General features: G+C 36.3%; 3 protein-coding genes and 1 pseudogene across 5 annotated transcripts in view; 2 read left to right on the forward strand and 2 right to left on the reverse strand.

Moving 5' to 3' along the window:
* Nucleotides 1-6,265: 6,265 nt before the first annotated feature.
* Nucleotides 6,266-11,525, reverse strand: LOC107792347 (TPR repeat-containing thioredoxin TDX-like; the record flags this gene model as incomplete). The annotated part of the gene is given in 11 exon segments (NM_001325541.1): nt 6,266-6,833; nt 7,967-7,997; nt 8,760-8,813; nt 8,891-9,007; nt 9,103-9,243; nt 9,364-9,428; nt 9,511-9,591; nt 9,688-9,775; nt 9,866-9,976; nt 11,241-11,274; nt 11,383-11,525. Coding segments are annotated over 11 exon segments (1,161 nt in total). The 3' UTR covers nt 6,266-6,504.
* A 2,320-nt stretch (nt 11,526-13,845) lies between these two features.
* On the reverse strand, nt 13,846-17,249 carry LOC107792348 (protein TIFY 6B-like; annotated as a pseudogene).
* Nucleotides 17,250-51,650: 34,401 nt separating this feature from the next.
* LOC107792346 (F-box protein At5g51380) lies at nt 51,651-53,752 on the forward strand. Its single transcript, XM_075256532.1, is given in 2 exon segments — nt 51,651-52,097; nt 52,099-53,752. Coding segments are annotated over 2 exon segments (1,593 nt in total). The 5' UTR covers nt 51,651-51,753; the 3' UTR covers nt 53,348-53,752.
* A 3,643-nt stretch (nt 53,753-57,395) lies between these two features.
* Nucleotides 57,396-72,089, forward strand: part of LOC107808618 (putative serine/threonine protein kinase IREH1) — an 18,001-nt gene continuing 3,307 nt past the window's right edge. For all 3 annotated transcript variants that reach the window (XM_016633143.2, XM_016633142.2, XM_016633141.2), the window contains exons 1-16: nt 57,396-58,276; nt 59,277-59,347; nt 59,436-59,618; nt 59,698-61,086; nt 61,535-61,707; nt 61,838-62,081; nt 63,066-63,158; nt 63,232-63,372; nt 63,449-63,541; nt 65,356-65,560; nt 65,850-65,935; nt 68,428-68,516; nt 69,417-69,468; nt 69,574-69,630; nt 69,740-69,913; nt 70,004-70,081. In XM_016633143.2, the coding sequence (XP_016488629.1) occupies nt 57,616-58,276; nt 59,277-59,347; nt 59,436-59,618; nt 59,698-61,086; nt 61,535-61,707; nt 61,838-62,081; nt 63,066-63,158; nt 63,232-63,372; nt 63,449-63,541; nt 65,356-65,560; nt 65,850-65,935; nt 68,428-68,516; nt 69,417-69,468; nt 69,574-69,630; nt 69,740-69,913; nt 70,004-70,081 (3,789 nt within the window). In that variant the 5' untranslated portion in view covers nt 57,396-57,615. The remainder of the gene's footprint in view (nt 58,277-59,276; nt 59,348-59,435; nt 59,619-59,697; nt 61,087-61,534; nt 61,708-61,837; nt 62,082-63,065; nt 63,159-63,231; nt 63,373-63,448; nt 63,542-65,355; nt 65,561-65,849; nt 65,936-68,427; nt 68,517-69,416; nt 69,469-69,573; nt 69,631-69,739; nt 69,914-70,003; nt 70,082-72,089) is intronic.

Raw genomic sequence — 72,089 nt, forward strand, 5'->3', positions numbered from 1 at the left:
TTTCAAGAAACCTGCTGACAACACCAACTGCGTGAGCAATATCATGTCTAGTACATACCATTGCATACATCAAGCTTCCGACTGCTGAAGAATAAGGAACTTTAGCCATGTTCCCTTTCTCTTCCACTGTTGTAGGACACATCTTTTTACTCAACTTTAGATGACCAGCAAGAGGTGTGCTGACTGGCTTAGCATTCTTCATGTTGAAGCGTTCTAGTACACGTTCAATGTACTTCTCCTGAGATAGCCACAACTTTCTACTTGTTCTCTCTCGAACTATCTTCATCCCTAGAATTTGTTGTGCTGGGCCCAAGTCCTTCATATCAAATGACTTGGACAGATCTCCTTTCAACTTTGCTATCAACCCCTTGTCTTTTCCTACAATTAGCATGTCATCCACATACAACAACAATATAATAAAGTTATTCTCAGAAAATCTTTTGAAGTATACACATGGATCAGAATAGGTCTTTAGGTATGTTTGACTTTTCATGAATGAATCAAACTTCATGTACCACTGCCTTGGTGCCTGCTTCAATCCATAAAGACTCTTATTCAATTTGCACACCATGTGTTTCTTTCCAGCTACTTCAAATCCTTCTGGTTGCTCCATATAAATCTCCTCTTCCAAATCTCCATGAAGAAATGCAGTTTTCACATCCAACTGCTCCACTTCAAGATCTAGGCTAGCTGCTAAGCTCAAAATTGTTCGAATAGAAGTCATTTTAACAACGGGGGAGAAAATTTCGTCAAAATCAATACCTTTCTTCTGTTCGAAGCCTTTAACCACCAATCGAGCTTTGTATCTGACCAGCTTGCCATCTCCATCTTTCTTGAGTTTAAAGACCCATTTGCATTTGAGTGGTCTTTTACCCTTTGGAAGTTCAACCAGCTTGTATGTGCCATTTTTCTGGAGAGATTCCATCTCTTCTTGCATAGCTTTCATCCACTGGTTCTTTTCTGGATGGGACAACACCTCCTTAAGACTTTCTGGCTCCCCCTCATCACTGATGAGGACATACTCTGTGGAAGGGTACCTGCGTGACTCTACCCTTGGCCTCTCTGATCTCCTCAGAGGTTGATGTTGTTCTTCTCCCTGAGTGGGGTGCTCCACTTCCTCGACACCTTCATCAAGTTGCTCCCCCTGCTCAATAACCTCACCAGGTTGCTCCCCCTGCTCGGCAACCTCGTCGGTCGTACTTTCTGCACTTGTGGGATTGTTAGAAGTAGAAGGAATAGTAACAAAGTTAGGAATTATACCATTCTTCGCCTTTTCTGACATATCAGCAGCAGTTCTAACTTCACTTTCTCGGAAGACTACATCTCTACTTCTGATGACCTTCTTCTTTACAGGATCCCACAGTCTGTACCCGAACTCTTCATCTCCATATCCGATAAATATGCAGGGAATAGATTTATCATCCAGCTTTGTTCTCTGCTCTTTTGGTACATGTGCAAAAGCTCTGCAACCGAACACCTTCAGATGCGAGTAGGACACCTCCTTGTTGGTCCAGACTCTCTCTGGGATTTCAAACGCCAACGGAACTGATGGACTCCTATTGATCAGGTAACAGGCTGTCTGAACTGCTTCACCCCAGAATGACTTAGGCAGTTTAGCCATTCTGAGCATGCTTCTCACCTTCTCCACAATGGTGCGGTTCATCCTCTCGGCTACGCCATTGTGCTGTGGGGTTCCAGGAACTGTCTTTTCATGTCTGATCCCATGACTTGAACAATACTCTTCAAATTCCCTTGAAGTGTACTCACCTCCATTGTCACTTCGGAGACGCTTTAGCTTTCGACCCGTCTCCCTTTCTACTAGAGCATGAAACTTCTGGAAAACTTGAAACACCTGATCTTTGGTTTTCAAAATATAAACCCATAATTTTCGTGAAGCATCATCAATAAAAGTAACAAAATATTTGTTACCGCCCATTGATTCAATTTCCATTGGGCCGCAAACATCAGAATATACTAAATCAAGTATATTCAATTTTCTTTCAGACGATGTCTGAAATGAGAATCTATGCTGCTTACCAAATAAACAGTAGTCACAAGGTTTTACCGTTGTACCTTTGGCATAAGAAATGAGTGATTTCTTGGCAAGAATCTGCAATCCCTTCTCGCTCATATGACCCATTCTTTTGTGCCACAAATCTACAGAAATCTCATCTTGTGCCGCGTTCAATTCACCTTGGCATATTTCTGCATTTGTCCTGTACAACGTGCCACGAGCAACTCCCTTTGCAATCACCAATGATCCCTTAGTGAGTCTCCACTTTTGATTTGCAAAATAGCTCTCGTATCCATCTCGGTCTAAAGCAATTCCCGAGATCAAGTTCATCCGTAAATCAGGTACATGCCGCACATCCTTTAGAACCAATGTGCATCCGACATTTGTCTTGATACAAATGTCACCAATCCCCGCAATCTTTGAGTAACTTGTGTTACCCATTTTCACTGTGCCGAAATCACCTGCTACATATCTGCAAAAAAGATCTCTTACCGGTGTGGCATGGTGAGATGCCGCTGTGTCAACCACCCATTCCGACTCTGAACCTGACAGGTGCATGCATTCCTCTTCCTCATTTATAAAGAGGACAACATTATCATTATTTTGCACCATGGCGGCTGTGTTGTCGTCATTCTTCTGGCCACTGGTTTCACCTTTGCCCTTCCTTGGATTTGGGCAATCTCTTTTGAAGTGACCTGGTTGATTACAGTTGTAGCAATTTCTGACTCTTGATTTGGATCGGTTCTTTGACTTCCCACGAGCTCCGGATCTACCATAGTTGTTCGAACTCCTTTGATAACTCCTGCCTCTACCTTCTGTGATGAGAGCCTGTCCTTGATTTTCAGGCTTCTTTCTCATCTTCTCATTGAGTAGAAGAGCCGATGTGACATCTTTCAACTCAATAGTAGTCTTACCGTGCAGGATGGTTGTTGCCAAGTTATCGTACGAAGATGGCAACGAGTTCAATAGCAAGATGGCTTTATCTTCTTCCTCGATTTTCACTCCGAGGTTGGCAAGCTGTGTGATTAGTCCGTTAAACACATTTAAATGTGACAAAAAATTCGTACCTTCACTCATGTGTAGGGCGTATAACTGCTTCTTCAGGTACAATTTATTTGTCAGCGTTTTGGACATGTATAGGTTTTCCAACCTTGTCCAAATTCCTCGTGCAGTGTCTTCATCAATGATGTTATTTACCACATCATCTGATAAGTGCAACCTAATTGCACTAGCAGCTCTTTCATCCAAGTCAGCCCAATCCTCAGCTTTCATGGTATCAGGCTTTTTGGAATCAACATCTAGAACCTTGTGTAATCCTTGTTGGATGAGCAGATCTCTCATCCTTCTTTGCCATGTTGAGAAACCGTTATCTCCGTTGAATTTTGCTACCTCGTACTTTACTCCGGACATTTTTATTTTTCACCAAGTATAGTACTACCGACAGTGAATAGTATTTCAGTGAACGAGCAGAACCTGTGCTCTGATACCAGTTGTTGGGAATAAACCCCTTACCAAAATAATATTCACGGTAATAAAGCGGAATAATAATGTAGCACCGAGATACGGTAATTAACAAGAATAAAAGAGTAACAATGACACCAAGATTTTTACGTGGAAAACCCTTCTGAATAAGGGAAAAAAAACCACGACCCCGAGAGGAGCAACTGATATCACTATAGTAAGGAATTTTACACTTTGTAGGTCGGAGGTAAATACTCCAAAGACCACTACAACACTCAAAAGAAATAACCCTCTTTTGATATTCCCACCTCACTACAATATCGCTCACTCTCTATTTTCCTCACAGACTATTTTCTTATACCTTGTCTGTGAAACCTCACTCTTTCTTTCTCTCTTTGTTGGTGTGAAGAAATGAGAGTTGAAGCTCTCCTTTTATAGCCAAAGCTTCACCCTCTAAAGCCTACAATATTTGACAATTTACACACATTTTTCACAATTCAACAAAGTTGGCTACCAAACCAAAGAAATTCAACAAGGTTGGCTACCAACCAAACCAAGTCAACAAGGTTGGCTACCAAACCAAAGAAAACTCTTATTAGGCACATGCCTAATACTTCTTCAATGAGATGGACATCATCAATGAGCCTCTATAAATACTCCAGCGCAGGTCCATCATAATACATTTTTGCTCTATTCTTTCTGTGTGTTGCCATCGTCGCTCCTTTTGAGAAAAAAATTAGGTTGTCACGTATGCCATGCTAACTTCTGAAGTTTCTGACAGAGAATTGTTGCCGCTGTCACTATGTGCGCCATTTTCGAGATATCAAACAATGCAAAACTAGAGGAGCTTTGATGGAAATTGCTTTTACAAGTATATCTTCTGTTACCCTTTACTAGACTCATCTCATTGTAAGAAAAGGAAAAACTGAGAAAAAAATAATTAAAAAAAAAAGAAGAAAAAATAGTATTCTGCTATCGTATTTGCTGTGCGGGTACATCTCTCAATATCTAGACTTCTATCTCTATTTACCTGCAACTTTGGAGTTCACCTCTTAAGTTTGATCTCATGCTAAATTTAGTACCAATCAATTATCTGTAAACTCGGGTGATAGATTTTGCCATTTATTCTGTTTCTTTCAAGTCATAACTTGATAAAAAGTTTGAAAGTTATATGTTCACGATGAGTTATCCAAAAGTGAAATATTTGTAACTTGTAATAATTAAAACTCAATGTAGTTCTCATAAAATAACTTTTTACTATAACTTAGATCCTGAGACCGATAAGTACAAACTCCAAGATTTATATGCATTTTTTTGTACTAATGAAGATGCTCCTCTGCCTATGTAATATACAACTATATAATATTTTTTAACAAATGCACCCATCGTAATCACTGACATTCATTCATAAGGTTTTCTTAACGATTGATTTTTCATTTCACTAGCTATACTTCTATTTAGTCTTTCCCTCTTTAGAACAAAGCCTTTTGGCATCAACGTACACGTTAATAACTTATTCTTTAATCAAAGTTAACAAAACAGATAATTTTTTCCAATTTTTCCTGGGATTGGATACTTCCTAATTACTGATTGTATAGACTCTGCTCACTGATAACAAAGAAAAGCTTGATAGTTCTTCAAATGACTAAATATAGCCTTCTTGAGGCTGGTGTCATCTTTTTGGTTGAAATTCATATCATGGCAATGTTGATAATTTATGTATTCCTACATGGAGAGTATTGTCATTTAGGGATGAAGGTGCTTTGTAACAGAAAAAGATCATGTCTGCTTCTACGAGTCAACAATACACTAATATCTTATTCTACTTATTTTATGCTGATACCCTCTAACACCAACAAGCTTAGAGTGCAATCGAACCTTTGACAGGGCTAACCGCCTAACAATATTACCTACATCAAACAACAAAACATAAAGAAAGTATAAGGTCAAATTCTTCTTGAATTACTGCTCTTATTAAATTTTGCTTGTTTCACTGTTAAACTGCCGCCTTAAAATTTTTCTCTTTGCTTATTGTTTCTTCTGTGTACATTTAAGATCTAAAGCTTTTTGTAGTAATAATATCAATCCAACATTGTGGAAGACATCAGGTTCCCTTGTAGTTTCAACATTGCAACAAATAATCAGTGGTATACTTCAAAAGATGGAGTCTCACACTTGACTGTCTATGCACCATTCTTCTGCTTCTCAAATCTTGCTTTGTCATTGCCTTGATTCTAAACTTGATATACCCACCCTTATTTCAGTGTTGCTAAAGCTTATTTGACATAATACTTTATCATCTTTGTTAATAATAATGCTAATTGCTGCCATCTTACACAGGCTTGTGAAGGTGCTACTGGAAAGCTATAAGTTTTTGTGTAACATATGAATTAGAAATAGAGGGATTAGAAAAAACATCATTTATGTAGTAGCTATCTATGGTCTCCTATTACTCTGTAACATTTTAGCAACAGATCTGTATCTTCTCTTTCTCTTCTAAACACAAACTCACCTTCTTGCTAACGACAGTACAACTTTGTTCAGGTTGGGCCCGGGCAAAGCTCGGGCTACCCCACTAGTGCGTTATAAGCCATTTGACAGCTACTAAGTTTACGGTATTCTAAAACTCCTTCTCGATAAACGGAATAAAGAATCTGAAAATACAAACAACAACATACCCAGTATTATCCCACCCTGGGGCAGACCTTACTCCTACCTTGCAAGGATAGAGAGATTGTTTCCAATAAACCCTCAGCTCAGGAAAGCATAAGCACCACATTAATGAAAATATAGACAAGAAGGGACAGTACCAAATATATTAAATATCTTATAGACATGAAAAATATAGAGCTTTAGAAAATTTCAAACACCAAGAAACTACGGAAGTCCTCCTCTGAAAGAAACTTGAGAAACTGTGCTTTTATTTCAACAAACAAAGATATTTATATCACCAAATCAGCCAAATCACAAACTATTATTACAGGATTCTGAAACAGAGAAAGTAATGCACAAATTCAATCAATATGAAGTTAGCCTGCATATTGAACAATCTTTTTCTCCAGCAAATTCTTGTCAGCACCTACTACTCTGTCAACCTCCTTGCCGTTTTTTATGAAAAAGAAAGCTGGAACACTACTGACGTTCCATCTTGAAGCCGCATCTCTTGCCTCATCTATGTCAGCCTTTAGAAATGCAGCTTTTGGATATTTCTCAGCCAAGCTTGTGAAAACTGGAGAAATGAAACGACAAGGCCCACACCATGTTGCAGTAAAGTAAAGGATAGCTAGACGCGACGCTCTTGAAGCAACATTTAACTTTGTCTCCAGTTCGCTCACAGAATGGATACCAATAATTTTTCCTGTATATAACAAACAAGTAAACGATTGCATAAATATGTAAGCTATTCTAAACCTCAAAAATGAAAATGGCACTACTATGCAGCATGAAACACACTTTTATTCATCACCTAACAAGTGATTGTTAATGGAAACCCAAATGAAAAATGAGAGAAACAAATTCTCTAGAAGAGATTAGGCATTACAATGTTCGGGAAATCAAATTTTGAAAGGCAGAGAGATACTAAAAGACACAAACTTCGTCAGCCAACATGCAATTTAAGTTACAAATAGTACATGCTCTTTAGCTTCAACATATAACCAACTGCTCAACAGCTTCTCCAAAACATCATCTAGCTGCTACCAGCAGCCTTCTTTATAATTTTCCTTCTCCCTTGAACAAACTATTCATAACCAACTATCATAACCCACAAACCCAACCCCCTCCCCGGCTTCCCAGCGGTCGCAAGAGCATTTCCCACTTCTCTCCATGATGATGAGAACTACCAACCTCTTGGCTGGACATGGAATGCTCTTAACACTTCAGCAATCTCCTTGAGATGGTCTAATATCAGGGCAATTCCCGAAAGGTACCTAAGAAAGCCTAGAGAACCAGGGACCTATCTCAACATGCAATTGTGTGCATATAGAGCAAATATCTACATGATATCTACACATCATCCATAGTTCCATATTCGCGTTTATCAATTTCCAATATACCTAAAGGTGCTCATTTACCAGTTTACATAGTAAAATGTGATAGTTCTTACAACTTACAGCTGATTATATATGGAAGTTGACTAACTCAACCAAGAAGGCTGAAATATGGTGATAGGTATTTTTCATTGGTTGGTATCGTGAATACCAGTCTTGATGTTCTTATCACTACATTCTAAACTGTGTTTTAATACATAGCAAGTAGATAAAGAAAAAACTGGATAATCACAGGAAGAGGTTGATAGGGATACTAATTATGAGTAATCATCCATTAGCAAAGGAATGATGCGATATTTCCAAAGTCATGACACTAGTTTAATATACGGATTGCTAAGAATGAAAGCTCGGTCACAACAGACAAAAAAGAAATACTTTGGATAAACTTAAATGCAACCATCAACTATCAAATGAGTAGTCAACTTGAATGACGAAATCTTACCACCATTTAAAACAGAAGCAGAGTCAGGATCCTGCAAAATTTTATTTTTTGGAAGAAAGAGTAACTCATTAGAAGAAGAAATTGAATCTATAATCAAAGCAAATAGAGGGGCTGCAGAAGGGAAACAGTAAAAAATCAGAAAATACCAGGCCTACTCAATAATCCAGATCTAGGTCCTAGTCATTTTTTGCCACTTGACTTACACCATGGATATAAATGCGGTTAAAATCAACCACATCTCTTGAATAAACAGCAAAAGAAATATAGAATCTCATTTTAACGGTGTGTAACAAGGTAAACTAATGTCGTATTTTTATCAGCAATTTCAGTCCCCCTTTCACCAATGCCCTACCCCCAGGAAAAGAGACATACAGTAAAGGGTCAATTAGGAGTATGGATCCAACTGGATGCTAGCTGAGATTAGCTATGAGGAGCTAACAAAACTGCCCAAGACAATGAGAAAGCTAAACGTTGATAATCATAGAAAGATGTTAGCAGTGCTTTTTAATTGTCACAGCTACCCTTTAGAGTGGGGGCTAAGCAGGACAGATGGAGCTCAAAAATGAGTTACTGTCACCAACCAATCAAAGGATGTATATATAACAAGGATATCAGCTTCAGGTGCAAACTAGATTGAGGAGTATTAACAGATGCGACAGGCTGAGGCCCACGGAAGAGCACAAACAGTGAATATATTCTTACTTCGAAAGTCACCTTATCAAAAGAAAAAATCTACTTCAAAAATCACATTGTGTGACAGGGGAAACACAAAAATAGACCGAAGAAAACTTACAGAAGCTTTATGTTGAGATTGTTGTTCTTTCTTTTCATCCTTTTCATAAGCTGCCTGCAACTCAATACAATGTCAAGATTAAATAAAAAGCAGCTTGCTAATCACTCAATACATTCAACACACTTAAACACCTTTGCTTCTGCTTGACGGCGCTGCCTCTCACGCTCAATTTTCCTCTGTTTCTTCTCTTGTCGCAGACGCTCATATTTTCGGCAGTGCTCTTCAATTTTACGAGCATTAGGTTCAACCTGCCATATTTACAGCCAGAGAAGCTGTTAGATTTAAAGTTTAAGGGTACGTCGGGGAGAAGTAATGTGCACAAAAAGAAGTTTGAAGATATGACCTTTTTAAGTATCTCGGCAATCTCCTCATCAAAATCTATCGTCGATGCCACATGAAGGTCGCTAGCTGCCTCTTTCCATAAGCCCAACATTGCCCTAGCCATACCCCTTACTTTGTATGCTTTTGCTGAGTCGGAGTTGATCTTTAAATGAAATGATTTTAAGTGTCAGTAGGAGTCAAGATGCAATCGCGGGCATATAAATGAACCTAAAATTTCATTTCTAGTTAATGAAACCATGTTCGGAAATATCCTCCGAGAAACCTTTAATGCAGCATCAGCATCACGGATCGCGGCGTTGGGTTTTTTCAGCTTATTGAAGACACTACCTGTGTAGACATTAGTGTTTGTCAAAAGACCACTTGAATGACATAATACAGAATCCAAAACTTTAAGATGTTAGGAAATAACCTCTTGTGGCGTATAATATTGCAGAGTTTGGATTCAACAAAATTGCTTCTGTTAAATGATTTATGGCTTCATTAAGCTTGCCTGCCAGGAATATACAGTTCCAGTAAGGTGTAATTTCCCAAATTAAGATTGTAAAAGAAGGATCTATATTACTCATTTAGGTAAAGATTAACGTGCCTTCAGATATTGCATCAAGAGCTTTAGCTTTTGATGCTTGAGCAGCATCTCGATTTTCTTCAGTAACTTCACCTGAATAATCTCCCATCTGCAGTTAGACCACAAAAAAGAACTCATTAAATACTTACGAGTTAAGACCATGCTGAAGTTGAATCCACCTTAACGCTTCATCACAGACCTTTTGTGGAGGATCATTGTCAGGTTCCACAGTATCGGTGTTATCCAACTCAACATCAGACTCTATAATGTCCTCATCCAATTCATCAGAATGTTCACCTCCGCCTTTTTCCTGTGAAGTCATTGCTCGGCATTAATACATGAAAATAAACTACATTTCCCCATTTCACGTCGAATGTCATGGTTTTTAAATCTTTAAGTTGGACCATGCAAAAAGGATGACCACTTTTTCAAAATATCTTACCTATACCAAATATCATAAGAGTGTAACAAATCCTACAAATCTACTTTTTCAAAATAAAAACTAAATTGCACTCCACCTTGTTCAACCAATCATAACAAGTTTTGCACACATTAAACTAAATCTTTGGTCCAAAATAGAGAGCTGCAAACAATCAGATGTATTAAACTAGGTTATGTTAGTGGGCAAACCCAAGCTAGAGGATCGCAATGAGTAATAATAGTCTCCCTTATCAAACATATTAAAGTAATGGGCAAGGATGCTGTTCAAAAACTGTACCGTTTTTCACTCATCCCACAAATAACTGTACTCATCCAGCCATCCAAGGACAAGCATATATTTATATGTACTGATGCACATCAACCAATGTATCTTTTCATGATTACAGAGGTATTTTTCTCTCTTTTTGATATGGTAAGTCCTACCCCAAAATCCTCTCGGGGACCAAAAATGACCCTTCCCCACTTTGCTCCCATGGTGACTCGAGCTGCCGACCTTGTTAAGAGGAGAGTCCTTTACCACTACAGCAACCTCACTTGTCCCTAGAGGCCATTAATCTAAACTGAAAGATATTGGTAGCTGAACTTGCAATTTATGAATGAAACATGGCATTCTTGCATCATTTAATTGTGACGTCTACACCAAACCTCAGCTGGGACTGCCTTATTAGTACATGAAAGAGGAACCACGCTGTTTAACTAGATCTCCCATAGTGTGGCTATTTTACGGGAAACTGATAATCAATAAATGGGGGTACTTTCAAGTGACACAAATTTGAAAGACAAGTAGCTTCAGCGAAGTAGGACCAGGATAATCCATCAAGCAAGCTTCCTGCTTGACGAAAAAATCTACGAAAGAATTCTGTATCTCCAGCTATAACAAAATAAGGAGATTCAACATTTGAGTAAGCAAGTCTTAAATCCTAGTAAAGTGGGGATTATAATTCAGAATGGTTACCGTTATGTTAGTCAATTGAAATTTATTATATGGATGAAATATCAAATAAGTTGACACGAGCTAATTTTGTTGAGAAAAGATTAATAAAAGTATCTTCTTTAGACTGATAAAGTAGTATGTATTTTACACAAAAACAAGGGCGTGAAAATAAAGAATTGCTGAAGGGCGAATTGCTTACAGATTTAACGGATGGAGGAACTCGAGCACCCAAGCTGAAATCAATTCATTCAACAAAAAAGAAAAACACAATTTATCAACAGTTGGTTCGTTCAAGCAAAGCCCAAGAATAATAAAACAAGATTAGTGTAGACTGGTGGTACCTTTCGAGAAAATTCTTGAAAAAAGAAAGCGAAGGATTTTGTAAAATTGAAGGGTTTGTTTTGCATAGCTCCACGAATTGCTTTAGGTCTTGAATTTTCTCATTATCCATGATCGTCTTCGTCCCCCGAGTTCACTCTCTTTCTCTGTCTTATTAGTAGTCCAACATTTGTCAACTTCCAGAACTTTGTCCGCAGGATAGCCGAGGGTTTTTCCTCTAACGCACCAAAATAGTCCCTTAAGCTTATGGTTAGATTTATATTGGTGGTTAATGTATAACGTGGTACATATATGGTCCTTTAACTTTGCAAAAAGTGAGCACTTTTCGTCCAAGAGCGGGTTAGTGAAAGGCTCATTTAATTCCCTTCTCCTTTTTTTGGTTATAAACTTCTTACTGTGTCTAATCAAGAGTCCATTAAGATATCAGGTTACAACAACAATAACTATAAACTCAGTATAATCTCATGACCGAGGTATGAGAGAGTAAATGTACGTGCGTCTTACCTTCAGGAAGGCAGAGAGGTTGCTTCCGGAAGATCCTCGGCTTAGAAAAAATAAAAGAAGGATAGCAGCAAGCACACCGATTAGAAAAGCTATGCCAAAATACAAAGAAACAAAACTAAAATTGATAATTGTAACCAGAAGACCAGAACGAAAGCAACACAAGCACACACAGAAGTCAAAGAATAGGAAAATTTATAAATAATGCTAACTCATGTACTAAAACTACTGTCACATACAAGGACAATGCTAGGCTACTTATCCTAACCCTTCACCTTAATCTTCAACCTCTACACTTTCTTATTCATGGATATGTCCTCAGTGAGCTTGAACAACACCATTTCTTATCTACTTATCTCTCCTCAATGCTTCTTCGGCCTACCTCTACCTCTCCTTGTGCCCTCCGGGGCCAACCTCTCACATCTCCTCACTCGTGCATCTGTGTGTCTCCTCTTCACATGTCCGAACCATCTAAGTCTTGTCTCCCACCTCTTTTCTTCCACAAGGGTCATGCCCACCTTGTCCCGAATAACTTCATTTCTAAATTTATCTAGTATGGTATACCCCGCACATCCATCTCAACATCCGCATCTCAGCCACCTTCATATTTTGGATATGGGAGTTCTTGACTGGCCAACACTCTGCCTCGTATAACATAGTTGGTCTAACCACCGCTCTATAAAACTTGCCTTTAATTTTAGGTGGCATATTCTTATCACACAAAACACCTGAGGCAAGCCTCCACTTCATCCATCCCGCCCTAATACGATATATAACATCCTCATCGATCTCTCAATTCCCTTATATAATTGACCCGATATATTTAAAATTCTCTCTCTTATGGATGACTTGAGAGTCAAGCTTTCACTTCTTCGTCCACCACCTGAGTCGTCCCATTAAATTTGCATTCCAATTATTTTGTTTTGGTACTGTTCAACTTGAAACCTTTAGATTTCAGGGCCTACCTCCAATTCTCTGAACTCTCGTTAATACCGCCTAGCGTCTGGTCGATTTCCAAAGCAAATTGAAATGGACTGAAGGTAGGATATGAGTTTACTAACTCACCTTGAGCCACTTACAACTTGCTTGGATGGTTTTTATATATCGATTCATAATTTTTTTTTATCGATTTATAATGTATTGTATAGTATTTGTATTATGTTGTACTGTATCGTTTTAATATATACATGTTTGAATAGATTGTATTGTTTGACGTCGTTTTATGATATCATGCACCAAGAATACGAAAAATAAACTTATAATATTTTTTTTTTAAAGTAAGGTATGATATAATATTATTATATAAAAAGGTAGGGTAAGAAATAAATAAGATTATTTAATAATTAAAAAGAGCAAGATGAGAGAAAAAAAGAATAAGTTAAAGATGCAAATCCACAAAATTGGTAGTTCCATAAAGTGGTACTTTTCGCTATACAGTAAAATTTAAGTAACAATCAAAACAAACATTGTATTTAAAATAACAATACAATACAATACAACAAGTAACAATCATCCAAACAAAGCTATTAAGGTGATTTGCAACAGTAAATCAAATTCTGGTTTCCATGTGTTTCAACTTCCACAAAAAAGGAGTAATTTTATTTTTGTCGATCTTAAGAAAAATACATAATGTTTGGCTTAAAAAAAATTCTGACCTGGATATCACTAGTCCTAAATATACAAGTTTACCGTGTCCATTTTATGCAAAAAATTATCTAAATTTTTGTTGTGCTTGTTGTACAAAATGGAGTGAGATTTACATTAACCGAGCTTTGCCAGCTTCCACTCTTATGCTAAGCACTATACCAACTCATTTCCCAGCAACAGCAAACAATTTTGTTCAATTCCAACTTGGTGCTAATCCAAACACAAAACAATCTTAAAAAATCAAGAACACGTAATACCAAAACCCTAAACCTGAAAACTGCGATAAGAAAACGCCAGGCAAAAAGAAGAATGAAACATAACATTGAAAAGAATGCTTCTTTATATTGGCAAAAATGGAAACCTGCAGAAGGCTCACAGTGTTTTCAGATGAAAAGGCTCTGATCACAATTACAAGGAAAACAACCTAAAATAATATATCGCATCTAAGAGAGAACTGAAGTATTGAAGTCAAAACGACCACCAATTTAGCTTTAATAATCTAATCTGGTACAGTCTTCACCTTGTGTCTACATTATTTTGCCACTGTTGGCATTTCACGTCTCCTTGACCAAATTGATTACATGGGGGAGGAAAAGAGCCTAAAGAATCTTTTGCGAAACTTCTGCTTCCATATCCAAGAGTGCTGCATTCTGGGGATTGCTTGCAGCTGTCGTAAGGTGATGCACTTATTACCCTGAATTCAAGAACACAACAAGCTTTTAACACAAAAGTGGAGTTTTTCACACTTAAAAGGAAGTACCAAAAATTCTTTAGGACTTCACACTTATAAGCAATCCTTTGAGATAAACAGATAAAGGACTTCCCTTTCTCTTACACTTTATGAAACAGCAAAAATTAACTCAAATTAGGATGAAAACAAACCCCAAATTACCTTTCTTTGCGCTTCTCCAAGAACCGAGCCAATGATGCCTTGCGTGCCTGTGGTACAGCTGCATATGATAAATGCCCAATCATTTTGCTGACATAACGTACCAATAAACAAATTCAGCAAAGAATCTTGGTGTTTTCAGTTTGAAAAGCATAAGAATATACCTGATTGAACAAAGGTGGCAGGAACAGATCCTATGGAACTGGAAAATTTAGAAAGTTCTGCTTTATTAGAAGGAGATGGTAGGACCCCAATTGATTTGATAATAGTTACTCCATTTGTATTACTAGACACTCCAGCAGATTGAGATCCACAATGGGATGTTATAGAAATGGGGCTGGGGAGAGTAGGTGTTGTGTTATGGGACTGATTTACAACAAAAGAGTCAACAGAAGAGGACTTAGGTATGGGCGCCTGAACTGGAGATAGAGCAGATGTTGCACTTGGCGTAACAGGTGGTGCATTTCCAGCAAGCAACATAATAGCTTGAGCCTAATCCAAAAGAAGATATAATTGGTGAAATTGTCAACATAAGATACATTTATGAGACCAACATCAGGGAGAACCTAAAGGTCTAGAGCATTTACCTTCTCTGGTGAAACATTATCATAAACGCAGACGGAACCAGCATAAAAGATGGTCAACTGAGCAGGACCTGGGGGAGTTTTCGGAGCACCCCTGCCAATAGAGATCCATAATAAACTCAGCATCTCCCCTCAATAAAAGTTTTCTCAATTAAGACACCTTATATCAATGCCAGCTAACATACCTTAAATCAGTTGTGCCCACGACAGCGCTGTTAGTTGGAACAGCTGAAATGGGGCTAGCAACTGGATTCTGTCCAAGAGGAGAAACAAAGGACTTATGACCAGGCATAGTCATTGATACAGAAATCTGATTTGCTGGGTTGGAAACTGGGAGCACTCTGACACCATGAGATCGATGCATGGCGTGTGCATCATAGTGATGAGGAGAGAAAGTTGTCGACATGTAGTGTGTTCCACCTTGCTTTTCAAGCATCATATTTTTCTGACATTTAGAGGAACAACTAATGAAAAAACAGCGAACGCGAAAGTATTTATACAAATCTCTGGTACCATTTGACAATCCCATGTAGGCATTTTAGGTGGTATAATTAAAATACAGCTTATGAGGATCCATAACAAACCTGCCCGACACCAGAGTATGATCGATGACTCGAGTCGACAGCTTCAGTTGTGGTTATAGTCACCAATCCAGTTGATGCAAGAGAATCAAAACCAGTTTTTGGCCTATCCTCTTGAGCACCCTTGAAAGAGAGGTATTGAGGATGAGTCGAGATGTTGTTCGAGAATGACCACTGCATTGCTGAACTTCTCAGAGGTGCTGCAACATAAACAAGAAGAGAAGAAGATACAATCTTAATTAGTTGCATCCAACATTATATTTTCTAAGTGTATAAACAGGCTTCTGATGTACAAGAAATTAAATACCTACTTCACCTTTTAACTCTACCAATACAGAAAAGACAACTCCTTGGTAAATAGTTTGTAAGTATATATTCAGAAAAGACAGACAAGAGGCCGACCCCCCAAACTATAAATTGTCATAACCTCTATGCTTTTTCCCAGACATTTTTTCCCTTATAATAAGAAAATCTGATGAAATAAATAATTCAAGTGCTTCATAGGTGCAGCTGAAAAAGGGGCTGAACATGTTCTCTTTCTTGAAATTAAAATACAGGCTGCTAAGTGCTAAGCATCTCATGTGCAATATAATAATATACAATATTTTATCTTCCAATGCATAAGATGAAGTAAAGAACATGGAAAACCATCTGGTCAAAGTAGTTTAAAAGTTTATACATAGAGCCATACTTTTGGCTTTCTTTAATACATTATTCTAATGGGGGAGCAAAAGTACCTTATTCATTACTTTAATTTTGTTCTTGGTAATGTACCACCATAATTTAATTATTCATTAAAAAAGGTGATTTGTGGGGCACCACAACTCATCTAAATTTTAAATTTTATTCTTCACAAATAAACTAATATAAGAGCTTATCAGGTGCACGTTAGTAATGTATATCCAACGCACAATATGCATTCAAAAAAGGTGCATGGACTACACTAAAGTCTAAACAAAGCCTCCCTCAAAATCCAAACTTAATAAAATAAAAAAAAAACTAAATCCTATAGTTGCACAACACACTCCGCAACAAATATTAGCCATTATTTAATTTTACCTTTGAAGTATTCCCACTCAACGTGGACCACAGTACGTTGCTTAATATAAAATTATACAGCTGTTAAACTTACATTAAACCAATAAAAAATTGTTTTGACAAATAGGAAACTATCTCGTCTTTGTTTTGGGAAAAAAAAAAGCAGAGGAAATTTTCAAAAAATGAAACGAAAATCTTGAGATAGATCAAGATATCCGAGCTTTACTGCTTCATATGATTCCATAGCTGGTTTACAAGAAAAAAAAAATCTTCAACTATTTTAACATAAAGAGATATTTTCATAGAAATATTAATAATATGTAACTGGCCTAAAGATTCAAGCTTGAAATAAGAGGAAGAGAAAACATGAAACATAAACGAAAAGACGATATGATACCTGGATCTATAGGTTCTTCAGTGACTTCTTGCTTCACATGATGAGTCAAACCCATAAAATCTCTCTCCATTATTTTCACTTAAAACTAGCTCCAACTTCAGGATTTCGGAAATAGCTGACGAGATCGTTAACAGTTTGTTGAAAATAGCAAGAGAAAATAGAGCTGAGAGCTCTGGTTTTTCGGCTTTGAGGCGGAAGTTTGTTTATTGTGAAAGGAAAATGTGAGGGAAATAGTACCCAAGAGGTTTTAAATGAAGTCATAGCTTTGCTTTTTATCAGATAACATCACTGCCGTTCATTTCTCGAGGTAACCTTACCTACTTTTGGCTCCAACTTTACCGGTTATTACCGGTAATCGTCCCGTGCAATCTTTTATTTATTTTTTTAAAAAGAAAATGTTATATCTATTAATACATAATTTACAGTATATATTACTTTATTATTTGTTTTAGATTATAAATTAATTTTTATTAAATAAAATTATATTCAATTATATTTTAAGTGAAGTAATTGTATAAATACTTTATACCGATAAGACATAGAACTTGAACTCTATTTTTTATTATTATATTTAATTAAATATTTTACCCTCGTATGAAAGACGAGCTCCTAAGAGCCCGTTTGGCCCTAAAAAAAATTTTACTTTTTTCCGAAATCAGTGTTTGGCCATAAAATTTTTAATTTTTTTTTTAAGATGAATTTTGAAATTTTTTAAAATTTGAAAAAACTCCAAAAAGCTATTTTTCAAAAATTTTACTCAGGCCACTACAAAAATTCAAAAACAACTTAAAAATTATATTCATATCCAAAAACTCTAATTTTCAAATAATATTTTTACTTAAATTTTTTTCCCACTGAGTATTACAATTCTTAACACCCACTCAATCTTGCTATTGAGATAACCAAAAGGGTCCAAATTGAAAGGAGGGACCATTATCACTACGTTACAATTAAAGTTTGGATTGGATGTTAATTTAATATTTTACAATATATTAGATGGACCACATTTATATTTAACAATTTAGGTGATAGTACAACTTTTAGCTATGTATAATTTGAATATTTCAATATTAAAAAAAATCTTCGCAAATATTGCATATGACTATCAACTAACACGCCCATGATTTTTTATTGCAAGTCAAAACAACATTTTGTATAGAATAAGTTCTGTAACTTGTTTAGATGGTTGTTACCAATTGTATTGTATTGTATTGTATTGTTACTTTAAATATAATATTTGTTTTGATTGTTGCTTAAATTTTATTGTATCGTATAGTTAAATCCGTCGTTACGTAACGATAAAATGTGTCACTTTATGTAACGACAGATGTGGTCGTGTCGTTTCCTTGAATTTTCTATCAATCTCACCCTTTATTATTATTAAATAACTTTTTATATATCGTATTATAATTTTTCTTTATAATATTATAATTTTATTCATTATATTATTGGTGTATGATACCATAAAACGACGGTAAAACGATACAACACATTCAAATATTGTATTCATCAAATAATACAGTATAGTACAATACAATACGATATAATACATTATGAAACGATATGTAACAACCATTCAAACAAGCTGTAAATAAAAAACAAACGAGAAAAAAATAAATAAAGATTAATTTGATCTATTGCTCATTTGATTTGCTCATTTTTGGGAAGAGGAAGAACATAAAGTAGGAAAGAAAAAAAGCATTGAAGAAGAGATACCTGTTAATTAAAGTGAAAGTTGCCGGTCATTAAACCACGTTGTCCATGGCAGCAGGAGAAAGAGTTCTGTAGTGACACGTAGCAAAAACACGTGACTATTCATGCTATGTTATAGCTCTCCCCACTTGCATTTACGTCATATAATATATGATGTTCACACCTTTGCATTTATGCTCATAAATTAATGTTACACATCTGAGTAGCGTGGCCGTGGATCATATACTAAAAGTTTCTCGCTTACAGCTGACTCTGAAAAGCCGTCCCTAGAAAGCTACAATGCACCAGGCCATGTGGCGCCATCCCATTTGGCCTTCCTTATTATTTCCTTAGGGCTCGTTTGGTTTGGTAGGAGGGATTGAGAGATAATTAATTTTGGAATTAAATTTAAGAAGATTTTATCCCTTATTTGATTGGGATAAAATTACGGTATAATAAATTCCGCGATTAGTTATCCCGGAATTATAGTTTTTTATCCTTTATAGAAGAATAGAATAACTAATCTCAGAATAATTAATCCTTGAATAATTTTTTTCCAACCAAACGACCCCTTAGTATTTTCTTATCGACTAATCTGAATTCAGGAAAAACTTTATTTCGATAGATAAAAGACCCTACAAAAGGCGATTCTTCTTTTATGGGTTAGAATATCTCATGAGATTAGTTATCCCATCTTTCATATGTAATAGCTAACTCTATCATTTTAGTTTTTTTTTTCATTTTTATTTGTCCATTATATTAAAAATATATTTTTACTTTTACTAGTCCATTTTAGCAAATCAAGAGAGAGACAAATTTTTTTCTATTTTACCTTTATCATTAACTACTCATTCTCCAAATTATTTTTCAAGATTTTTGAAGTGCTATTATTATTATGGGTAAAATTATAAAATACGTACTTTATTTATTTTTTCATAAAATGAGTCCAAAATCAAAAGTGAATAAGTGAAAATGAACGAAGGGGGTACAAAATAGTTCCTATAACTAATTAATGTTATAATTAAATAAATATGAGATAAAATAGTTCCGTATTTTATCTTGGATTTGTTATTCCTTATCTCACCAACCAAACAATCCCATTGAGCTAAAACTCAAACTTATTAATATTATATATAGCAGTATTTATCACCTAACCATAATCTTTTTATCTTCCTTCCATTTTTCCACACCACAAGGCACAAGGGCTTGGTTCTTTTCTTTTTCGTATTATTTTATTCTTTTTTAAAATATAAGTTTAAGAGATTGTTTCATAGACAACATAATTTACAAATTCTTATATAATTAAATTAAATCCACTTGTAATAACTTATAACATTTTAAGTCAAACAAATTTGTTATAACACGTTAAGTTTTACTAATAACGTACATAACATAATAGTATGCATGACTTAATTATGAAAAAATAAAAATATAAAAGCACCGGTTCATCATTTTCAACTTTCAAGTGATTGGACGAAAGCAGGACGATGATGCCTTATACAATACCCCAAGCACTACCATTTTTTTCTTAATTTTTGGCCAAAGCACTACTGTTAGCCCTCCGCCACTTTGAGCTTGAGTTAATGATGATAGTGTTGTCATAGGGCAGCAAGAGTGTTACCAAGCTAAGGTGCACGAGTAGCACCAAGGCAAAAATGGAAACGGCAAGTTATGGCTAAGGCTTTGACGGAGGCAAGGCAGCTTGGCAAAGGCTTGATAATAAGATGCGGGCTGAGGGTGACACTTGATCATGGCAAATGCATCAAGGTATGAGGCAGCGATGCCAAGGCAAGACAAAAACGAAGTGGCAAAAGGAGGATAAGTGCAACGGAAGGCAGTGCGCGAGACAGACTTGTCATGACAATGGGGCGCGGCAAAGAGCAATGTGCGTGGATAATGGCATGGGCAAAATGCGGCTACAATGCACCTGAGTACAAGGCATTGGCACCTGATTCAAGTCAAGGCACACACATGAACAACAAACTTCAGATTGATGACCAAGTCAAGAGCGATTACACGGCAGATGTTGTGCACATGGGCAGCAGTTGGCTTTGCTAAAAAGCTGGCAAATGGTGTTAGCGCGTCTTTGGGCCATGTTTTCATTATTATTAGTATGATCTTACATGATCCTAGTAGTTGGGGGATGTCAACTAAACTAAGCTAAAATAAGGCAAAAGGGGTTGTCTCATGTTTTATAAATGGACAACATCTTTATGCTCGTGGGCGCAGGGGCGGAGGTAGTGTATGATTAATGGTTTCAGACGAACCCAATAGTTTTTGCTTAAACCTTGTTTTGTATTAAAAAATTCACTATATATATATATATATAACTGTGAACCCAGTAACTAAACAAGTTATTGAGTTCGGTGGCAGGTTCGGAACTCATAAACTTCAAATCCTAACTTTGCCTCTGTGTGGACATGAGAGAAAAACGTGTATGAGTGCATGTTTAAGTCTATTTTCAAGAGTGAAAATGTCTAAGGCTAAGAGTAGTCTTGTGAGAAAATCTGAGGTTCAAAAGTGATCTCTTGTACACGGTCGTACTTCGAGTTTAGTTTCTCTGTAAGCTTGAGTTAAATACAACGTTGGAAAAAGAGTTTCCTGTAATTGTGCCTTGTGTTCTTCTATATTTTCTGTTGCTCTACTAAATTTTGTTGCCTAAATCGTTCCTAAACTTACTACGTTGAAAGCTGCCTAAATATTCTAAGTCCGCAATTGCTGTAATTTTGGCTAAGTGTTGTGAGAAGGCTGAAGTCAAGTGTGGGACTTGGCTACTGCGCAGGCTGGCTTCGGCGGACAGAAATCACGCCCGTGACAACTACCATGTTGCTTAATTTTATGATTACTTAATTAATGATCAACTATGTCCAGAGGCGAAGACAGAATTTCAATTTTATGGGTTATGGATTTTAGAACGATGACTTTAACTATTAATAATTGGGTCCTAAATTTAATATTTGTACATATTTAAAGAATTTTTAATACAAATACACTATTTGAATAAAAGCAAGTGGATTCGGCCGAACCCTTACTCATGCTTCTAGTTCCGCCCCTGACTATGTCGACAATTAATTATAAAATGCTAAAATAAGTTGTCGGTGGTTTATGTAATATGTTCTCGCGTGCAAGCTAATGTACTATTTTGGAATGGGTAGTTTGAAAGAATAGGTATTCGTTTTTGGTTGGTCAATTCGAGAATTGCTTTTATAAGTATTAGAGAAATAATTTATGTTTTGTCGAACTTTTTTCAAAAGTATTTTTGAGTGTTAAATTATAAAACGAATCATATAAAGATGCACTTTGCAGTTAGTATTATTCAAATAGATAAAAAAATTCATAAATTTACTATGAAAGTTTATTTTAAGTTTTTACTAATAAAAATATTATTGATTTACGGCTTCTGATATGGTTGATACACTTTTGTTATTCCTAAGATCGTAAGAAGTGGAAGAAGTGGAAACACAAGAAATGAGAAGAGTATTGCGTATTGAGAAAATAAAAAATAAAAAATTGTATATGTTACACCTCTTTTTTACCCGCGCCCGCAGGGGCGCAGAGGGAGTTTTTTCAATTAAAAGACAATCGAAACGGGATTTGTTATTTTATTCAGAGTCGCCACTTGGGAGATTTATGGTGTCCCAAGTCACCGGTTGAATCCCGAATCAAGGAAAAGATTGACTCTGTATTGCAGTCCGCGAACCAGAAATTCGGATAAGGAATTCTGTTAACCCGGGAGAAGGTGTTAGGCATTCCCGAGTTCCGTGGTTCTAGCACAATCGCTCAACTGTCATATTCGGCTTATTTATTTGATTTCTTTTTTTATACATGTTGAACCTATGTGCAAATTTTAACTTTTTACCGCTTTTATTATTATTATTTTTAACGAGAATTGCAAAGTCATGAAAATACATCTCGAACCACGTCACATCAATGCACCCGTGGTTATCGATACATTTCGACTTCGTTGAGATTGGATTTGGGTCACATAAATGTGCACCCGAGTTTAAGAAAGTAAATTATTAAAAGCGCGTCTAAAACAATCTAGCGTTTTATTAACTTTGAGGGAAGCCACGAAATTCGCTAAAGCGCGCGTCCCGAGGTCTAACATTTTTAAAGAAGTAGTTAAAGAGGGCCACGCAATTTGTGATTTTATTTGGCGCGGCACGCCTCGTTTATTTTAAGGATATCCTAAAGCAGGCTATTATTTTCTTTTGAATTTGTCTCTGAAGCATAACTAATTAACTAGCATATATGAAAGGCCCAAAATCCTTATGAATCAGCTTCAAACTAACTAAGCCCAATAACTTAGTAAGTGAAGGCAGAACATTTTCAGCAAATTGTTCATAACAGCCCAAATTTCATTTATAAAGGCTGGACAGTTTGGGCTTATGACGAGCCCAAAAATACGACGCTGGTTTTAATTTCGAGGCCTGCCAATGCCTTAGACCCAGACATCTCCTTAATTCAAATCGAACAATGATTCTCAGCCAATAGATCAGTCAGACCATTCAATTCATTTAAATTGTTTTTACATGGATAGTTGCTTAAGTAACCTTAATGACTAGTTAATTCCACCTAAAACTCCTCAAACAAGTTTAACCGCGGCTAGAAGTGAGACAGTTTTTCAGCAGGCAAAGACTGTCTATTACTTGTGAGTTCAAAGTAGAGCAATGTGTTTTAATACCCCTAGTAAAACTAAACGAACATCACTAACCCAAAAACGTGTTCTAATCGTTAAGGTCCTAAGAGATCAAATCTATGTCATCAATAGTACACATATACGGTCGTACGAACCCAGCAGTCCAAGTTAAATTCAATCCTACTATGAAACCAACAAATCTGAATTGATTCACACTAACGTTGGCATTTCCTAGCTGCTCACAGCTGTTTAAATATTGAATTGCTAACTACAAGTTAAGATCTAAAGTCAACTTTTATATTTATGTTGTTGCTAATATCGACAGTTAAACTAATCATCCCATGCAATCATGCTAAGCTACTGAATATTAACATTCCAATACAAATTAATAGTCCAAACAGTCCAGTCTTACTTCATTACAACGAATCATACAGAAATAAAAATCAAAAGTAGTCAATTCTATAATCAAACATGCTTCATTTTCGTTCCACTTCTCAACTTTCAATGTACATTATGATGAACGCGAAAGTGTACCTGGGCTTGCAGTGAAACAAAGGAGAAGAAAGAGGTCAGTAATTGCACAGCAGTAGCAACAGGAATCAGCAATAATTTTCAACGGGTATCAACAGCCAGAACTCAAATAGCAACAACAAACTAGTCTCAACCCAGAAATGAACTCAGCACACTCAAATTTAAACCCGGAATGAATTGTAGAACAACAACAACAGTAGATACCCAAACAGACCTGACTGTATCACACTATGCTCGAAACTAAACCAGAAAAACTTTCTAAAGCTTTGACAACACTAAACCAGACTACCTTTCAAAGGAACTCTCTATTTTCAGATTCTTTTCAAAAAATCCCCCTTTCAATGACTAATTCATAGCTCTTTTAATAGGCATACCATTAGTGCTCAGTCCACTAACATCTTACCTTTTCAATTCTTTTATTACCCCCATTACCCCAGTGCTTTTATTTTAATCATTAATGTCTATTTTAGTCCCTAAAATCAGCGAGTGCATTCCCCACTATTATATATTCCTTGCCATTATTTAATTCAATTGGTATGGGCATACTATATTTTAATCAATTCACTTTAACCCATGTTACTTCTGACTTAATTCAACCCATCATTCCCCTTTTCCATTAGCCAATTTGAATTAGTTTAATGGTATATTAGTACCCAATGACAGACCACTAAACCTTTTCAAATTTTGAATCCTAAATTACCCCTGAAACCCTTGTGATTCACTACCCTACCCTATTAGCTATAGCCAATTCATCTAATGAGGAAAACTAACAATTGACTAAACTAATTCCTAGCTAATCACTGGAATACTAAGGCTGGATATAAACCAAAGTTATATTGATACTAAACATCAAACTCAACAGAATATGATCATGCTTCAAATCATCAAATTCAATAACAATTCGTACTCAAAACCTAACCAAACCGAACAGAGTTGAAACAAGGATGAAGGATTCACTAATCAAAACAGCAATTAGGTTGACATGAAAGATTAACTACACACGGAATGAGTTAAACCATGAATTAATCCAAAACGAAAGAGGTATGAAACATAATTCATATATGTACAAATTGACACATAATGCAGAACAAATCCGACCAATCCAACCATTCTGAACCAAATTCATAAAAGAAAAGAGTAGAGGAAAACAGTAATCGGAGTAATACTGATCATAAACATAAAACAAACAACAAAACTCACCGGATAAACTGGGAATCAACCTTGGCACCTTAACTTTGAAATCGAACTCCCATTTTGGATTTGAGATTGAAATGGACCTTAATCGAATGTTCTCGACTGAGAACATACGACTAAGGTTGATTGCAACCTCAATTTTGTCCAATTTGCATTAAAACTGGAGTTTGGTTTTTTTTAGGGCTCGTTCATTCGAATTAAAATTCGAAAAGTTCCTGCTTGATTCGAACGAAAGTGGTGTTAGATTAGGGACGAGGGAGGTTGGGTGGTCGAGTGGTGTTACTCTGAGGTTAATTAGATGAACTAGGGTTCTGGTCCGATTTTCGATCTGATATTCGAAACAAATGGCTGGGATTCGAGGGATAAGGGTTAGGGATTCGTAACAGGGAGGTCGAGGGGAATCAGTGGTGTAAAGATGGAGTCGTTTGGACCACCGAAACCGTCGTGAGGCGATTTCCGGTGGGTGATCGACGGTGGTGTGAGGGAGTGGTCTCTGGGAGGTTAGAGATGGAATGAAAGGGTCAGGGTCTCTGACTTGGTGTTTGGTATATTGAAATGGGGTGATTAATGTGGTCCGTTAGATCAGTGAAGATCGACGGTCCAGATTAGGTTAGGGGGTCAAACGAGGTCGTTTTGGTTAAGTACTGAGGCGGGTTTGGTTAGGGGTAAACGGGTCGGGTTCGATACGGGTATTGATCTGTGACCGTTGGATGTGGCTTAGTTGAATGACTGAGATTTTTGCCATTGAAACGACGTAGTTTAGTTCCTATACTACGTCGTTTCACCATCCTGTGAGAGGAGCTGCCTGGACCGGGTTTGGGACATGCCATTGGGCCAGGGATTTGAGCCCAATCCGATTTTCCTTCCTAGTTTTTGTTCTTTTCATTCATTTTGCTTTTTAATTCCTAAATTACAACCAAAATCCTAAATTAAATCATAAAATCGACAATTAACTTAAAATATTAGCTCTTAATAATAATTATCACACGAAATTAAACACCAATAAAGATAAAATCACACAATTTGGACATTAAATGCTAAAAATGCAAAGTACATATTTTTGTGATTTTTTCATTTTGTAAAACAAACTTGATTGTTTAATTAATTCCTAAATTGTAAAATTAAATCCTAAATGCACATGCAACACATATTTTTGTATTTTTCTTAATTAAAGTAGAAATAAACATGCACAGACAAAATACAAATAAATCACAAACAACACAAAACCGTTTTATTTTAAATTTTCGGGAGTAGTTCTCATGGGGCAAAAATCACGTGCTTACAGTATATATACATTATGTTTGTTATATACAAATTTTATATACTTTTTCGGTTACCAAACATAAATATTTTCTGGCACGGGCTAAAAGTAAAAAAAGTTCATTTGTATTTATATAGTTGAGCGACAAATGGTTCAAATTGATAAACAAAAATTTGGTAACAGTATCTCATTATTTCTACCCTGAAATTTTTTATTTTCTGCTTCTTAGGAAAACTACAGCTTATGTTTACCTCCTTCGTCAGAGAAACATCTTATCTTAAAAGTCAATGCAATAAATGCTGAATTAAGTTTTAAAGACCAAAATAAAAAAGCATATCTATTAGAAATATCCAGAAAATTGAACTCTGGCAAACCCATCTTCAAGCAAAATAAAAATAATTTATCCCACTAAAAAAGAGGCTAGGTTCCTTGAATGGTTATCCAGATATTTGCTGGATACTCCAACTGATAAAAAAAAAATACTCCTATTCATAATATTGTTGAATACTCCACCAATTCAAAAGTTTATTTATTCAAAATATTATAAAAAGGAAAAAGTAGAGGTGAGGAATCTTGAAAATTTGAATTCAAACGAAATCCACGAATTAATAATTCAACAAAGAACATGAAAATGGAAATAAACTAATTCACATATACAGGTTGGAGAATATTTAATAGTAAACTTACTAATATAATACTAAGATAATGAACACCTGCCCTTCCCAAAGTGGAAGGCCAAGCTACAAAAGAGGAAATCATTATATTTTAAGAATAAATCCAGATGAAAACGTGACCACTAACTAACAAAAAATATTTTAAAATATCTTAAATCTCATACACGCCACCTATGACTTTGCTTTTAAGCTCGTACATGCCAGGAAGACGTGGGAGGATTTTTTTTTGGTCCAACCCGATGTCCGATATCCGTATTGGAACCTCATTATATTTGAATATCGCGCTGCATGGGGCCCTATTCGGGGTTAAGCTATCTACCAAGGATTTTGTTATATTCAGGACTCGAACCGAAGAACTCTGGTTAAAGGAAGAATGATGACATAGGAGGATTCTAATCTTTTACCAACTTCGAAATTGATTTAATTTATAATATATACTGATATTATAGATATTTTTTTATATTATCAGTTTTATTTAACATGTTATAGCATATTCTTTAGGCTTCTTTTCTGGACTAGATTATCAATACATTTAATATGAGCAATTATTTATAGTTATTTTTAAATAATTTGATTATGTAAAAGTTTTCTTTTTACTATGTAAATGTTAAACACTTTATAATTGTGTCTTAATTAAATAAAAGAAACAATGAGTCTAACCTCATTAAATTATTAACGGGCAATTCAAGGATATCAAATATCAAATTAATGTGATTGTTCAACACGAGGATCGTGTTCTAAGACACTTTGCTAAGACTACAAACTTGAACGTAGGTTTAAAATTAAATTAATTAGTGCCTCTTCTTACATTGACTTTCTAATTAAAATAGAAATAAAATCATATAAGAATATCACCGTTTAAGCATAAGTTTAGCTGTTAAAGGTTATGTAAATTAATTAAACTTGCAAATCACCCAGCTTTTATCTATGTTCATTCTTGTTACAGTCATTCCCATTAATGTGGGGGATTGTTGGACTTTAAACCATTGAGCTTTAAATGGGAAATGGTGGAAAATAAAATGGAGGTAAATGAAAAATCTGAATCAAGTGAGCTTTGTCATTTATGACTAATGGATTTTGTCTCACATTGGTGAGGGACAATTACACTTGTGTGTATAAATATTGGATCACTTCTTAGAGTTCTTAAAGGAGTTGAAGAGAATGAAGCCTCGTGCCGTCATCGTCGCTCGGCTCGGCTTCGGCTTCGGATGTGTCAAATGATCGATCGATGAGATTAATTTTTTGGACAAAGTTTATTTAATTAATTATTTAAGAATTAATTAAGTGCCAGTCAGTTCATTAACGAAATTAACTAGAATGTACAATCCAAAATGCTGAACGCTACTTTCCCCTTATGTTCACATTATGAACACACTTTTCCTTTTCAAAGATCTGTTCACACTATGAACAGGCATCACACCTCTTCCGATAATTGTTAATAAATTTCGAGGCATGGCTTCCTTTTCACATACTGGCAAATACAGAACTTCCTTATGAAAATCATGCATTCTACTTCACGGTTTCTCTTTCAAATTCGTAAGTGTGATTTTGTTCCGTTCTTTGAGTTCGTTGGTATCCTGCAGTTTGTATTGCCACTGTTGCAGGAAGGTTTATTTCGTTTCATCCTGTGAGGATTTAATCCATTAACTTGGCAACATGTGAGGGGGTTAAAATTCATTAAGGACGCACAAGGAAATTGTGGACTCGAAATATTTCTTATCGTTTACAGCTTTTCAGTTTTTCTAACAGTTTTTTAATTTCTGTTTTAACACAATAGCGATAACATATATTTCCCAGCTAATTAAGTATCCTTTTTTCTAGCTAATTTACACCAACGCATGTCAAAAACCCATGTGTACTTTTTCTTATTTCTATATTTATATCTTTATTTTTTTTTTATTTTTTTTTGGTGGCCAGAGTATATAGTTGCAAACTATATATTATATGGAAGGCATGTGAAAGGTGGTTTAATATAATAAAATCACGTTGCTACTGCGTGATGCTCCCGATGGACCCGCATTCCAGATCCATAGTTAGTGGGCCCAAGTTGAGCCACTGACGTCACTTCGTGCGTAATTCATAGTACAATTTTTTAGCCCTTATCCAATTTTTTATTTTTATTTTTTATAATTTCGTACTTTTCAGAAAAATTTATTTCTTAAAGATTCCAAGCTTTCAACGGCTGCACATGGAATCATTTAGGAGATGAGATATAGTTTTCTTTTGTCGATATTTTTCATTTTTAGTCAGAAGCTTTAAAATATGGATTAAATGAACATACACTGATATTAATCACATGCTTAAACTTGATATGAAATTTTAGAACGACTTCACACATCAACTTTCAACCACTTACAAACTTGTTAATAATATTTTTAATTAACTTTGCATTAAGCTCCATATTACTATTGAAAATAAATGAGGAACCGGTTGTAAAACTAACTAATTAATTGAGGTGATAATGCATTTGAAAATTTTGGGTTCGGTTGATTGTAAAGTGCTTCTGATATCCAATAAATTCTGTTCAAACCTATATATATAAAATCTCCGAGTATCAATATTTCGGCTGCTCTAGCCGGTACAGGTACAAAAGTGGCTACAACGGAGCAGGTGGCGCACGCGCGCGCTAAAAATTAAATAAAAAACAAATAATTAATTATGGAAACCACAAAATAAAAAAAAAAGTGTGTTAAAATTGTCACGACCCCAGTTCGCCCTTCGTGAACTGTCGTGACGGCACCTAGTCTCTACGACTAGGTAAGCCTAACAAATGCGGAACATAAACAAAACGTGCGGTGAAATAATCAAAAATCAAAATAACTGAATGGAAACATTATAATGTCGCTCGGCATATACAACAAAACATTCTCAAAACCAAGTACACTATCCCAAAACCTGAAAACTCACGGAAACACAAGCCTTTGGAATATCTAACAGTCTAACTCCGGAATATCTAACAAGAAAGAAAATACAGAAGGGCAATGTTTAACACCTAGAATAGAAAGGGATTCCTCGGTCTGCGGATGCGACAGATGTACCTCGAAGTCTCTAGAGCAGTCGCCTCCCTCAAGGATGGTAGGCCTGAGTAGCGGTACCTGGATCTGCACATGAAAAACATGCGCAGAAAGGGCATGAGTACACCACATCGGTACTCAGTAAGTGCCAAGCCTAACCTCGGTTGGGTAGTGACGAGGAAGGTCAGGGCCCAACTGAGGTTAATAAAATACAAAGATCAACAGTATAGAACAGAACAGTATGAATAAATACAGCATGAAAATAACACAGGATGTAGAGGACAGCAACAACTATGCAGAAACAAGGTAAACACGGAAAGGAAATATAGCTCAGCACCAATAATAACAATCGGGGATCTCTCAGGATACCGTCTTGTAGTCCCATATGTACATATCCAATGGATCTCCCGGGATCCCGTCCCATAGTCCAACTCATAGTGCACGGGGATCTACCGGAATCCCGTTCCGTAGTCCCAAATGTAAATATTGGGGTAATCTACCGGGTGCATTCCCGTAGTTCCATATAACTGTGCAGGGGGATCTATCGGAATCCCACATCCATAGTCCAAAATAAACAGACAAGGGGGAGCTACCGGAATCCCACATCCGTAGTCCCAAAATAAATACACGGCAGCAACAGGAAAATATACAGAAATGGTAAAATTTCATGTTAAGGCAATAAGTGATTCTAGCCTAGCATGCTGCACAGAATTCAGGTAAGGCAGGTTGAGCAAATAAAGTAATTAAGTCACTTAGACATGCTTTCCTAAGTTAACAACACGCTTAATAGTGCAAGTAATAGAAACATGAAAGGAAACATACTAGTAATTACTTAAAGAAAATCGGATTTCCAACAATTAGCACAAGTACGCACTCGTCACCTCACGTACAAGGCATTTCAATTACCAAATATACCAATCCTAAGGGGAAGGTCCCCCACACAAGGTTAGACAAGCCACTTACCTCGAACCGGATCAAAATCAACCCGAGACCACGTTCTTGCCACGAGTACTCGACTCCAAATGGCCCAAATCTATTCAATTCAATTGCATAATATAAATAACACTTCAATTAACTGATTTTACAATTAAATTCTAAGTTAATACGCGAAATTATGTAAAATGTAAAAAAATGACTTTGTAAGTTTCAGTATGAGTAATGATATTGATAGGGAATCATTCAACTAGGGATTCCTTGCTCAGAGATGTTCATTTCTATGTGTATCATATATATCACAAGACTTGTGATAAGAAAAAGCCATTTACGCTCAAATCCATTTCTAAAAGATATTGATGTCCTCTCATTGATTCCTCCTAAATTGCATTGATTTATCCTAAAGATTTCATTTCAATTGGAATTTGGTTATTCACCATGTACGAGGATCCCCGTTAAGCATCCATGGTTGAATGGTTAAAGCGCCCAACTCATAATTGGCGAATTCGTAGGTTCAATTCCTACTGGATGCACGCCAATGGGACCCTCCAATAAGTCTATTGGAATTGGCTCTGTATCAATGGAATCTCATCATTCACACATAACGATTTGGTGTGGTATATTTATATCATAATATATGAACAGTAAGAACTAGCATTCTTATTGAGACTATAACTCATAGGGAAGAAAATCGATTTATGGATGGAATCAAATATGCAGTATTTATAGACAAAAGTATTCGGTTATTGGGGAAAAATCAATGTACTTCTAATGTTGAATCATGATCAACTAGGACAAAAATAAAGCATTGGGTCGAACTATTCTTTGGTGTTAAGTGGAATCTTGGGTTACCAATTGGTGGAATACTGGGCAATCCGATTTTTTTTTTGAATAATATTCAAGAAAAGAGTCTTCTAGAAAAATTCATAGAATTAGAGGAACTCCTCTTCTTGGACAAAATGATCAAGGAATACTCGGAAACACATCTCGAAGAGTTTGGGATAGGAATCCATAAAGAAACGATCCAATTAATCGAGATACAAAATGAGAATCGTATCCATACGATTTTGCACTTCTCAACAAATATCATCTGTTTTATTATTCTAAGCGGGTATTCAATTTTGGGTAATGAAAAACTTGTTATTCTTAACTCTTGGGCTAAGGAATTCCTATATAACTTAAGTGACACAATAAAAGATTTTTCTATTCTTGATCAAAACGCCCCTCGGCCCACATCTCGGAATCAGGTAAAATTTATATTTCTAGAACCCTCGCACTCTCACGAGTTCATTCATATCAAAAGTACCAAAATCGGACCTCAATTTGTCCGTCAAATCATCACTCAAAGGTCTCTAATTAGGCAAGTCCTAACCCCCCAATTGCCACTGATTTTCCTTAATTTTTCATGCTTACATTGATAAAAATCATTCCAATAATGAGTTTAGAGATCAAAGACCTTATCTCAATGAACTCCTCTGAAAATCCCTCTTGAAAAGTGCTTCCCAAGCTTCTTCCCGTTTTGAAAAAGATAAAAAATGGCTAAATTTCGCGAAGGCAAAAATTTATATGTTCTACCCAGCGATTTCCGCATTTGCGGCCCTGGGACCGCATATGCGGTCCCGCTTCTGTGGAGCCAAGGTTGCACCTGCGACTTTTCACTTAAAGGTCGACTTCCGCACCTGCGGTCTCCAACTCGTAGATGTGGTACCGCTTCTGCGGAAATTCTCCCGCATCTGCGGAACTGCTGACCTCCCTCAATTCCGCTTTTGCGGTCTCTCCGCCGCTTCTGCGGCTCCGCACCTGCGGGACCCAAACCGCATGTGCGGTTATGACAGAAAATCAGTTGCTGCAGCAAACTTCAAATCCAAATCCTTCCGTCAACCATCCGAATTCATCCTGAGGCCCCCAGGACCTCAACCAAACATGCCAACCAATCATAAAACATTATTCAAACTTGTTCCAACCTTCGGAACGCTCAAAACAACATCAAAACACCTATTTTTCATCGGATTCAAGCGTAAGAATTCCAAAAACTCTAAAAATACGTTTTTGATCAAAAAGTCTATCAAACCTCGTCCGAATGACCTGAAATTTTGCACACACGTCACATTCAACACTAGGGAGCTACTACAACTTTTGGAATTCCATTCCGACCCTCAGATCAAAATCTCACTATCGGACCGGAAACTTCAAAAATTCAACTTTCGGCATTTCAAGCCTAAATTAGCCACGGACCTCCAAAACACAATCCGAACACGCCCCTGAGCCTGAAATCACCTAACGGAGCTAAGGAACCATCGGATTTTCATTCCGAAGCCGTCTTCACACTGTTCCGACTACAGTCAACTTTCTAATACTTAAGCTCTCATTTAGGGACTAAGTGTCCCAAAACTCCCCGAAACTCAAAACCGAACATCCCAACAAATCAAAATAGCAGAAATAAACTCAAAAAAATAGTTAATAGGGGATCGGGGCGTTAATTCTTAAGATGACCGATCGGGTCATCACATCCTCCTACACTTAAATATTCGTCCGTCCTCAAACGATCATAAAGACATACATGAAGTAGTGAAAAGATGAGGGTAACGGTTGCGCATATCCTGCTCGGTCTCCCAGATTGCCTCCTCGACCGGCTGACCCCGCCACTGAACCTTTACCGATGCAATGTTCTTTGACCTCAGCTTTCTAACCTGCATGTCCAATATTGTCACTGGCTCCTCAACATAGGATAGATCCATGTCCAGCTGGACTGAACTGAAATTCATCACGTGTGACGGATCACCGTGATACCTCTAGAGCATCGAAATATGGAATACCATATGAACTCCGACTAAGCTGGGAGGTAAGTCAAGCTCATAAGCAACCTCCCCAACACGCCTCAATATCTCAAAAGGGCCAATAAATCTCGGACTCAACTTTTCTTTCTTCCCGAATCTCATAACGCCCTTCATAGGCGAAACCTGAAGCAGAACCCGCTCTCCAACCATACAGGAAACATCACGAACCTTCCGGTCCGCGTAACTCTTTTGTATGGACTGGGTTGTACGGAGTCTATCCTGATTCACCTTAACCTTTCCAAAGCATGCTGAACCGGGTTTGTTCCCAACAATCTAGCCTCACCCGGCCCAAACCAACCCACTAGGGATCTACACCGTCTCCCATATAAAGCCTCATACGGTGTCATCTGAATGCTGGACTGATAGCTATTGTTGTAAGCAAACTCCGCCAATGGCAAAAACTGATCCTAAAACCCTCCGAACTCAATCACACACGCACGGAGCATATCCTCAAGAATCTGAATAGTGCGCTCGGACTGTCCGTCCGTCTGAGGGTGAAATGTTGTACTCAACTCCACCCGAGTACCCAACTCATGCTGAACGGCCCTCCAGAACCGTGATATAAACTGAGTACCTCTATCTGAGATGGTGGACACTGGAATACTATACAGACGAACAATCTCCCGAAAATAAATCTCTACCAACCGCTCCAAAGAATAAGTAGTACACACAGGAATGAAATGAGCGAACTTGGTCAGCCGATCTACAATCACCCAAATAGCATCGAACTTTCTAAAGTCCGTGGGAGCCCAACAACAAAGTCCATGGTGATCCGTTCCCACTTCCACTCCGGAATCTCTATCTGCTGAAGCAACCCACCCGGTCTCTGGTGCTCATACTTCACCTGCTGATAGTTGAGGCACCGAGAAACCACATAAGCTAGAACCCGACTGGGCTCTGAAAGATCCAATCTCACAAACTGGCTAGCTAAGGCCTGAATATCCATCGCCATAGGCCTCTCCGATACTGGTAAATAAGCCAAACTCCCCAAACTCTCTGCCCGGCGACTCAAAGCATCGGCCACCACATTGGCCTTGCCCGGGTGATACAAAATAATGATGTCATAGTCCTTCAACAACTCTAACCACCTACTCTGGTGTAAATTTAGATCCTTTTGCTTGAACAGGTGCTGCAAGCTCCGATGGTCAGTATAAATCTCACAAGGCACACCGTATAAGTAATGGCGCCAAATCTTCAAGGCGTGAACAATGGCAGCTAACTCAAGGTCGTGAACAGGGTAGTTCTTCTCATGTATCTTCAACCGTCTGGGCACGTAGGCAATCACCCTACCGTCCTGCATCAACACCGCTTTGAGGCCAACCTTCGAGGCTTTACAATAGACCGTATAAGACCCTGAACCTGTATGCAATATCAAAACTGGGGCTATAGTCAAAGCTGTCTTGAGCTTCTGAAAGCTCGCCTCACACTCCTCCGTCCACTGAAATGGAGCACCCTTCTGGGTCAACCGGGTCATAGGGGCTGCAATCGATGAAAACCCCTCCACAAAACGATGGTAGTAACCCGCCAAGCCAAGAAAACTGTGGATCTTTGTAGCTGAGGATGGTCTGGGCCAACTCCGCACAACCTCTATCTTCTTCGGATCCACCTAAATATCCTCACTCGATACCACATGGCCTAAGAATGCCACTGAATCAAACCAAAACTCACATTTCGAGAACTTAGCATACAACTTCTTCTCTCTCGGAGTCTGAAGCACAGCCCTCAGGTGCTGCTCATGATCTTCCCGACTCTAGGAATACACCAGAATATCATCAATAAAGACAATGACGAACGAGTCAATATATGGCCGGAACACACTGTGCATCAAATGCATAAAGGCTACTGGGGCATTGGGCAGCCCCAATGATATCACAAGGAACTCGTAATGACCATACCGAGTCCTGAAAGCAGTCTTCAGGATATCTGGCTCCCGAATCTTCAACTGATGGTAACCTGAGCGCAAATCAATCTTAGAAAACACCCGTGCGCCTTGAAGCTGGTCAAATAGATCATCAATACGAGGCAAAGGATAACGGTTCTTCACTATAACCTTGTTCAACTGGCGATAATCAATACACATACGCATAGAACCATCATTTTTCTTCACAAACAAGATAGGAGCACCCCAAGGTGATACACTGGGTCGAATAAAACTCTTATCAAGCAATTTCTGTAACTGATGAACTCATGAGGAGCCATACGATACGGAGAAATAGAAATGGACTGAGTGCCCAGCAATAGATTAATGCCAAAATCAATATCTTTATCAGGCAGCATGCCCGGAAATTCAGCTGGAAACACATCGGGAAAATCCCATACTACTGGAATTGAATCAACTGAAGGGGTATAAATACTGACATCTCTCACATAAGCTAATTACGTGTCACACCCCTTCTCAACCATACGTTGAGCTTTAAGAAAAGAAATAACTATACTGGGAGTGTGATCTAAAGTACCACTCCACTCAACACGCGGTACACCTGGCATAACCAACATCACGGTTTTGGCGTGACAATCAAGAGTAGCATAATGGGGCGACAACCAGTCCAAGCCCAAGATAATATCAAAATCAACCATACTGAACAACAATAAATCGGCTCTGCTCTCAAAACCACTAAGAGCAACCAAACATGACCGATAAACGTGGTTCACAATAAGAGAATCTCCGACATGAGTAGAAACATAAACAGGGGAACTCAAAGAATCCTGAGATACACCCAAATGCGGAGCAAAATAAGAAGACACATAAGAATAAGTGGAGCCTGGATCGAATAGAACCGATGCATCTCTGTGACAAACTAGTATATTACCTGTGATGACAGAATCAGAGGCAACAACCTCGATACGGGCAGGAAGGGCATAGTATTTGGCATGGCCTCCCCTTTCTAGTACGGGCTGAGAAGTTTGTGGAGGTACACCCCTCCCAAGTCTGGGGCAATCCCTCACCATATGACGTGTGTCACTACACTCAAAACAAGCTCTGGGAGGACGTGGCGGCTATGACTGACTCGGGACAGGTCTGCTAGACTGACCTCTGAAAGCACCCCGCGTGGGAGGCGCAGTAGATACCGGAGGTGCATAATAAGGCTCCTGAGATCTAGGAGGAGCTAGAATACTACTGGCTGCTGGAAGAGCTGAATGAACAGGGCGACTCATATAACCCCTACCATGACGACCTGCTGCTGGGGCACGGACACGAGAGAAATGGCCTGACTCTCAAGACCTCTTGGCCTCCCTCTCCTCTCTCTCCCTAGCATGCATACCATCAATCCTCCTAGCAATGCTCACCAACTGCCGATAAGAAATATTCATCTCCAACTCACGAGCCATGCTAGACCTGATGCTGGGAATAAGGCCCTCAATAAACCAGCAAACCCTCTTGCGAACAATAGAAATCAAGGCTGGCGCATGCCTAGCCAAACTAGTGTAACGGACAGCATACTCTAAGACAGTCATAGTACCCTGGCGCAAATGCTCAAACTCTACGCACCATGCGTCCCTGAGGCTCTGAGGAACATACTCTCTCAGGAACAGATCTGAAAACTGAGTCCAAGTTAGTGAAGCAGCCTCATCCGGACTATTTAACTCATAGGTACACCATAACTCATAGGCGGCTCCTCGAAGGTGGAAGGTAGTGAAGGGAACCCCGCTCGATGCTGATATAACCATGGTACGGAGAATGCAGTAACTCTCATCTAGAAATCCCAAAGCATCCTCCGATGCTAGATCGCTGAATACAGGAGGCTTATACCTCTTGAACCTCTCAAGCCTCGGTTGCTCCTCCGCGAAAGTCGCTGCCCTGTTCTCGGGCTGAACTGGCACTATAGGCGGTACAGAAATAATCTCAGGGACCTGCTCAACATGCACTCGCTACCCAGGAGTGCGGGCAGCGGGAGTCTGTGCTCCTCCCCCGGCCTGAAATGGGGGTGCAGCAAGGGTAAGCAACCCTGTCTGAGCCAGAGTGGTGTACATGCTCATGAACTGTGCCAAAGTCTCCCGAAGAGCTAGAGTAGTAGTGGCAATAGGCGTGTCAGGTGCCTGGACTTCGGCTAGGACTAATGGTGGTACCTCGGCGGCAGGTCGCGCAGGTGCTCTGGCTGCACCACGTGCGCGTTCTTGGCCTCTACCCCAGCCCTGGCCTCTAACGGCTGTAGTAGGGGGCGCGGGTGCCTGATCATCTCGGGTAGCGCGTGTCCTCACCATCTATGAGAGAATAGAAGATAGAATTTTAGAATTGTGATGTCAAAATATCGCATGACAAGGAAATCAAATGAAGTTGAATTTTCCTAACAGTTACATAGCCTCTCGTAGATAAGTACAAACGTCTCCGTACCGATCAACGAGACTCTAATAAACCGGCTTGTGATCCATGACTCTTATGAACCTAGAGCTCTGATACCAACTTGTCACGACCCCAGTTCGCCCTCCGTGAACTGTCGTGACGGCACCTAATCTCTACGACTAGATATGCCTAACAAATGCGGAACATAAACGAAACGTTCAGAAGAAATAATCAAAAACCAAAATAACTGAATGGAAACAATAGTTATAATGTCGCTCGGCATAAACGACACAACATTCTCAAAACCAAGTACACTACCCCAAAAGAAACTCACGGAAATACAAGCCTTTGGAATATCTAACTGTTTAACTCCGGAATATCTAGCAAGATAGAAAATATAAAAGGGCAATGTTTAACAGCTAGAATAGAAAGGGACTCCTCGGTCTGCGGATGCGGCAGATGTACCTCGAAGTCTCTAAAGCAGTCGCCTCCCTCAATGATGGTAGGCTTGAGTAGCGGTACCTGGATCTGCACATGAAAAACATGCGCAAAAAGGGCATGAGTACACCACATCGGTACTCAATAAGTGCCAAGCCTAACCTCGGTTGGGTAGTGACGGGGAAGGTCAGGAACCCACTGAGGTTAATTAAAATATAAAGATCAACAGTATAGAACAGAACAATATGAATAAATACAGCAATAAAATAACACATGATGTAGAGGACAACAACAACTATGCAGAAACAAGGTAAACACATAAAGGAAATATAGCTCAGCACTAATAATAACAATTGGGGATCTCCCAGGATACCGTCCTGTAGTCCCATATGTACATATCCAATGGATCTCCCAGGATCCCGTCTCGTAATCCAACTCATAGTGCGCGGGGATCTACCGAAATTCTGTTCCGTAGTCCCAAATGTAAATACCCAGTACTGGGGGAATCTACCAGGTGTATTTCCGTAGTTCCATATAACTGTGTAGAGGGATCTACCGGAATCCCACATCCGTAGTCCCAAAATAAACAGACAAGAGGGAGCTACCGGAATCCCACATCCGTAGTCCCAAATAAATACACGGCAACAATAGGAAAATATACAGAAATGGTAAGATTTCATATTAAGGCAACAAGTGATTCTAGCCTAGCATGCCGCACAGAATTCAGGTAAGGCAGGTTGATCAAATAAAGCAATTAAGTCACTTAGACATGCTTTTCTAAGTTAACAATAGGCTTAATAGTGCAAGTAATAGAAACAGAAAAGGAAACATACTAGTAATTACTTAAAGAAAACCAGATTTCCAATAATTAGCACAAGTACGCACTCTTCACCTCACGTACAAGGCATTTCAATTACCAAATATATCAATCCTAAGGGGAAAGTCCCCCACACAAGGTTAGACAAGCATAATGTAAAATGGCCCAAATCTATTCTATTCAATTGCATAATGTAAATAACACTTCAAGTAATTGATTCAACAATTTAATTCTAAGCTAATACGCGAAATTATGTAAAATGACCAAAATGGCCCTAGGGCCCACATCTCGGAATCGGGTAATATTTATATTTCCAGAACCGTTGCACTCTCACGAGTTCAGTCTTATCGAAAGTACCAAAATCGGACCTCAATTTGCCCCTCAAATCATCACTCAAAGATCTCCAATTAGACAAGCCCTAACCCCCCAATTACCACTGATTTTCCTTAATTTTTACTGCTTAAATTGATAAAAATCATTCCAATAACGAGTTTAGGGATCAAAGACCTTACCCCAATGATCTCCTCTGAAAATTCCTCTTGAAAAGTGCTCCCCCAGCTTCTTCCCGTTTTGAAAAAGATGAAAAATGGCTAAATTTCGCGAAGGCAAGAATTTATATGTTCTGCCAGCGATTTTCGCATTTGCGGCCCTAGGACCGCATTTGCTGTCCCGTTTCTGCGGAGCCAAGGTCGCACCTGCGACTTTTCACTTAAAGGTCTACTTCCGCACCTGCGGTCTCCAACTCGCAGATGCGGTACCGCTTCTGCGGAACTACTGACCTCCCTCAATTTTGCTTCTGCGGACTCTCCACCGCTTCTGCAGCTACGCACCTGCGGGACCCAAACCGCATTTGCGGTTATGACAGAAAATCAGTTGCTGCAGCAAACTTCAAATCCAAATCCTTCCGTCAACCATCCGAATTCATCCTGATGCCCCCGGGACCTCAACCAAACATGTCAACCAATCCTAAAATATCATTCAAACTTGTTCCAACCTTCGGAACGCTCAAAACAACATCAAAACACCTATTTTTCATCAGATTCAAGCCTAAGAATTCCAAAAACTCTACAAATACGCTTTCGATCAAAAAGTCTATCAAACCTCGTCCGAAGGACCTGAAATTTTGCACATACGTCACATTCAACACTACGGAGCTACTCCAACTTCTGAAATTCCATTCCGACCCTCGGATCAAAATTTCACTATCGGACCGGAAACTTCAAAAATTCAACGTTCGACATCTCAAGCCTACATTAGCTACGGACCTCCCAAACACAATCTGAACACGCCCCTAAGCCTGATACCACCTAACGGAGCTAACGGAACCATCGGATTTTCATTCCGAGGTTGTCTTCACACTATTCCGACTACGGTCAACTTTCCAACACTTAAGCTCTCATTTAGGGACTAAGTGTTCCAAAGCTCCCCGAAACTCAAAACCGAACGTCCCGGTAAATTAAAATAGCAGAAATAAACTCGGAAAAAGCAGTTAATTGAGGATCTTGGCGTTAATTTCACAAGAATCTCAAAGTCAATACGCCTAAAGTTCAAATCTTAAATTCTCTCTTCTTTATTTGATTTAGCAAAGTGAAGAGAGACAAATAAAAATTTGCATTTGACCCCACTTTGTATTTTATACTCATATACTCTGCTCTCCTTGAAACACGCGTATTTTAAAAATTTGTATTCTTTTACAGAAACAAAAAGTGTACAAAATAATTAGAAAATGCCTTATCAACGTGGTCCAAAACTCAGAAGGCATTGGAAACTATGGGCTCTTGTCACACTAGAAATACCATTAATAATATTTTAAATTTAATGTGGGAGCCACAGACTAAGGAACCTCTCCACTTGCTCAATATTTTGTCTATCTCATACACGTATCGTTAGGTGAAATATATTAATAGAGAAATTGAATTTATAAGTTCAATTCGTTTTCTTTTTGCTCCTCGGTTGCGGTTCTAAAGCAATGTACTATAAGCACCTAAAATAATCAAAATCAATTAATTAAATCTTAGTGTACAACATAATTAACATCGAACAAATTTACTTGCACCAATGCGTACAATAAACAAACGATAAATGCAAAATTTATATTTTTTGTATGTATTTATTATTTTATATTATTAACTGATATATTGTATTAATAAGTTTGATATTAAAATTAAAATTTTAATATTGCATGACAACTCAGCTAAATGAATTATCGCTGATGTATTGTATTAATAAGTTTGATGTTAAAATTAAAAATTTAATATTTTATGACAACGCAGCTAAATGAATTATCGCTTGGAGGATATAAGCTAAATTAATTTTATGATACTAGTTATCTCTTACTTAAGGTATCAGATAAATCATTCATTTTATCTTAGATCAGTTAAAATGGGCTTGCCGCGTGAGGCCAGCCCAACCCAACCAGCTACTTTAATAGAGTTGGGTTGTGATTTTTTTAGCTCATCTAAAATTGGGGTTTATAAGTCCGGACCAAGTCAGCCCGCTGGCCCTTGAGGCTTGGTTGAGGTTGGGCCTGGACCGGCCCGTGGGCCAAAAATTAATTAAATTCAAATTTAAATATTTGATAAAAGTAAAAACTAAAAAAACTATTAACTATAATCTCTATTCTCCAACCTTAGATTTTTCATTTACTCTTCCATATCAACTAGAATTTAGATTGTTGATATGCATGTAGTATGATAAGTTTAGTTTTTCTTTTGCTTAATTAACAATGAACTAGGAAAGTTTTAAGCAAATAACAAATGAAAATATTACTTTAAGTGGCCAACGATCAGTTTGATTACTTTAATATATTATTAATAATTAAACTGCTCTTAGAAAAAGATCAAATTTTAATACCCAAAGAAAATTGACAACACTAGCAAATTTCATGAATTTTAAAATTTTTATGGACTATAATAATGAAATCAACAAATGATGTTAAACCTAAATTAAACTTATTGAAGCAATCTCTGAACCTGAGAAAAGTGAAAGAAAAGTATTAACCAAGTATTCATATAACGTTAAAAAAGAAGAGCTAGAAGTACAGAGAATTTGAATTTCAATTGCGAGATTCCTAATCAAATATCAAGATTCTTGTACGCTCTAAATAAACAGAAGTCATTCATATGGTTAAGAGACAATGTCACGAAAAAATATTTAAAGATTTGAAGAAATTTCTTTTTTCAAAAAAATTGAAGGCAGACCCGCCCTAGCTCGCGGCCCTCTTAGGGCTAGGTCGGGCTGGCCATTTTATGGCTCATTCAGATGGTCGGCCGGCCGGACCTAGCCCACCAAATTTCAAAGCCCATGAGGCTTGGACTGGGTTGGACTGGGCTGACCCGTTTTGATAGCTCTAATTTTATCATGTGTCTTAAGAGTTTTTGTAAAAATTGACAAAGAAAAAGGATTTTTTGTACAAGGCATTTTATCTTTTTGAAACTTATTTACTCGTTATTGAGGTTTTTAACTTAACTACAAGTTCATATATAAATTACCAATTATATACAAACTAATTATAGATAAGTATCCCTTAAAGCCTGTTTGACCGAGCTTCTGGGATGTCAAAAGTACTTTTTTTTTGTCAAGAAGGTACTTTTTAAAAAATTTAAGGTGTTTGGCCAAAATAAAAAAGTACTTTTAGGCAGTAGTAGAAGTAGTTTTTCTACTTTTGGGGAGAAGCTACAAATTCTAGCTTCTTCCAAGATGCAGAAGCAGAAACAAAAAATTAATTTCTTTAAGATAAGAATAACCTTACAATGAATTTATATTTTTCAAATTGTTCCTCAATTATTTAATATTGCTCTTTTCCTTTTCCCTTTTCTTTTTATTTCTACTATACATTTCTTCTCTTTTTTATTTTAATCATATTTTTATTCTCTTTCTCATATTCCTAAGAGTAGATTTTAAATCTATATTCCTAAGAGTAGATTTTAAATCTATATTGAATGATATATTTTGACATATTTAAATTATCATGCAAACAATAAGTAATACCAAACCCTTAATGTTATTGCTTTGGAATATTTTATATTGATTGGAATTTTTATTTGTATTTTTACTCTACGTTTTATATTTTAATTGAATTCTTTTATAATAAATATTTAAATTTATTTTCATTTTCTAAATAATAGTAATACAGATTAAACTTTTTACTATCATTTTTCGCAATTTGATACTTAAAAGTATTTTTTTTAAAGATTGGCTTAACACAATGAGCTTGCAAAAAGCACTATTTAAACAAATTGGCCAAACACAAACAACTATTTTATAAAAGTACTTTTTCAAAAAACTTTTTTGAACAAAAACACTTTTCAAAATAAGCGATTTTTGTACCAAACGAGCTCTTAGTCATAGGCAATTAAATGGGTAATAATTAATACCCCATCAATTTTGCTTTCTTTCCTCTGCCTTATTTTTCTTTCGTCAATCTTCTCTACTTTTCTTTTCTTTTATCATCTCTATCCCATGTCTTCTTCAAGGAATTCAACAGATTTTTATCGTTTAGCTATGAAGTTTTAATTTAGTAATTTTCTTTCCTATTGGGACAAGAAAGGTTGCTCTGATGGTAAGCAATCCCCACTTCCAACCGAGAGGTTGTGAGTTCGAGTCTCCCCAAGAGCAAGGTGGGAAGTTCTTGGAGGGAATGATGTCGGGGGTCTATTTGAAAACAGTCTCTCTACCCTAGGGTAGGGGTAAGGTCTGCGTACACACTACCCTCCTCAGACCCTACTAAGTGGGATTATACATTTGAAGGTGTTTGACTTTTCATTATTGAAAACTCGAAAATAAACAAAATATGGTAAGGATCATAATTGATTTTGGTTGGATTTTCATATTGAAACTCGAAAAAGAGGAATAATACGAGACATACAAAATAAACATAAATTGCATTAAAGATGTGTGAAAATTGTTTTTAAATTATATTATGTTGTAATTGAATTTTTCTTTCATACGGATATTGTATGAAAGTTCTAAAAACATTGTATATTATATGAAATTTATATTTATGTTATAAATACTCCATTTTATATAAAGTTATAGTAAATTTATATAAATTTGTACGACAGTTATACTGACAACTCACTACTTGTGGCTGCGATTAAGGACGAGTGGAATTTTTTTGCGGGCGAGAGTGAAGAAGAGATTGGATATTTTTTTTGACTATTTTAAATAGAGATATGTTTGATATAATATTCTTAATTGTAAAAATATCACCCTTGTTTATTATCTGTTTGTAACATGAGCTATTTCATTCTCTTAGAGCTTGTATTTAGATTAAGAACCTGTTAATAAAGTATTGTGCAAAAGGGTTATATTTGAAAGTAATTTAAATGGTGGTCATTTGGACCTTGGATTTGCATGTTGAGTTCCTTGTGGAATGAGGCTATATCTTTGTTTTGATGCAAGATGTTCATTAAGTAATGGGTATTTCATGAGATGTTCACTCTGTTATGGATGTATTTGATCATTGAAAAAACTAGGTAATTGGATCTCTATTACATGGAGGAAATAAATTTGGGATTATAAGAAGAGGGAGAGAAATTAAAGAGGAGAGGAAATATGAAAAAAAGTATAATTAAATACGTTAATTGAAGGCACTAATCATAGTTTGGAAGCATATTAAGAAAGAATGTATAAATTTTTTAAAGAAAACATTGTTAAAACTGGTAACTAACAAACTTTAGACAATCCCGATAATAAGTTTGAAATATTATATAGAAACCAAAAAAAAAAAATCCATTTTTATTATTTGCTCTTGGGATGGGCCTTTTATTACCTGGAGTTCGTCTTTGTATCAATCGGGAGAAATTTAAAAATAGCCAGATTTATAAGGGGTCATTCAAAAATAGTCACAGTTTTAAAAGTAATCAAAATTTAGTCACTTTTCATGTAAAGATAAATCTAAACGAAAACACTGTTCAAAATTCGAAAAAATACTCCAGTATAATATACTGGAGTTCCAGTATAATTATGCTGCAACTCCAGTATAATATACTGAAGTTTCAGTATAATATATCGGTCCAGCATAATATACTGGAGATTGGAGTGCTTCAATCTTCAGTATATTATACTGGAATTTTCCGCGTGTTGAAGTTTCAGCATAATATGCTAGAAGTTCATACACAAGTGCACCGATCTCCAGTATAATATTCTGGAATTTTCTGTGTTGCAGTAAAATAGTGGCTATTTTTCAATGACTTTGCAAACGCTAGCTATCTTTGAATGACCAATCCGAAAACTTGCTAGCATGTTCTATTTTAACGTATCAATCAGTAGAATGGCCCATATCTTCTGTACTTTCGGAACTGGAAAATTTTGATAATAATTTGCCCAAACACTGGATTTGTATCGATATCATTTCATTCTTGCCCAACTTTAAAGGGGTATTATTACTTTTAGCCCACGCTAAAAACTATTTATATCTGGTAGCCTAAAAAGTATATAAAACTTGTATATTTTTTTGTATATAAAAATAATATATATATATATATATATATATTATTTTTATAGCGGCTATATAGTGTCATTTTTCCAATCCTTTAAATGTTGTTTGGGCTGATTTTGCCATAAAAATAGCACGGGCTAGGCAGTTTTCGGACTGGCCATTCAAAAATAGCCAGCGATTGCAAAGTCATTGAAAAATAACCACTATTTTACTGCAATATGGAAAGTTCCAGCATAATATACTAGAGATCGATGCACCTGTATATGAACTTCGAGCATATTATGCTGGAACTCCAACACGCGAAAATTTTGCTCCAATCTCCAGTATATTATGCTGGACGGTATATTATACTGAAACTCCAGTATATTATACTAGAGTATTTTCCGGATTTTGAACAGTATTTTCGTTCAAATTTATCTTTACATGAAAAGTGACTAATATTCGATTACTTTTAAAATTGTGGCTATTTTTGAATGATCACTTGTAAATTTGGCTATTTTTGAATTTCTCCCCATTTTGCCTGTCTGTTTCAAGCCACTGTCTTGATTTTGTGATTGTGTTCTAATTTACTTCTAGCAATAATCAATTTTTTGATCTTTTAAGTTTGGATATGATTTGAATGTGTAGTATAAAGCCGTTATTTTTGCTCGAATAATGGTCACTCAAAAGTTTACATATCCTAAAGCAAGAAAAGACGAGTTCCTTTTGACAACACGGCTGTTTCCCCTTAGGTCACGTATGATATTGGTGATTAAATATTTACATGTCGACTTTTATAAAGAAGAAGAGAGTTCATAAGAGAACAAATTTAAATTGCATAGAAAAGAAAGAAAAACCCATGTAATTAGTTTTTACGTAGGAGACTTGTGCATGTGTATAATTTGTGCTTCATTTGATATGGAGTAAGTTAGAGCTTTGTCTAAGACACTTGTGGATTTTCTTTTGTTTTTATTCTTGCATTCATGTTTATTTCTTATTGATTTTTTTTACTCAATAACATGTTAAAATGTTTTTGTCAAGATACTCAACTCACCTCAACAGAACGTGTCTTAAGAAACCATCATTACTTGTTTGATTCGGAGCTTGTGATACAATCTCTCAAAAGAAATAGTCAAGCAGCAGGAAAATGATGTGTTTTAAATGTTGGATTTTGTTATTAATAACAAAAGATATGTAAATGGAAAATGATGGGAAAAGAAATAGAAGGAAGTGAAATTTTGAATGAGTTTACTTTATTAATGCACTTTGTCTCTCATTGGTAGAAGGAAAGAAAATCTTTGTGTATATATAGAGAAGCTCATCTTTTAGCTCTTAAAGAGTTAAGAAGAAGGCAAGTCTCGCGCCGTCGTCGTCGCTTGCTCGACTTCGAATTGATTAATTTTTTAATTAACAAAAATTCAATCCGGAATAACCCGTGACTCGGATGAGTCAATAAAGCTTTTTAATGATTTGCTAAGTCTAGCAGGATATGACCAGATATGTGTCTTTAGGATTACACGTTTAGGAATCACCTATGTGAGTGTGAAGTGTAAGTCGCTTCAAGGAGAATGAAAGTAAAGGCACATTCTGTAAGCACTCACGAAATCAAGCGGTGTTCATGGCTAAAATGAACACAACCGTGAGAACCATAGATGGTTAAGGATTGATTGTGTGACTTATGTTGTCTAGATATACAACAAAAGCTCGACGATTCAAAGATATCAAATCTGCCGATTAACCGAGTATATCCGATATAAGTTCACTACGGAAAGTTCAAAGGAAAACCTACTTATCCAGATGCAATTAATTTTTGCATGTAAAACACACACACGTCCGTGCATTCCTTTAAGTTTATAGACATTCCTCATTCATGTGGGGGATTTTTAGATTTTGTTATTAATAACAAAAGAGATGTGAATGAAAAATGGTGGGAAAAGAAATTGAGGGAAGTGAAATTTTGAATGAGTTCACTTTACCAATGCATTTTATCCCTCATTGGTAGAAGGAAAGAAAATCTTTATGTATATATAGAGAAGCTCATTTTTTAGCTCTTAAAGAGTTAAGAAGAAAGCAAGCCTCGCGCCGTCGTCGTTTCTCGGCTCGGCTTCGGATTTGGATTGATTGATTAATTTTTTTGGACAAAATTCTTTTCAAATATTTAATTAACTAAATTAATTAACAAAAATTCAATCCTAAATAACCCATGACCCGCGACCCGATCCGTTTTCTTTCCCGGATTATTTTAAATCCGTTTGTTTTTCCTACAATATTTCTCCACCTGTTTCAACAGTTGTGGCTGTTCTGAAAGATTGCAAACCTTTTCAGAAACAGTGTCAAACCTGTTCCAACAGCTATGACTGTTCTGAAAGGTTGCAAACCTTTTCAGAAACAATGCCAAATGGGCTATAAATATTCCTTTAATCCTAGAATATTTACTTACGAAATTTTCTGATCTTATTCTTCTTCTTCTGCACATAAAAATTCTAGTGTGTTTTATAGCCTTCGAGTGGTTCGTTGTTTATCGGCATTTTTGGTACCAACATTCCGGTGAGTTAAATTGTTCAATCCTGGGAGGATATATTCCAGCACCTCGGGTACTTGAGGGGAATAATTTCCTTAAGGATACACTGTGTATTCAGTGGGCTCGATTTATTCCTATACTATTTTTTGTTTTTCAGAATCTATTTCGTTAAACAATTTATTTCGACGTTCTAGTTCTACTAACTTTCTATTTCTGTTTTTTTAGAAAGTTTATTGTTTTATTAATTTTACAGCAATACAATTTTGATAACATTAAATACACCTTAAGAAATGTTTGATGCATAAAACGATATCCATAAAATTAAGGTGGATCAGAAGAATTTATTTACAATCTGGAGTTTATAAAAATATACGATGATTTAAATATAGGTGCTTTATAAAATAAGAAGGGAGCAATTAGTATATTAAAATTAAAAATAGTAAAAATCATCATATTCATAGGCGTATCGAGGTTGAGGGATGTAGGTTCACGTGAATCTGTACTCCTCCCCTTAAACCATGTATAATAATGTTATATTTTTTTCAAAATTACTATATGTGCGTGAAACCATGCTCAACGACTCTTATAGCGCAGTTATTATTGGGTGCACCTCTACAAATGAAATTTATGGTTCAAAATCCCACTTTGAACGGTCTTGTTTTCAGCGTGGAATATAGTTATATATGTGAAAATTACTAAAATTTTAAAGAGAATATAATTTTGAACCTATAATTTTAAAAGTGTAGTGGGTTCATGATAAGAGATTACAGTTAAACCCATCAAATATAAAAGGAAAATTTTCGTTTCTATACCATATAGGAAACTATATTACCAAATATGTTCATAGTTTGCATATTACCCGCCATGTTAATAGTATTTCTACAAAATATAGACAATTCATTAAATAATGAATCATTGTAGTTGTAGGCTTCCTTATTTAGGCGCGCTAATATTGGAGAATTAAATATTCTTCCAGATATTTTACAACGCAAATCACGCATTAATATTATCGGCTGTTTCGATTCAAAATTTAGCGACTCTATTTTTGCGATACACTGTGTTTCAACATTTTTTCTGATTTCACAAATCAAAAACGACTAAATTTTCTATAATTCTTCTCCAACAAACGCAATTGTGTCCAAAATCCCAATTATGCTACAACTGAATGGGAATTGGGATAGCTATGGGAGATTTAGAGAATTTCAGGTCGATGGCATTGTAGTCGATGGGGATGCGAGTTATAGTCTATTAATTTCTACAATAGCATAACAATTAATGATCGATACATCCAAAAAAATTATACAAAATAAAATACAAAGCAAAAGAAAAGAGAGCAACAATTCCACCATTGACAGCCATTAAAAAGCTTTGGAAGATTTGAATTCGAATTTGGGTTTTCAAAAATCATTATTTGTTTGGATTGGGTGTTGTTGAAAATAATTGCAAATATGGTTTGGAATTTATATCTCAATTTTGAGGGATTTTGGTGAAGATTATACTTGGTTTTGGCTGAATTTCATATTGGAACTCGAAGAAGAAGAAGACATGACATACATTATATTGCAGAAATTATAGAAATATTGTAGAAAAATTGTAGACTGTTGTTTATTTATTTTTCTTTTATTCATTTAACTATTGTATGAAGGTTGAACAACATTGTATAAAAATTGTATTTAAGTGGTATTATATTGTAGTTGTATATACATGGAGACGAAAAAGGAAAACAAAAACTTCGGATCATATCCGCTATGTATAACTATTCGCGATTTTAATATGGAATTAAGTATCACCAATGAGAACACAGTTGCAGGTTTGTGCTGTTACATTTTCTATCAAATTCTGGTTGTATATCAATGTCCTATACTTTATCTACATTTTATCTACAAAATAAACTACATGTCAGAGTAGTATATATATATATATATATATATATATATATATATATATATATATATATATATATATATATATATATATATATATATATGGATTTTCACAATATCTACAAAATTTCTACAATAAAATTACATATCATTTGAAAATTAATATGAAATACAGAATTTCAATGTTTCTACAAATTATCTACAAAATTTCTACAAACTGTTCATAACAGAATTTATCTTTATTTTCATGCAGGTTCGTCTGGAATACTAAAGTTACTTGATATGCCAACATCTCCCGTTATAGAGGAATATGAAAGTATAATAATAACAGATAGTACACCAAGTTTTATTGAAGTAGGACAAGTATACCAAGACAACCAAATTTCATACTACTAATTATACATAGTAAAAATAATTTTCATACAACTAATTATATATTATACAACTTATCTATAATTTATCTACATTTTCATACATTGTTTCTGCTCAATTATATAAAATTACAATATAATACCACTTAAATTTAATTTTTATATAATGTTGTTCAACTTTCATACAATAATTAAATGAATAAAAGAAAAATAAATAAACAACAGTCTACAATTTTTCTACAATTTCTGCAATATAATGTATATCATGTCTTCTTCTTCTTCTTCTTCTTCTTCGTCTTCGAGTTTCAATCTGAAATTCAGCCAAAACCAAGTTTAATCTTCACCAAAAACCCTCAAAATTGAGATATAAACTCCAAACCATATTCCCAATTATTTTCAACAACACCAAATCCAAACAAATAATGAATTTTGAAAACCCAAATTCGGATTCAAAGCTTCAAAACTTTTAATGGCTGTCAATGGTGGAATTGCTGCTCTCTTTTCCTTTGCTTTATATTACTGAAATTTGGGATTGAGAGATAGAGAGATGTAGAGAGAACTCTCAATTCTTTGCAACAACATCCAATCCAAACAAACAAATGTCTTTTGAAAACCCAAATTCGAATTCAAAACTTCAAAGTTTTTTAATGGTTGTCAATTGTGGAGGGGTTACAGATTTTTGCTAATTTTAGAAGAGGAAATTGTGGGTGATTGAAGAGAAAATCGTGGGGTGTGGTTTGATAAGCGAGTGAGGTGGTGGGATTTGGAGAGAGAAATTTGGGGGAGTGGGAATATACGGTTGAGTAAAATTAGAAGACTAATTAATACCATTAAAATTCTAAAATGGTACATAAATGATAATTAAGTATATATAAGGTAATTATATTAAAAGTTAAGGATGGAGGGTAATATAATTTACTATATGACATATGAATATAAAAATTCTAATATAAATTTTAGATCCATCTTTTCATAATAGTGCATCCATCCACTTGAAATCTCAAATCCACCTCTATAATCATATTCATAAATCATAATAAGTAAACTCATTTCTCTCAATTTTATCATTCGACTACTTTCAACCTTATCCATATATAAATACACCTATTATTTTCTTTAATCTTTCTATTTTTGGTGCAAGTATAAGAAAACTCCAACTCAGAAACTAAAATGAGAAACTTCCATAACTGTCAAAGTTGAAACCAATGGCGGAAAATCTGCCTGAAGAATGTTCAATCGTCTCCATCACCCATTTGACTTGGAATCATTTTCTTTGGTTTGCAAGAGATTTCTTGCTCTCACCAATCGTCTACGCCGCCATTTGTCTCTACTTGACTCCACTCTTCTCATAAACGGTACCATATCTAAACTCATTCACCGATTTTCGCATATTATCTCTATTGATCTTAGTAATTTCCAAGGTGACCTTGATCTTGTTGTTCTTGACCTCGCCAATTCTGTCTCATCCTATACGTCTAATATCGAACAACTTGATATCTCTAATCAGAAACAATTACCCGTCACCGGGTTGAAGGAATTGGGCCGTAAATTGAAGGGTTTTTTGAGAGTTTTGAAGTGGAAATCTCGCCCTTTTGCGTGACCCTGATTTGTGTGCTATAGCACAGTCGTTTCCGTTTCTGGAAGAGTTTGATTGTAGTTATTGACCGCCCGGCTACGAGCCCCGCTGTCCACCAGTCGACCTCGGCTACATCACTTTCCATAATACTACTCCATGCTAAATCCCATTGAGGCATATTTTGACCTATACTGATAGGTCCCTTGTTGCTCTGTCTAAGAATTGTTTGAATTTACAAGGCATTGAGGTTGAGGATTGCCCTCTGATAACTTCAAAAGGTGTCCTTTCTATACTACGTAGTTGTACTGCTTTGAGTTGGATTTCAGTGTCCGAGATTCACTTTCCTCGATCAAACTCTGGTTTTGAATGTTTAGCTACTTGTCGCCGAGCTTTGCAGACGTTGAATGTTACCAGTTCGATGATTTCAGATGAATTCCACTTGTTGATGGCCATGTCTTCTCTCCCTCTATCCAGGATTTCAATTTGTTGGTGCATAAATTTCACATTATCTGGTATCTCTTTGCTCTTGTGTGCATACCAATCACTAAAGTACTTATCTCTGGTTCAAGTAGATTTCTTGAGTGATGAGTCCATGAATGATTTATCCAAATATCTACAGAGTCTAGTTACCATTGATGTCAGTGGTTGTAAGAGATTGACCATTTCGACGTTCTTCACACTTGCAAGAAATTGTCCTTTACTAGAAGCAATTAACATGGGAAGTACTGATTTGGGGACGAAGGATTCTTTTCATAATGGTGTGAAGAACCCAAGAATCAGGTCTGTTAATCTCCGATATAATTGGTATCTAGATGATGGCACTCTCACAAAAGTTGCTTTAATGTGCCCCAATATGGAGATTCTTGATGTGTCCACATGTCTAAGTCTTACAGAGGCAGGTATTGCTTCAGTTCTTGAGGTTTGCAATCAGATAAGGAACTTGCAGTTTGAGAGCTGTCCATTGATTAAACATATAGGAGAAGGCGCGGAATTGCCTAATGTTGAGGTAGTCAGTGCAGCTACTTCAGCAATAAACGACGAAGGCCTGGCCTTGATTGGGAGCAGATGTTCTCGCCTATTGAAATTAAACTTGACTTTCTGTGAAGGAGTGACAGCAGATGGCATTCAGGCTATGGTGACAAATTGTAGATCATTGAGAGGGATACAATTGAAGATGTGTCCGCAAGTTAGTATCAGTTCTCTAAATAGTTTTTTATTATCTCGGGGTTTTAGATGGACGAGTTGAGCTGAATTTGGACGGGTCAAAATGGGCTGAGCTAATAAATGGATAGTTATTGACCCGCCCAAACTTAAGCAAGTTAGACATGTCATGTTTTCTTGGGCTGATTTTGCCACCCGTAGTATTATCGCCTTCATCACTGATCATGTTCCTCTGCTTTTAGTGATAGCTTGAGGAGATTTTCTTGCACCAGGGATTAGTCTAGTTTAAAAAACAACTCGTCCACTTTTGAGTTTTGACTGGAAATAGTAGAAGGGTTTTGTTACTGAGAACGTTCGCTGCAGCAGGCTACACAGCGAGTTACACTTTTCTTCTTTTTGTTCATATGTAACCTCAAAATATTATATATTTGAGGTCGTACTTTGTTTTCAGGATCTTAAAAAAAGTGAAACAAAATTTAAAGCCAGGTAAAATTTTGAAGCTGAATTGACTGAATCTGTTTTCTTTGGCACCAGTTATTAGATGCAAATTGACCACGGTATTTCGAAAATCATCATCTTTTTATAGAACAGAGAGAGTACTGTGCTAATTAGTGTGAACCATTTGATACTGAGGGTTGACAAAAATATCATATCATCCTACCACATTTCTTTTTGTATACATTTTCAGAAGATTACCATAGCCGAGACTGGAGAATTTCCATATGTTCTCCACGGTGATGAGCTCCTTTCTATCTTTGTTGCAAGACAATTAAAGATGGCAAAATTCTGTTACTGTGAGGTGCGCTCATATCATTCCAATCTTTCGTATGTTTCGACGTGCAATACGTCAAGCTTAGCATTATTCTGACGTGACCAAGCAATTGGAATTACTTTTGTCATGACATTGCACCAAATTCTTTCATATTTAGATGTTAATACAACATCATCTAGTCTTATTCATTTCATTTATTCTTCTTTTGGGTAGGGGTAAGGTCTGCGGACACACTACCATCCCCAGAACCCACTAGTAGAATTTCACTGGATTATTATTGTTGTTGTTGTTCTTCTTCCTTCTCAATGCAGAATTGACAATGACATGGTACCGGTTAGTGGGCGCCTTGTTGTTACCTTTCAAACTTATACTCTCCTCTCTTATCCATATTACTAGTCTTTTAAATTTCTACACGATCCCTTAAACAATAGATTCAAGAGGTTTTTACACATTAGGACTCTTATAAAATAGTTTTTATATTAATGTTACCATATTTTGATTATTCCAATAATAGCAGATTTTATTCCAAATATAGTACATTTGAAAGTATTTAATAGTAACTAATTTATTTTTTAACTCTTCCTTAAAACAAGGGATTATATTTAAATTTTTAATATTTTATTTCTCTTTCTCTCTCATACTATCACTCTACCATTGACTCTCTTTCTTCGAATTTCCAATTTTTTCACTGCTTTTTTCTATTGCCGTTCCAAGTATCAATTCCTTCTTCTAATTTTCATTGTGATTAAATTTGGAACTCAAAATTTTAAAACTTGATGACGAAAAATTAATATATACAATCAAGCTATGGAAGCTCATCACATATATACCATTAATATATCTTTGTTATATCATATAAATATACACAAAAAAATAAACAAAATAGATATACGGAATACCATCATTATACCATCTATATGTATATATACACACTTTAACCAAAGCACGCTGATCTTTCTAAGAATATATGGTATTGTTAATATTATACATGGTTGTTATTGTATAATCATCTAAATTTAATTTCTTATACCAAACATATAAATAATTTGTAATATATACATACCATATATATACCTTATATATTTTCACTAAATATGTGTATTTTATATTTTTCAGAATATAATGATAAGGATGTTTATGGTAAACATGCATTATTTATTCCAATATTATACCTATTATTAATTATACACATTTTTTAATAAAAAATCAATGAAAATATTATTAAAGAAATACATTGAGCGAATGTATATTACAATTGAAGTAGAGTAGCAATCACTTATAAAATTATAATAACATGAAAGTTCGGTAATTTATTGGTGATGGGTAGAATTTGTATATCACTAATTATATGCCTATTTTTGGAAGAGAGCTTCATTTTCGGAAAGTTATCATTTTTCCTTTTATTCTTGCTTACTTTTAGGGATTAGTATCTAGCATTCCTATTTTAATGGTATTGAGTGATTTTCTAGGGAATGTATTTATTTAGGTGCCATTAATGTAAAATAATGATCTAGGTTTTTGAAAATTTTACACAAATATTGTCTATTTATCAGATGTGGCTCAATAAGTTTGGTGGCCTAAAGCCAAACTTTAATTGGAGGTCCTTTTGAAAAAAAATCCTATATATTTTTAATTGAAATAGATTTTCTAGAATTTTGAAAAATAAAATTTTTAATAATTTTCGCATAAATCATTTAATCTCTCATGTGGTAGATCTTAAGTAATAGAATCTGTTTCAAGAAGCTGATAATTTTATATTAAAAGAATCTTTTGAAGTTTCAATACTTGTTGCAATGATAAAAACCTGAGGAAAAAAGAAATGAAGTTTAAAAGTGTATTGCTTATATTCTAATGATTAAAGTAAAATTTTTCTTATATATAAAATATTTTACTTTTCTGCTTTGAAATTCTTAATATTTTCCTAAAAGGATTTGCGGCCTCACGAGAAGAGTTGTAGTGGAATTGACAACATCTCTCCTTCTTTAACCGGAAGTATGCGGTTCGAATAGTTGGAATGAAAAAAAATCCCTTATAAGGAACAATTCCACTTTAATGGACTTTATACGGCACGAATTCACATTAATCAATGTCTCAAATTAAACATTGGACATCAAATAGGAATTAGAAAACAAAAATTAGGATCCCCAAAATTCTGGGGTAAAGGCACCGCTTTAGGGGCTTCACCCTCTGGCTGCTCCTAAATTTAATCATAAGCCTATTTGTCGAGGTACCTTTATCTCTCTTTAAACGTCTCACTCAACTAATACTTCACTAATTAAAACAGCAAACTCGAGCTATAAAGAGGAATCTTAGCAGTTCAGTTGGTTGAATACCTAAATTTTCACATGTGTAGTGAGATTTTGATTCCTCACATTGTAATTCACATCCCTTTCCCATGTTTACTAAAAAAAAAAAAAAAAAAAAAACTAGAGCTAATAACCGGCTTATTGGTTTTAAAAAGTCTTCAAATATTTGAAACAAATTTAATCTGCCAAAGCGAGTAACATTTGGGATCGGAGGTATTATTTCCTTTTTTTTTATTTCTCAGAAAAAATAAAAATTTAATATTGAGACTAATCCTTTCTTTGTGCGGTGAAGTTGGGCGTTCTTCAAATAATGCTGGTCTAATGAAAGAAAGTTTTTTTAGCATCTTTTAAATCGTAAATCCTTTGCTGGTTGAGGCTCGGCCTTTGACTCCGCTTGCCTCTACCCAACGAAGCCAACATAAATCCGATCCGAATAAAAAAAATAAAAGGAAGTTTTATTATTGTGGTATAACGAATTCTAAGCACAATTGTGAGTTACCACAATTGTTTACTTCTTTTTCTTTCTTGATTTGGTGGCGGCCTCTACGTTCTATTAAAGTAACATCCTCCTCCTTCCTAGCCGGAAAAAATAAGTTTATTAGATGAGGATCATCAAACATACACGCCGAAAAACTTTAAAAATATTGACAGATGGAATAATTGATTACATCAACATTTAGATTTAGCTAGTTAAATAAAATTGAATTTTTAAAACTCTTGAACATCATGTAAATATAAATATAAAAAAATATGATCTACATGGGTGCTTAATAAGACGTTTAACGTTAGTATATTAAAATTAAATACGATCATCATAATAAATAAACATCTTTCTCTGTATCTAATCATTTGACTACTTTCAACCTTATCCATATAAATAAATAAATATATCCATTATTAATATTTCTATTTTAAATGTAAGTATAAGAAAACTCCAACTCAAAAAACTAAAATATAAAATAAGAAACTTCCACAACTGTCAAAGTGTGTGTCTTTTCCTGGTCTAATTCAAATTCAACCCCACTTCTTTATCCATCACATCCTCGCCCCCTAACGTTCCGCTCCTTCTTTTCCAAAAGAAGACACAAAAAGAAAAGAAAAAAAAAACAGAAACGGAAAGTTCAGTCCAAACTCCGCATCTTCACTCATTCATCGCAGCCCCTGCATTCATCTTCGATGCTTGCTGGGGCAGTGATTCATTCACTTCAAAAATTATAGCTGAAGAAGAAGAGGGAAAAAAAAACCCTAGCGATCAAAATCAGTTACAGTACTAAGATGGTGTTCAAAGGTCGGTTTTTCTCATCAAAGAAATCGGAAACCTCAAGTCCAGATGGATCTTACAATAGTCCAGGATCCGGCGGGTCCAACTCCAACTCTCCGGTCCGATCCGATAAGAAGAAAGGCAAGTCTAAGGACAACTCTCCGAGCACACCTACGTCCTTGTCAAGTTTTGCTGCTAGCTTCAAAGATAAGAAGAAAAAGGATAAGGATGCTATTAATAAAGGCAAAGAAAGCCCAATTAGCGTGGAAGTTAAAAAAGAAACGGCGGCAACGTTCAATTTGAAGAAAGGAGGTGTAACGGAAACTAATAAAGAAGCTGCTGGGGCTACTACTGCTTTTCCGTTGTCACCGATAATGGCGTCATCGTTGGGCTTGAATAAAATTAAAACACGATCAGGGCCGTTGCCGCAGGAGAGCTTTTTTGGATATGGGAGTAGTAGTAGAGAGAAAGGAAATGCTTTAGGTTCCAGCAACTTGTCTAAGACTGTCGGTGATGGGCCGTCATTGAGTTCTGGTTCGGGCATGAAGAGTTTAGGGAAGAAGGATGAGAAGAAGTCAGTATTGGATTCTCCCGAGAATGCTCCATTGAGGGAAAGAAGCCCACATATACCAGGCCCATCAAGGCTGCAGAGTGGTGAATCATCTTCTGGAGCAGGTTAGAATCTTCTGGCCATTCCAATTCAGTTGAATTTTGTTGCAAAAAACTTGAAGAGACGCCCCTTAACTAAAATACGGATTTAGTGACAAATTTAGACTCATATAAGGACTCACATTACATAACTGAGCCATGTCGTGAATCAACATGTTTCTTGGCCAACCACATTGCTAAAAAATAGTAGCACTACAACTGAAGAGGTTTAAATGAGGCATTATGTAACCCTGCTAGGATTTATAGCAATGAAATCTCTTGCTTACTGATAAAAAAGGTCTAGCTGTTGTCATAGGACATAAGAGCTCTCTCATTAATGCGCATAGGCTAAGTAAAGTTTCATGAGTACGAAATTAGCTGGTTTGCTAAACACATTATGTATGTAGTGCAGGAACATTGAGGAAAGAAAATAGGCATTAGACTAAGGAAATGCAGCTGGTTCTCCCATGTTTTTTAGTTCACAAGATATTGTACAACTACTTTTTCACTACATTGTGTAATTAAACCTTATGCCACCCTGCTCCCTTTTTTGGCTGCTTTAGTTTTGGTGTCCATTTATCCTGCTACAAATTAACATAGGGAAAAGATGTAAATTGTCAGTAATGCATTCGGATGAGAGAAATTGATAGCATGTTCGTTATCCTTAGTTGCTATAAAAGGGATCAAATTCTAGACTGCTCACAACTTTATGTATTATGTAAATTCTAGTTGAAAAGTTCTCTTTCTCTCCTTTCATTTTTCTCCTACTTGGAAAGGTGTTGTTGCTTGCTGATAATTCACTATCGTAATTAATTTGTTGCAGAAACCATCTAATAAGCTTGAAAAAAAGATTGAGAGCTTTGTTATTAGACTTATCTGGATAATGGTGGACATCATCTGAGAGCTCAGAAACTTTACATGAACTCATGATCCAAAATTTCATATTCTTATTCCCCTATTGACTATAGATTTTGCGGGGTTCATGATGAGTAAGTATTTTCATTTGCTTATTGCATTGTTGTGATAGGGCAATTCGATTCATCTTGGGGCCATTCTGGAGGTCTCAGAGGCATAGATGTATGTACTCCCGAATTGAAGGTAAAAAGGTTTAATGAATACCTATTGCATTAGTTGATTCTTTCTTGCTGTAGCGTTACCCGTAGTCTAATGAAAATGTGCTTTGTAGACATCTTATGAATGTGATAATCCAAAGGAGTCCGAATCACCTCGCTTTCAAGCTATACTGCGGGTAACCAGTGCACCTAGGAAAAGGTCTCCTGCAGATATAAAAAGTTTCTCCCATGAACTTAATTCCAAAGGTGTACGGCCTTATCCATTCTGGAAGCCTCGAGGTTTAAACAATTTAGAGGTAATGTAATCTTTCGTGCTTGGTTCTTTAAGTTAGTAATGAATGATCAACTATAACCAATTTCTTGCAATTTTAAAAGGAGGTCTTAACGATGATTAGAGCAAAGTTCGACAAAGCAAAGGAGGAAGTGGACTCTGATTTGCGTATTTTCGCAGCAGATCTGGTTGGAGTTCTGGAAAAAAATGCAGAAACTCATCCAGAATGGCAGGAAACGATTGAAGATTTGCTGGTTTTGGCTCGGAGCTGTGCAATGACATCGCCGGGGGAATTTTGGCTCCAATGTGAGGGGATTGTTCAGGACCTGGATGACAGACGCCAGGAACTTCCAATGGGTACACTGAAGCAGCTGCATACTAGGATGCTTTTTATACTTACAAGGTGTACACGATTGCTTCAATTCCACAAGGAAAGTGCATTTGCTGAGGATGAACCTGTATTTCAACTTCGTCAATCGTTGCAGCCTGTGGAAAAACGCATTCCTCCAGGTATGGGAAGAAATAGTAAGATCTCTGGTCCTATGCAATTCCCAAAGGTGCCGGCCCCAAGAAAATTTTATAGTCAGGAACAACATGGGTTAGAGTGGAAGAGAGATCAGGCTGTACAGCAAGGAGACTCTCAGGCCTTGCAAGCTGAAAGTCTTAAAAAATTGGAGTCTCCTGGTGGAAGGGGAGATCGAATGGCATCCTGGAATAAATTTCCAACTCCAGCAGTAAAAAGTCCCAAACAAGCTTCTCCAACCAAGGAGGACACGATTGATGGCAATATTGAACCTTCAAAGCTATTTATGAACAAAAGAGGAACTCCTGATGTAGATCTAGCTGCTGCCAAGCATCCTCAGCTTCTTTCTGCTAAAGACTCTCATGCACACTCTTCAATTCCTTCCAAGCACCAGTATAAAGTTTCTTGGGGCCACTGGGGTGATCAACCAAGTGTATCAGATGAAAGTTCAATAATTTGTCGCATTTGTGAGGAGGAGGTTCCCACTTTGCATGTGGAAGACCACTCCAGAATTTGTGCTATTGCTGATCGTTGTGATCAAAAGGGTCTTAGTGTCAATGAGCGCTTGATTAGAATTGCAGATACTCTTGAGAAGCTCATGGAGTCATTTTCACAGAAAGACTTCCAGCCAACTGTTGGAAGTCCAGATGTCGCAAAAATATCAAACTCTAGTGTAACCGAGGAATCTGAACCTTTCTCTCCAAAACTTAGTGATTGGTCACGCAGAGGTTCAGAAGACATGCTGGACTCTTTTCCTGAAGCAGATAACTCTATGTTCATGGATGAACTTAAAGGTTTACCCACTATGTCATGTAAAACTCGCTTTGGACCAAAGTCAGATCAAGGAATGACAACATCATCTGCAGGCAGCATGACCCCTAGGTCCCCCTTGCAGACACCAAGGACAAGTCAGATAGACCTGTTATTGGCAGGTAAAGGTGGTTTCTCCGAGCATGACGATCTCCCTCAGGTAGCTGCCAATACACTACTGCCTACTTTTTAATTTCATTATTTTTTTGGTGATCAAGGTGAGAATTTGTTTTGCAGCGCTCAACGGCTGCATGGACTTGTATATATCTTTCGCTGATTTATTATATGTAATTGCTTAATTGTTATTAAAGTGGAAATATGATTAGCATTTTCAGTTCTGATTTGAGCTGTATTTTCTGTCTTATTCTTTGGAGTTGCTCCATTTGAAGTTTGAGAACCTTGTGTTTCTTGCAACATATTGATTGAAATAGAGTTTATAATGATATTTCCCTGTCTCACTGTAAAGCTTCAGTAATATTTATCTTATATCCTACAGTTGCTCGTGTTAGTGTAGTATATTTGGTATTGACTTCTTTAAATAACCTGCTTCCATATTTTCAGGAGTTCTGAATTTTGACATTTTGATGTTATAATTTTTTATGTTGCAGATGAATGAACTGGCAGATATTGCTCGATGTGTGGCAAATACGCCTTTAGATGATGATCAGTCTCTGTCCTATTTGCTCTCTTGCCTTGAAGATCTGAAAGTTGTGACGGAACGCAGAAAGTTGGATGCACTTACAGTGGAAACGTTTGGAACCCGCATAGAAAAGCTGATAAGGTAATTTAGTTTCTTGCTTGTGATTTAACCCTGCTGGTGCTTTCCGAGAAAAAGATAAATTGTAAGAATTGTGACATCAGGCGGCGAGGAAATAAAAGGAAGGAATAATACTTTTGTCTTTCTACTTCAGGGAGAAGTATTTGCAACTATGCGAACTAGTTGATGATGACAAGGTTGATATCACTAGCACTGTCATTGATGAAGATGCTCCCTTGGAAGATGATGTTGTACGTAGCTTGAGAACCAGCCCTATTCATTCGAAAGACCGTACCTCTATAGATGACTTTGAGATAATAAAACCAATTAGTCGTGGTGCATTTGGCCGTGTTTTCTTGGCAAAAAAGAGAGCAACTGGAGATTTCTTTGCAATTAAGGTACTACTGACAGTTTGCTATAGGAGTTTCTTTTTTTGTTGATCAACTCTCGTGAGCCTTTTATTTTCTTTAATTTATTTTTGTGTTGATCAACCCTCTGTCGTGTTTTCCTTTCCTTTTAAAATGATTTTCATGTGATATGTGAGCAAGCACCTCTAAAGCTATCTCCCTAAACCCCAGCCAAGAGACAACTGAAACAAGAATTCCATGTCATCAAGTTGTTTTCATATGCATTTTGTCATCTCTAGAAGAGGAATTTATGATGAATTTGGGGATGTATCTGGAAGGATTATGTAACAACGGCAAGACGTTCTTCATCACTTGGGAACACCATAACCTCAGGAAGAGGAAAGGAAAGAGATTGGCGAGAGAACATTTAGAACCAAAAGAATACATAAACAGTATATTAAAAAAACCATTTTAAAACCTTCATTACCCAATTGCCTTTTGGCAATTCCAGGGAGTTGCATAGTTAACTTTATGATGTATATATGTGTGCTTCAGTTTCCTATCAAAAAGGCGTCTGCACATCTATATCTTTTCAAGGTCTTGAGCAGGGGAGGTGTAATTTCTTCATCGTTTAACTGAGGTCTCCCATTTCTATTCTGCTGGATATGTGTTGTCGGCATGTCTGTTGGTTTCTCTGATGATATTATTTTTACTTCTCAGAAGCTTCTGGTCTGTGGAACCACGATTTAGGTTGAGAACCATTCTGCTTTCCTGCATCAGTTACTCTCATTCAGTTGAATTTGGTTTTATGCCTTATTTGTGCTTTATACTTTTTTGAGCATACATGAAAGTTTTGCTCAACTCAAAGTAAAAAAGAACTTGGCCCTCCATGAGTGCTGGTGGTAGAGTATGCTGCTTTTCTGATCCCACCTCTTCTTAGCCTTATAGTCAATATCTTAATTGCGCAAGTGTTGATTTTGTGTGTCAGAAAAGGATGTTTATTGTGGCTGTCCAACTTACATGTTTAGTCTACAGGTTTTGAAGAAGGCAGATATGATACGCAAAAATGCCGTTGAGAGTATCTTGGCGGAACGCGATATTTTAATATCGGTTCGCAATCCCTTTGTGGTGAGCATGGTGAACTGAGAAAGCTTTTACTTCTAGACATGATAAACTGTTTCACTAATTTCTTACGTATTAGGTTCGCTTCTTCTACTCTTTTACTTGCCGTGAAAATTTGTACCTTGTGATGGAATACCTGAATGGGGGGGACCTGTATTCATTGTTGAGGAATCTTGGTTGCTTGGATGAAGATGTTGCTCGTGTATATATCGCTGAAGTAGTGAGTATTTCTATCTCCCTTACAAACATTGTGCACAACATGATTAAACATAAATCTGATACTCTGAGCTGATCAGGTGCTTGCTCTGGAATATCTGCACTCTTTGCGAGTGGTTCATCGTGATTTAAAGCCAGACAATTTGTTGATTGCTCATGATGGTCATATCAAGGTATTGTTTCTCTTATATTTTACTTTTATAAGTGCTGTCAATTCGGATTTAGCTAAGAACTGAGCACAATGGAAGCAAAGAATCTATATTGGTGATACCAATAAGTTGAGACTAAGGTTTAGGTGTTGCTACACGTCAGTTTTTCGTGTTTGCAAGGAGTCTTTATAGTCTGGTTGGAGACTTGTATATCGGTGTAGGAATGAGTGTGAGACTTAAAAGCACTTCGAGTAGCCCCTAATTTATCTTAGAAGACAAATTGTGAAATGGGCCACGATAAAGCAGAATGGTTATAGAGGAATCATATAGTAGGCACGACTAGTTTGGGATTGAGGTGCAATTGATTGATTGAGTGAAATGGAGTTATATGACTGTTTTAACTGGACTTGTATTCCAGATATGTTAGTTCTACCTCAACTTTTTGGGAATTGGGGGGGGGGGGGGACGATTTATTGGTTCTCCTGGTTATAGTTTGAAGACAGTTCTCTTAGATCCTCCAGCTTGTTTCTTTCTATCTTAGCAAGTGCACGTTTGGTACCCATGTTGCACCCTCCCCCCCCCGGCTTTGGTTCAGTGGTAAGAGTACGACGAGCGATGTGTGGGTTAGGCGCACGTCACGTGTTCAAGCCCAGCATGGACAAAATCTGGTATTTAACTGAAGAAGGGCAAAGGTGCGGAGCTAATATCTAACAAGTTTCGACCGTGCACCTACTTGTTTTCGGGATTTATCGGCTATCAAAAATTGCTTGGTATCCATGTTGTTAACGGTGTAGCTTGCCAGCATGTCAGGAATGTATGTGAATGTCAACCTGTAATTCATAGTATTGAACTGGGAAATTTCATGAGTGGACTTGGGCCAGGCTTGTCACATCAAGTTGGTAATTCTGCTATGCATTTCAATCTTGACCAAATAAAGGCCTAGGTTTGGAATATAAAATAATTAAGGCAACTGTTTAATCGAGTTAAAAGTTATGGAACACGTCTTTCAGTGAAACACGATAAACATATATTGGTTTACAATAGTTTGTCGCCATGGATATGACTATTTGCATAGTAAGTGTAACAGCTTACTCTGAAATGCTATGTAACCACAGATCGTTTTGCCAAAGCATTCTTAGGTTCTTTAATGGAATCTAACATGATAAATCCTCTAATAAATAAAAGCAATTGAGGGTTTTAGTGAAGTAATATACTCTTTAGTGCATAGGGTTTAAGTCAAGTTGTTTATACAGTTCTTTTGGGGGTTATATAATTCAGCCTTTTTTTTCCATACTCATACTGTCCTTCCATCGTTATATTATTTGTTTCCTTTTTGAGCTTGGGTCTCTTGCTTGGGCCGAGGGTCTACCAGAAACAACCTTTCTACCCCTACAAGGTAGGGGTAAGGCTGCATACGCACTACCCTCCCGAAACCCCTACTTGTGGGATTACACTGGGATTGTTGTTGTTGTTTTTGAGCTTGGGTCGAGTATGCTTATGTTAATTATCCCTTCTCAAGCAAATCACTGAAGTGTAATTTCATATGTTTTTGCTGATGTAAGCAGGTCTTGTCAATTGGTGTACAGATGTTTGCCCTTGTTAAAAAGCAGCTCATCTTTCGATAAAATTGCTTGAAATGCATTAAGTATTTTCTTAGTGAGGTTGAATTTCTATTATTCTGCTCTTTTGCCTATAGATCTTAATAGTAGTCAACCTAAAATGCAAAGGTTCCTGATTGACCTGTTTCTTTTGTGGTTTCTGGTTTGAAGTTCATTATCATGTTTAAGCGTGCAGTCTTCTTGCTGATGAGTTAGCTATAATGGTGCTATTGTTTACAGTTGACGGACTTTGGGCTTTCTAAAGTTGGTCTTATCAATAGCACAGATGACTTGTCTGGTCCGGCAGTCAGTGGAGCATCCATGATGGAAGATGATGAATCTCAGTTATTGGCACCTGAGCATCAGCAGGAGAAGCGCGAGAAACGTTCTGCTGTTGGCACACCAGACTATTTGGCACCCGAAATCCTTCTAGGAACAGGGCATGGTATGTATGAACTAATTTATCATTTGAGAAGTGGCAGATGAAGCAATCAGATATATATCAGCCTGTTGTCGTCCATGATGGAAGATGATGAATCTTAGTTGTCGAAATTGTTGCTTGGTTTAGAGATATTCAAATCTTCGTATTAAGCCTCTGTTTAAGTTGTCATATCTTTGTAGTTTAGCTTTATCTTTAACCTGGAAGAAAACTATTTGGATGTGATAGCATTCTTCTTTGGTGCCATTATGTTTCTGGTTAAGTGGTGGTTACCACAGCTTAATTTTTTTTGCAGGTTTCACGGCTGATTGGTGGTCTGTGGGTGTTATCCTCTTTGAGTTGATTGTTGGCATTCCACCTTTCAATGCGGAGCACCCTCAGGTTAATATTTTGTAAAATTGTGTTTATTGTTTATTGTCCCATGTAACATTCTGAGTGTATTTCGTTGATCAGTTTTTTGTGTTTGCATAGAAGAATGAACAACTATTATTCTTTATGCTTTACGTTATGTTCAAATCTTTCTCTATATTGCTTAAGCAATTTTTTCAATTGTGGGAAGAGATGGCATAGTCTGTGGAATACTTTGAAATGCCGTTTTGGGGACGTCCTATTAAAATTGGAGCTATAAGGTTGGAATACTTGAAATAATGCTAGTTTCTATCTGGTGGAAATATACTCATCTCCTAACAGCTTGTTTCACTTGGAATATGAAACCGATTTTAATTGCTTCAACGTACATTAAATAACTGATTTCATACTAACCGTCTGAATTCTGAGAAATATGTGGATATAGCAAAAAGAAACGACTTCCTCAAATGATTACCGATTTGATTAATAGAACTGATTTAATCATAGAACCAGGTGAAAAAGATTAAACCAAATAGGACCTAAATGTATTTATGAGAAACAACTTAGATCTTCATTTTAAAGAAAGCAGCATGTTTTTGCGTTTTCGCTTTTTCTTTCACAATTGTAGCACTCGGGACATTCTTTGCCCTCACATTGACTCTTCATCTTTTCTGATTTTATTTATAGTTTTTTGCATGTGATCCAGACTTTAAGCTGCTTTTTTTTTTTGAGTAAATATGTCTTACATGATGATAACTAGTTTGCTTAGCATTTTTTAGAGTTGACGAGTGAGGGTTGGGACTTCGAGTCACCAAAGGAGGGAAGACAATAGATGTTGCTGGGTTGGAGGTTAGGGTTAGGTGGAAAAAAAGTATTGTTTAGTGTTAAAAGTTTTTTTTTTAACCTTCTAAAAAATAAATGAGTTTATAGAAAAATACTTGGAATCAATGCAAACTTAGCTAAATATAGGAGACAATGGAAGAAAAAGATCCATATTGGTGATATCTAATAGTTGGGAATAGGTTTTAGATTTGTTATAGAACTTTCATTATATATGTGTGTGTGTGTATATATATATCCATATTGGTGATATCTAATAGTTGGGAATAGGTTTTAGATTTGTTAGAGAACTTTCATTATGCGTGTGTGTGTTTATATATATATATATATATCCATATTGGTGATATCTATATGTATATATATGTATGTATGTATATATATATGTACGTATATATAATGTACACACACATGCATATATGCACACACTTATTCACTTTTATTTTATTTGGTTTGAGTGATAATATGAGCTGAGCTTAAATGAAGCAACAACAACAACAACAAACCCAATATAATCCCACGAGTGGGGTCTGGGGAGGGTAGTGTGTACTCAGACCTTACCCCTACCTTGAGGGTAAAGAGGTTGTTTTCGATAGACCCCCGATTGAAGGAAAGAAAAAGAAAGCAGTAACAACCAACAATACCAACAACAAGATAATAAGGGAACAAGCAGTATCAACAGCAAGATAATAAGAAATATGTAGTAATAAAGATTGTCAATGAGCTTAAATGAAGCAGTGATGATTTATATAGCCGACGCCAACTTGTTTGAGATTGAGGCGTAGTCGTTGTTATTGTTTATTAAATGAGTTTAATAATAAAACTAAAGAGCAAAAAGGAAGTCTTAGTAAATTATATGAATTTCGTTGCTAGATGTTTATGGATCTATTACTAATAGCATCACTTATAGGTATTGTGAACTGCTATTTCATGATATGAGTTACCAATCAATGAACTATGCCTCAACCCGAAACTCGTTGGGATCAACTAAATAAATCCTTGTTATACTCGTGACAATTTTATGAAATCTGGTAGGGAAACATTGGTGTAACTGGTAAAGTTGTTGCATGTGACCAGGAGGTCACGGGTTCAAGCCATGGAAACAGCCTTTTGCAAAAATGCAGGGTAAAGCTACGTACAATAGACCCTTGTGGTCCGGCCCTTCCCCGAACCCCGCGCATAGCGGGAGCTTAGTGCACCAGAAAAAGTTAAATTTGACCGCTTTATTCTTTTCTGATAACCATTTGGCCACTTTATTCTTTTGCTTTCTTAAATCAATAAACAATTAGCTCGCAAGCAAATACCATTAGTTCAGTTCAAAAAAAAAAATACCATTAGTTTGTTACCTTCTTATTGGATTATTATTTCCTTTAGTGAATGTGAATCGCATATTTTAATTTGTTGTTGTTATGGAGATTATTTGATGGAATACTTTCTCTTGTCGAGTAACTTGCTGTCCTCTTTTCATATTTCTTTTAAGTGTCTTTATTGATTACACTTAACAATTTCAGACGTTGATTATTGAATGCAAAAGTGAATGTAACTCTCAAATTCCGAACTTGGTATATAAACAGTTAATTGCTGACAGTAGCACTCTTTTAGCGGTTTCTATTTTTTCTTGGATATATTATGCTGATGTTTTTGCATAAGCGCTTTTAAATTTTGTATTAACCTTTTCTTGTATGTAGAAAATATTCGACAATATTCTCAATTGTAATATACCTTGGCCTGGAGTTCCTGAGGAGATGAGTTTTGAGGCGCATGATCTGATTGACCGGTAAGAGAATCTTTCTGCCTGATCTTTTGTATCCCAACGTAGTCTTGCTTCTTAGCTGTGAGTATTTTTTTTGACCTTCTCTTGTTTCTGGGCAGAAGCATGCGTGAATTATGAGATGTTATTTTCCTATGTGAGTAATCAGTTTTATGGACTTCCGAGAGGCCACATTAAATTGGTTTTGACTACTAACACTAATGTTTTATTAAAAGATTTATTTTACCTGACCTTATCCAAAAAATATATTAAAAATTTTATTAGTAAATGATCTGAACACGGTTGTGACACTAAAGCAAATTTCAAATGCTTTTAGCTAATTTCTTCTCCACCTTGATGTTTTCATGTGCATGGATGCACTTCAGCGACTCCCGAAGGTGGACACTACTTTCTCTGAAGACTCTTTAATAGTATCAAATCCTTTTCTCAGGAACAGGAAAAAAAAGTGTCATCGCAGAAAGAATAACTTTGACCAGTCATATCACTAAGTAGATCTCTTCTGCCAAATGAGAGAATGAGTTGGGGGTTTCTAACCTACTATTTGATATGGAGTTCAATGAATCAACTATGCCTAATAAGTGAATCCGCTGGATCCATTTGATTCTATTTGTGCCCATTTCATCCCAATACTATTATCAAGTGGAGCTAATTCTATTATCCTCAAGTGCATTTACTCAGATTTTACTAGCCTTGTCTACGTCTTAGTTCTTTGAATTAGGATGACCAAGCTTTAATAACATAAAGCACAGTTACCTATAAAAAAATAGAAAAATAAAACATGTCTCTCTTCTCAAATTAAACACAAATATCATAGAAACATGACTTTCTTCTCTGTCTAACAGATGTATCATAGAACTATATCTTATCCGTTTCTCAATTTCAGGCTGCTGTCATTGTCAATTTCAGGTTACTAACAGAAGATCCTAACCAGAGACTTGGAGCCGGCGGAGCCTCAGAGGTGGCATTGGTTTTCTATCAACATTGATATGAACCTAGTTCTATTCATTCTTTGAAAGTTTAAATCATTGGAATTCATCTGGAAACAAATATAATTCTTATGCAGGTGAAGCAGCACCCCTTTTTTAGAGATATTAACTGGGACACACTTGCTAGACAGAAGGTTTGACTGCAATCTCTATTTTATTTTTGCTGTGCGTATAGTAGCTGATAGATCAATGATGTCCCTCGTAAGCTAATCACTTTTGCACCAATGGTTGTATGTTTCTCAGGCTGCATTTGTGCCTGCTTCAGAAAGTGCACTGGATACAAGTTATTTCACCAGTCGCTTCTCTTGGAATCCTTCAGATGAACGTGTATATGCAGCCAGTGAATTTGAGGATTCTAGCGACAATGGTAGTGTTAGCGGTAGTAGCAGTTGTTTAAGTAATCGTCATGATGAAATGGTATGTTTACGACCAACGTATTTAAGGTTTATTTGGGAATCTGGATATTTTATTGGTGTGTGTGTTTAACTTCAATGCATTGCTGAACAGGTTGATGAGTGTGGCGGTCTTGCAGAATTTGAATCAGGCTCTTCCATCAACTATTCTTTTAGTAACTTCTCATTCAAGGTAATTTTATATTCGATCATACTTTGATTCACGACACTTGATGCATGCTTCCTTTGCTTTTGATTGTTATCGCTTTGTGTCATTTTGGCTTACTAAGCTTTTCAATGTTATAACAAGGAGAGAAAACATGCTAAACAAGTAAAGAGTTTCTTGATTCTGGTATATAACAATTGTGGTATTGAACCTATGAGTCATACCAGGAAAAAGTGATAGAGCTTAGACTTGGGACATTCCCGCAGGTGACAAAAGATTAGTTTGGATTTGTGCCTAATAGATCTGCATCTGAGTTTATATTTCTGCTAAGATAACTGAAGGAATTTTTTAAAGAGACGAAGCAACATCTTCACGTGGATAAAGAGTACGGTAGAGTGTAAAAATAGCTTTGTGAGTTGGTGGGTAAGGGAGAAGAATGGAATTCATATCAAATAACATAAGTGCCTTAAATGATATGTAGGAAAGAGATGTAAGACAGTGGGGAGGGGATACAAAAGAGTTTTCTATAACCATGCATCATTCTTTAAAGAAATTGCCATGGATTTACACTAGTGATTAGCCTTGTGTCTGTACTCCTTTACACTTAGTTATGGATGAGTTGACCAATAGCATATGAGGTGAAATTTCATGGTGTATGGTATTTGCAAATCATTTTGTGCTATAATTGAGGAAACCAGTGAGATAGTCAACCAAAAAATTGAACCATAGATGTGTTTGCGGCGCTTACGTACAGAAATTTCAAATGTCTAGTCTCAGCTTTCTAAGAGAGAGGATAGAATGATAGATTGGAAACATGACAGTTGAAATGAAAGAGAGCTATGAGAGTGTCCTGTGATAGGAGGATACCGACCAATGTGAAAGGCAAGTTTTATAGAACTGTTGGAAACCGGCAATGTTACATCTGAGTGAATGTTGGATCTCTAAGGCTAACAAATCAACAAGATTTGTGCTGTTGAGATGCAGATAAAAGAACATATAATGTCTTAAAATGAATCAAGTGAATGCAAATGAAGCAAAATTGAATTTAACATTTATTCCTTTTCTGGTGGACCAATCATCCTGTGATCCCCGCGCTGAGTGATTCTCTCCACACAAAAAAAGAAAAAAAATGAAAAATACCATGTGTTGTTCCATAAACATAAACATGCGATTTTGTAAATTAGAACCCATTGTGGGGTGTAACTAGATAACATCTATCGACTAGTTCTCTGATACAAATCCTTCAACAGGACTCTTCTTTTTCTAGTACAAGTAAACCCATTAGCGGAAAAATTCTAGAACCCATGTTTCGAGTATAAGAAAATCCTTCACTAAAAAGATACTAATGCATCCTTGAGGGAATGTCGTTTAAGTCCAGAAGTTAGTGTATTGGATGCCTGGGTAGTTGCAGCTAGTCTAGTAGAGCTAAATCAGCACCAAGCAAATCTCCTTTATAGTCTTTCTCCGCTTTCCCACCAAGCGTGTCTGTACTCCCTTCCTAACATAATTTACTAAATATCCAATTCCTATACTCGGTAGGATCGCCTGCAGCTAGACATTGGTGTTACAATATTAGATAAGTTTAAAATGTGACGCCTGCAGCTAGACATTGGTGTTACAATATTAGATAAGTTTAAAACTTATCACATATGTCAGAAGATAAATGAGAGGAACTTCAGATGGTTTGGTCATGTAAACCCATGAATAATCTCATGGAGGATGAACAACCAATACACCGGAAGAGTTGTCTATAGGTGTGTAAAACAAGGATGATTATCTCATGGAGGAGTTGTCTCAGCAGATGTATAATCTCTTAGAACTCATGAATTTGGCAATAGAACACAAAGTGATATGATTCAGGTTATAACCAGCGGAATAATTGAAAATAAATTGATTAATAATGTCATTCATGCAATTCCAATTTTACTGTCCTATCTGTATGTCTGAAAAAACAATTGGTGTATCAAAATCAATCACACATAAAGAACGATAAAAAAGAACCAAAGATGCAAACTCAAGAAGGAAAAATTACCGT

Source organism: Nicotiana tabacum, chromosome 6 (assembly GCF_000715075.1).
Source record: "Nicotiana tabacum cultivar K326 chromosome 6, ASM71507v2, whole genome shotgun sequence".
Classification (NCBI taxonomy): domain Eukaryota; kingdom Viridiplantae; phylum Streptophyta; class Magnoliopsida; order Solanales; family Solanaceae; genus Nicotiana; species Nicotiana tabacum.